The sequence below is a fragment of the Miniopterus schreibersii genome (genome assembly GCF_964146895.1).
Source record: "Miniopterus schreibersii genome assembly, chromosome: 2".
NCBI lineage: Eukaryota > Metazoa > Chordata > Mammalia > Chiroptera > Miniopteridae > Miniopterus > Miniopterus schreibersii.
The window spans coordinates 168423748-168495153 of record NC_138102.1 but is presented as its reverse complement, the minus strand read 5'-3'; the positions used below and the strand labels follow the sequence as shown (position 1 = coordinate 168495153).

The following is a 71406-nucleotide window of genomic DNA, read 5'->3' as shown; positions in this document are numbered from 1 at the left end:
TGACCTCTGGGTCCAGCAGCCTCCGGCTCCCCAGGCCACTCCTTCAGCTCCATCGTGAGCACCAAGAAAGGACAGGCCAGGCAGGCCCAGCCTAAGTGCCAGGACACAGCCAGAGGGAGGCACCACAGTGAGCCCTGGCCCTCTTCCTCTCGGGACTCACACCCAACAGGCAGTGCACCTAACTGCCTCCTGGGTCCCCGTTGTACCTATGCCCACCCTGACAGTGCCATGCGCCACAGAATATCTGCCCATCACCCACTGGCATCACTCCCTGGCACTGCTCCCCAGACACCTCCTGTGCTCAGCTCACTTGGTTCCGCTACCTGAAATGCCTTCCCTCTCCTCCTGCTACTCCTCCCTGCTATTCACCTTTTCATGGCCCTCCCGTCCCAGAGGGAAGGAATCAATCATCTCCTTCCTATGCATTCTTTCACTGAAACTTCCTGTATTAGTTTCCTGGTGCTGCTGAAACAAATTCCCACAAACCAGCTTAAAATAACAGACATGTACTCTCTCCTAGTTCTGTAGAAATCTGAAATCTAGGTGTCAGCAGGGCCACGCTCCCTCCTAAGGCTCTAAGAGAAAGAACTTCCTTGCGTCTTCCGGCTTCTGGTGACTCTAGACATTCCTTGGCCTGTGGCTGCATCACTCCAATCTCTGCATTCATCTTTTCATGGTCTTCTTCTCTTCTCCCCATGTGTCTCTCTTTTTTTTTTTATCTTTATTGTAGACAGTATTACAGATTCCTTTTTTCCCTCATTGATCCCCTCCACCGGGCATCTGCCCCCCCGCCACCCCAGGCCTTCTCCACACTATTGTCTGTGTCCATGGGTTATGCATATAAGTTCTTCGATTATAAGGACTCTTGTCATCTAATTTAGGCCCCATCTAAGTAATCTAGGGTGATCTCATCTTGAGATCCTTGATTTAATTACATCTGCAAAGACCCTTTTTCCAAATAAGGTCACATTCACAAGGTTCTGGGGGTTAGAATGTGGGCATACCTTTGGGGGGGCACCATTGAATCCACTACACCTCTTAACAACCATTCATCTGAATCCAGATGCCAAGACTCAGATAGACTTAGTAACTTGCATAAGGTCACATCGTTACAAAAAGGCAGCCAGCCTCTGAACACACTTCCATCTGATGCGGAGTCCATGTCTTTTCCACCAAACCTGTAACCCTTCCAGGAGCCTTTTCTCCTTTCCTCCCTCCCCCATACCTCACTTTTCTGACTAGAAAACACTCCTGCCCCTAAGCCACACCTGGATGTCCCCAGTGTCACTCATCTCATCATGCGTTTTCTCATGTGCCTTGTCTCCTCTAGTCTTCGCTCCCTTGGAACGAGAACCAGGCCTTACTCATCTTTACATATTCCAAAGTGCCTGGCATGGAGGATGGCACGAATAAGTACCCCAGTAATTCTTATTGAACTCCCTGTGGTGTTTAATGAGCATATATTAAAATTATTTAATCTTTTTAAAAATTAAAAAGACGCTCCAGGGCTTTCTCAACTGAAACAGTTGAAAAAGAATTGCTCAACACCTGAGGAAGCCGTCAGCTGCTCTCCAATTTGTCAGCACAGAGGTTAAAGGGGAAAAAGGCCTCATCACTGTGGTCAGGGGGAAATTACACAGGACAGTCACAGGACTGCTCCGTTAGGGGGCAGTGACATCAGACCAGGGTTAGGACCCATTTGGGGATCGCTGGTATGACACTCCAGCACTGCTTATTTTGAAACAACACTCACATTTCCATTTAGCACAGTGTAACACCCTAACTGGAACACTGAGACTGTTTTCTCTAAATACAGCTGAGATCCTAATTTGCTAAGTTTGCTGCAGGAACCCACAAGGCAGTGGAGGGTGTGGCCACTGCCCTGGGAGGGGCCCAGGGGCGCAGGCGCAGCTACCTGGTGATCAACCCCCCAACCGCCAGCTCCACTGAGCACACCTAGAATCACGCTGTCACCGCAGAGACCATCGTTTTAGGGAAACTCCAAGTCAGAGTGGAAAGCATCCAGTTTTCCATTTGACAGTTTCAGCCCAGTGATATTAATAGATATTTTATATATAAATTGCAATTGATCAATGAGTACATTTGAAATTTGCCCAGGGAGCCTTTTCTGAGTGAATATTTCCACTGAGGTTGTTGGTCTTCCTGGGATTATACAAAGTTCTTTACACGGAGAAGCATGCTGTTTGAAATGAGAGCCGTACGCGTTAGCCTGTGGCCCTGATCTACGTGAGTGTCCCAGCTGTGTTTACGTGTCCAGCCTGGCGTGCAATCGCATTGGCCCGATGCTTCAACAGTCCAGGGCACAGGTCCGCTGTCGTGACCTGTGGTCACCTCTCCCTCCTATGACCTCATAACTATTCATTTGACAAAGACTCACAAGATGTCTTTCAGCAATTTTTGTGTATTTTTATAAACACGTGATGTGCTGACGCCTTATCTCCCTAATCAGGCCACCAGATCCATGAGAACAGGAATGGAATTTCGAAAGCAGCCTGCCTCCCAGGCTACGCCCCACCTCCAGACACCGGGCCAGGACCCTTAACAAAACGACCCTCCAAATCACTGAGTCTCCCGTCGCCCTGCCGCACACCCTGGCTCCCTGCCTCGGGTTGTGGTGTCTGGGAGTGCGCGCACTCCCAAGGTAGAGAGCAGCCCCGCAGCCTCACGCCACGGGGGTGGAGCTCACCACCTGCAGGTTTCTCTGCAGCAATTTCTCAAATAAAAACAAGGAAGGTGAGCTGAGAGTCTGCAAACGGTGCTGGAGGGTCCATGGAGACAGCGTTCCCCTCACCCAGGGTGACGGCTAGGGCGGGGTTTAGGAAGGGGAGGGATTGAACTGGCCTGGCTAGGATGGGTAGAATACATTTTTAATAATTACAACTACATTTTTATTATTCTAAAAGTAACATGTAGTTATTATAGGGGGGGAAAGTATGGACAAATAAAAATAAGAAAATAAAAATCACCCATAATGTTACTACCCAGAAACAACCACCATCAACAGCTTAGCATGTTACTTTCCCTTTTTAAAAAATGTACATATAATGTAATTTGTAAATAAAATCGTCCTATGCAGAGGGTTCTGTAATGTGCTGTTTTGCTTTTGAATATATCATAAATATCTTTCAATTCATTAATACTCTTGTGTTCTTTCGCTCTTGTTCACTGTGTAATGTTTCACTTGATAATAGTCATAATTTATGTAATCAGTTCCCTGTTGGTGGATGTTTATTTAGGTTGGTTCTACTTTTTCTTTTTCTTAACAAGGCTACAATGAACATCTTTGAGACTTTATTTCTGCACAACCCTCGGGATTATTTCCATAGTATGAAATCCCTACGTGTGGCATTTCAGGCCCATAGTCATCCACATTTTTAAAGCCCAATAGGATTTTGATGGGTGAAATGAGAGCAAAGGACATTCCAGATGTAAAGAAAGAAGTAAAGGCATAGAAGCAGGAAAGCTCTGGGAATGAAAATAAATAAATCACTAAATGGACCGGTAGTTAAAGTATGTAAAGGAAACTAGTGGAAGATAAGACATGAAAGAGTAGAGAAGAATTTGTCAAGGACCTTCAGCCAGGGGGAGGGGTTTGTGTTTACCCAACAGGCTCTGGGTGAAACAATCCAGCTGCAGTTGACCTGGACATTAGAGGGGGCAGATGGATGAAAGCAGACTGACTGGTCAGGTGGCTGATTGACTTTTCCAGAAGAGGTTCAACGACGACCTGAATGGGGCCATGGGGCTTGAGAAAAGCAGATAGAGCCAATCACATATGATCCAAAGATGTCCACATCCTAATCCCCCAAACCTGTGAATGTGACTTAACAGCAAAAGGGACTTTGTAGATGCGATTAAGTTAAAGCTATGGAGATGAGGGGATTCCCCTGGATTATCTGGGTGAATCCAATCTAATCTCAAGGGCCCTTCTATGAGGAAGCTGGAGGGTCAGAGTTGGGAAAGAGATGTGATCACAGAAGCAGAGATTGGAGTGGTAGGGGCCATAAACCAGCGAATGCAGACAGGCAGCGTCTAGAAGCCAGAAAGGGCAAGGAACAGATTCTGCCCTAGACCCTACTGAAGGAACGCAGCTCTGCCAACACCTTGATTTTGACCCATTTCAGAGTCCTGACGTCCAGGACTGTAAGATAAATTAGTGTTGTTTTAAGCCACTAAGTTTGTGGCATTGTGTTACAGCAGCAACAGGAAACTAATACAGGCAGAAACAACATTCCACACGGCCCTGCTCTCATGGAAGGTGTCCCAAGGCAGTTCTGCTAAATTAGCATTGAGAGGACAGTAAGTGTTAAGAGGCTCCAGGAAAAGGGATCCCTGATGGCCAAGGTATAAGGGCCTCTAGAGCTGGGCTGGAAAGATGAACTGATCCTGAGACTAAGCACATATGGGAAAATGCCACTGTTGGAGGCACTTGGAACACTGCTGCCCAGAGGCAAGGGGACAGATAAAATGACCTCTGCCTGACTACAGAGTACGTCCTCCAGGGTGTAACTACCAGTACAGATGCAAAAGAACCGCAGGGGAGGGAAGATTCCTAGCAGGATTCAGCTCTGCCTTTTCCCTATATCTCTGTAGCACCTCTTCTCCTATGTGAACTCCACAGGAAAGGGAACCTTCTTAGCAGCCAGATTTCCCAAACCAGGCTGCCAGCTCCAGCCATATACTGCCAGCCCCTCGGCTGAAGGGAACCCGTTCTCCTCCACCTCCTCTCTTCTAAGGACACAGGTATCTGTTGGCAAAACAGTACGCTCACTTCCTTCCTTTATGATCATCATGCTGATGACATGCTTGCGATACAATGTCAAAAGAATGGCACAGCCTTAGCCTATTCGGCTCAGTAGATAGAGCATCGGGGTTGAATTTCGGCTAAGGGCACACACCTCGGTTGCAGGCCCGATCCCCATGGGGGTGCGCGCAGGAGGCAACCAATCGACGTGTCTCTCTCACACTGATGTTTCTCTCTCTCTCTCTCTTTCCTTCCACTCATTCTGAAAAAATATTTGTGTGAGGATTTAAAAAAAAAAAAAGAATGGCACAACTTCAGACTAATCTTCTCACATTCTCAGTAACTATGACACCACATTATTATTGCCATAGAGTTAGAGAGGATTCAAACCGCTCCAACTGTCTTGTGGAATTTCTGGTCCTAGTAGCACAGTAGGATTCCTGAACCCAGAACCACTATTCCAGGACGTAGGGTTCTAAATTTATAGACAGAGTTATAACAATTCTAAATCTTATGCATCTTATAAAATAGCTTCAAAATACATACATTGATAAATCAACTTCAAAGTCTTCCTCAATTATTCATAGATCAAGCAAATAATATTGGCAAAATAGATATTTTTAAAAAACAATTGTTAAACCCAATAATTGCACTCCTGGGCATTTATGCCAGAGAAAGGGAAACTTCAGCTCACACTAAATCCTGTACGTGTATGTTCATAGCAGCTTTATTTATAATAGTCAAAAACTGGAAACAACCCACATGTCCTTCATTGGGTTAATAGTTAAACAAACTGTGGTCCATCCATATATGAAATTCTACTCAGCAATAAAAAACAGCAAACTATTGATCCACATGTATGGATCTCCAGGGAATTACACTCAGTGAAAAAAGACAATCCCAAAAGACTACATACTATATAATTCCATTTATATGACACTCTTGAAATGACAAAAGCAGAGAGATGAACAGATTAGTGGGAATGGGGAAACACGAGGGAGGTGCTTGTGGTTATAAAAGGGCAACAGGAGGGATCTTTGATGGCCACATCTTGATATGGTGGTGGATACACAAACCTACACATATGATAAAATTATACGGAACTAAATGCACACCCACACACACCCACACACACACACAGTGTGTACAAGTAAAACTGGTAAAGTCCAAACAAGACAGGTAATCTTCATCAGCATCGGTTTCATGGTGATGATATTCTGAAACTGTAAAAGATGCAATAGACCTTTCTGTATTGTTTCTTAAAATTGCTTGCAAATTTGTAATTTTCCGAAATTAAAATTTTAATTAAAAATTGCTTTTAAAAAACAATAAGTAAGCTTGATCTGATGTATCTATTTAGAACTCTGCACCTAATAATTAGAGAATGCACATTATTCTCAGGTACATGTAAGATAACAAACAGCCCTGTTTGCTCAGGACTTTCCTGACTTGAGCACTGAAAGCCTTTCATCCCAGGAAATCCCTCAGCGCCAAGCAAGCTGGGCTGGTTACTCACCCTAACATTTATAAAATTGATTATGCACAATTCTCAGCACACTTCAAAGACTAGGTAACATACACACCATATTCAGAGCTATCCCTGCCTACCACTAATAATTGGTGGCTATAACTTGATGTATACAATATATATGGACATCAGCGTGACATCACAACAGTGGGGCACAGCTTGGCTTAAAGGGAGGGGAAGTAAAGGTGCAAACGCAGGTCTTATTCACAGGGGAGGTTTCCTCATTCTGAGGACCCTAACCCAGGCAGAAGCCTCAGAGCCAGGGTCCTGGAGGTCAGAGTCTCCACCTACTTCATTTTCCACCTCGAGAAAGTAAGTAAACTCTGGCCCTCGCTTTCCCACAAAGTAGTCAGATGTGTGCACATGACTCTGTGTGTGTGTGTGTGTGTGTGTGTGTGTGTGTATTTAAATTTTGAGCCAGTATTAAAAAGTTAGGGTATTTTACATTAGAATGTGGATTTCTGGTTTCACTTGGAAGACTGGCAGGTCTTACGTCACTGGGCCACATTCTCACAAAGGAACATCAGCTAGAGATGAGGGTCTTCTGCCTTTGGATGGGCATGTTCTCTCCAATTTGCCAGTCCTTTCTACATGTTATTATGTCTCCAACAATGAGGTCCAAAACCTGCTGCCATTTATCATTCTACGTGCCTTGTCATTTTTTTAGGGTACAGAAACATTACTCTGTAGACACTTCTCTATCTAAAGTGGAAAAAATAAGACACACCAAGAGAGAGCTAAGTTTCAAGAAAAACAAGAGATCATATATTTCTTTGTAGAAGCTGAGAAATTTTCCTTTGCACTTGACTAGCTTCTCTCAGTGGTTCTAACTCAGGGTCTCTCAAATGCTAGCTGGGAACCCAGTCATCTGAAGGCTTGAGTGGGGCTGGAGGCTCTGCTTCCAAGACGTCTCACTCATAGGCTGGTAAGTTGATTCTGCTTGTTGTCAGGAGGTCTTGGTGCCTTGCTGTGTGAACTCTCCATAGGGATACTTGTATGTCCTCATGACATGGTGACTGGCTTCCTCCTGTGCAAGTGATCCAAAAGAAAGCAAAATGAAAGACACAATGTCCTTTATGACTTAGCCTTGGAAGACAAACTCTGTTATTTCCACAATATCCTATTGGTTTCACAAGTTAGCCCTACTCAGCGTTGGAGTAGACTACACAAGGATATGAATCCGGGATACACAACTCATTGGGGTCTATCTTGGAAGCTGGATACTGCATAATTCTATGATGTTTACAGGAGACCTGCCTGAAGTATAAGGACATGGAAATGTTTGAAGTAAAGCTGGGGTGGCTTTACTAATATCAGACAAAATAGATTTTTGAAAAAAGAGTATTACTATGGATGGAACATGAGATTAAATAATGATTTCATAATGTTTTATTTACTGAGAAGATATGATTATTATAAACCTTATAAAAAAAACTTAATAAAATAGGTCCAAAATATATACAACAAAAGGTTAATAGAACTCAGGGAGAAACTGACACATTCATCATTGTACCAGGAGATGTCAACACACCTCTATTATTATTACATCAAGGAGACAAAAAAAATAGAAAAGATAGAAGATTTGAACAATACAATTAATAACTTTGATTTATTGGACAGATATAGAAAATTCATGTAGAAAATCCAAACAATTAAGGATGACACATTTGGAATATTTATAAAAATTGACCAAATACTAAACCATAAAACAAGCCTCAACAAATTTCAAAGAATCAATATCAATGTGTTTCCCAGTATAATGCAATTAATTAGAAGTAAATAACAAAATATAATTATTTTTTAACTCCCATATGCCTGGAAAAATTTAAGTACACTACTTATTAACTCATGGGTCAAAAAAGAAATCATAAAAAATGTAAAATTCAGTCTATTATGTTACAATGCATGTTAAATTTAGAATACCGCTAGTTTAATATGAAAGTCATGTTGGTTCATATGTTTAAGAGCAAGATTTTTACAATTGAAGAAAAAGTCTATATATCTTTTTTAAAGCTGAAAGTGTTTCATATTGACGTCCTTTTGTGCAAAAAGTGGCTGGTTTAGTGACTTCAAGAATTGACTTTTTTTTTCCACTAAGTTAAGGTATCCAGAGAAGCCATAAATGTAGGTCAAAAAGCAATAAAGATACTTCTCTAATCCTACCTCAATGTATAAAAATATATATATTAAGATGTCTATAGGCTCTGGCAGGGTAGCTCAGCTGATTACAGCATCATCCTGATACCCCAAGGTTTCGGGTTCAATCCCTGGTCACAGCACATACAAAAATCAACCAATGAATGCACAGTGAGTGGGACAAGTCAAAATTTCTCTCTCTCTCTGTTTTCCTCTTCCCTTCTATCTCTAAAATCAACCAATCAATAAATAGTCTATATACTAGATCATATTTTTTAGTTTAACGAAACTAGTCACTAGTAGAAACAAATGCTTTCAAGGACCTGTTTCTCAAAGCAGGAATCATAACTCTCAGGATTCAGAGCTGTAAAGAACCGACTTACTCTGGGGCTGATGAAGGAACACTGGCCAAAACTTAATCACATGGGGGGCTGTCAGTGAGACTGGAAATATAATCCTTACCTACATGTCCAGCTAAAAATTACAGTTCTGTTGTTAAAGAAAGAAGGCCAAAATAACTATTAGAGAAGCCTCAGCAGACTGTCGCAAGAAAATGACCCCTAATTCTGACTACAAACGCAATACGACCTGAATGCCGAAACCAGACATGCACAGTTTCAGAAAAGCAAAGCACTGGCCAGACTTGCTCATGAAGACAGAGTAAAAGGTACAAGTAAAAAGTCCTAAACAAAATGTTAGCAACTGAATCCAACAGCACATAAAAAGATAATACATTATGACCAAGTTTTGCTTATTCCAGAAAGTTAGGAGGGCTTTAACCTTAGAAAATCTGTCATTATGCTGTACCACACCCGGACACATTAAAGAATAAAAATATAAACATCTCCACAGTGGCTGCACCAACTTACACTCTTTCCAAACATGCACAAGGGCTCCCTTTTCTCCACACCCTCACCAAACTTGTTATTTCTTATCTTTTTTACACTAGCCGTTCCAACAGGTGTGAGGCGATGTCTCACGGTGGTTTTGATTTGCATCTCCCTGATGATTAGCGATGCTGAGCATCTTTTCGTGTACCTGTTGGCCATCGGCATGTCTATCTTTGGAAAAACATCTATTCAGCTATTCTGTAATGTAAATCGGTGCAGCAACTATGAAAGACAGTATGAATATTCCTTAAAAAAATTAAAAATAAAAGTACAGTACCATGTGATCCAATAATTTCAGTTCTGGGTATTTATCTGGAAAAAAATAATAACTTAAAGAGATGTGTGCACCCCCATGTTCATTGCAGCATTATTTACAGTAGCAAAACTATGAAAACAACCTAAGTGTTTATCAGTGGATGAACGGATGAAGATACTGTAATATATTTATATTTTTATATATAAAAAATACTGTGTATATATGATAGAATATTATTCAGCCATGTAAAAGAATAAAATATTGCCATTTGTGACTACATGGATGCACCTTGAAGGTATTATGCTAAGTGAAATAAGTCAGACAGAAAAAGACAAGCACTAAATGATCTCATTTATAAATAGAATCAAAAAACAAAAACGAAAAAAGCTCATAGATACAGAGAGCAGATGGGTGGTTGCCAGAAGTGGGGAGTAGGGTGCAGATGAAATGGGTAAAGGAGGTCAAAAGGTACAAACTTTCAATTATAAAATAAATAAGTCATGAAAATGTAATGTGCAGCATGGCTACTATAGTTAATAATACTGTATTACGTATTTAAAAATTGCTGAGACAGTAAATCTTAAAAGTTCCCATCACAAGAAAAAAATGTCTGTAACTACATATGGTGATGGATGTTAACTAGACTTATTGTGGTAACCATTTTGCAATATATACAAATGTACGACTGAAACTAATATAATGTTGTATGTCAATTATACCTCAATTTAATAAATAAGAGCCTCTCGATAGATGCAGAAAAAGAATTTGACAACAGTCCAGAGCACTCATCATAAAGACTTTTAGCAAACTGGGAATAGAAGAAAACTCTTTAGTCTATCTAAGATTAACTAACAAAAACCTATAAGATACATTATTCTAATGAGGAAATGTAAGATCATTTCCTTTAAAATAAAAAATAAGATAGGATGCCCACTCTTATCACTTCTGCTTAAACTTCATTGGAAATCCTGGCCAATGCATCAAGACAAGAAAAATAAAAGTCATAAAAATTAAAAATAAACAAAACTATCATTAATAACATATGATATAATTGTCCCAAAAGTATCTACAGAATGCAACAGAAATTTTGGCAAGTAATCAAATATAAGATGAATATTTAACAATCTGCATTTACATATGCCAGCAACAGAAAATATAATTATAAAAAAAGAAATTCATTTAACATAACTCAGAACTATAAGTACACAACAACAGATGAACAAAAAGTGCTCAATACATGTAGGGGAAAATGATAAACTATTATTAGAAGACACTAATTACGACCTAAATAATTTGAGAGTTATATAATAGATATTTACATTCAATATCATAACCATGTAAACTAGCACAATCACTATGAACACCATTTGGAACTGTCTTTTGAACTTAAACATTCACATGCCCTACAATCCATAGGCACCAGAAAATGTGTGTAAGAATCATCATAGCATATCATTTGTAATAGAAAAAAAATCTACATACAATATGATACCATTTTCATAAGACTCCAAAACAAGCAAAAATAAATAATAAGTAAGGTTCTGTGAGCCATTCTAGCAAATTATCAAACCAGAGAAGGGAGGTCGTGGGAACCTCCAATTTATAGCCCCTTGGTCAGAAGTACAGGAGGCCTAGGACTTGCAATTGGCATCTGAAGTAGGGGCAATTTTGTGGGGCTAAGCCTTTAACTTGTGGGATCTGATGCTAACAGAATTAAATTGTAGGGCACTCAGCTGGTGTCAGAGAATTGGTTGATGTGGTGGGGGGAACCCACATATTTGGTGTCAGGGTGTTCTGTGAATAGAAGCAGATCACAGTGCATGTTCTCTCTCATTTTATGATTACTGTGTACATCCACAGATAGCATTCCCTTTGCTAAGCTGTCAGCAGGTTAAAGTTGAGGCTATTTCTAACTTCTTTATATTTCCTATGTTAAACTAAAAAGCTTTAACTTCCATGACTAAAGTCCTTTTTAAGTAAGATTTATTGAGCCAAAAAAGTTAGCCAAAAGACCAGTCTAAACCACCAGCAGCATGGCCAGGTAGGAAAGACTGCACGTCCTTCACCCCTGAGTTTTGCAAGCGTTTTTACACATCAAGTAGGGGGAAAGGGGAAGAAAGAGGTAGTCTGAAATAATTTACATGAGCTTTAGGCAAAAGGGTGGGAGGAGGTGAAGGGCAGCCTGCTCTGGGATAGCAGCATCTACATAAAGAAACATCCACTCCTGTGGAGTGGATGGTGCCTGGCTAAAATAATCTGCAGAAACAGCCACCTGGAAATTAATCCGAAATTCCAACAGGCAAAACAGGAATGTGAGAAGTCTTTGTTAGCTGGCCCACAGCCATTAACAGACTAACAGTCCTGTCCTTTCTCTCGCTCTTCAACAACTGTAATTTTATTTAGAACTTCTCATGATTTTTTTCTTATCACCTATCAGTGTCCTTAGAACCTTATGCCTAAATATCTCAATAAACATTGATAAAATTTAAACTTTTAAATCTGAAGAAGGAAGACACTTTGAACTATTCATGTCAGTCTCTAACCCTTTAGTTTAAATTAATTTTCAGGACTTTTTAAAGACAGATTTTTATAAAGGACTTGAAAGTTAAGGGAAATTTTTTTAATTATGAGATTTCTTGAAGCAAAAGGAGGAAATAATATGTGTCCATTCAGAGAGATGATTTTTTAAAATCATGATTTATCCATGCCCTAAAATACTGTGGAGACGTCAAAAATAACTAGATCTCTATAGATGACAGAAAAAGTTATCAGACATATTATTAAGTGGAAAAATAAATATGTAAAACATTTACAATGTGATTCTATTTTTATTAAAAAACAAAGCAAAACAAAAAACTATATGCAGTTATTTAGAGCAGTGAAACTACTCTGTATGATACTATAATGGTAGATACATGTCATTATAAATGTGTCCAAACTCATAGAATATGTGTCCAAACCCCAGAATGAGTCCTGATGTAAATTAAGGGCTCTGGTGATGACGATGTGTCAATGCAGGTTCATCAATTGTAACCATGGAGGCTGAGCATGTGTGAGGACAGGGGGCACATGGGAAACCTCTGTGCCTTCTGTTCAATTTTGTTGTGATCCTAAAACTGCTCTAAAAAATAACATTTGTTTTTAAAAATTCTTTAAAGATTAAGCCAGAAAAACACCATAAAATTTATATGCATCTGTGTTGTGAGAAAGGTCTAAAAGATATAAACAAAATAATAAACAGTGGTTACCCTGAGGGCTCCATTTCTCAAACTCTAATTTGCATACAAATTACCTGAGGATATTGTTCAAAGTATTGATTTATATTCTGATCAGTAGCTCTGAAGTGGGGCCAAGGATTTTGCATCTCTGACACGACCCCCCCACCCCACCTGCCGCTGCTTGATAAGCTGGAACCGGCTCATACCGCCTTGCAAGAGCTGACTGGTACAATTTCAGGAATTTTATGAATCAGTTATTCAAAACAGTCATTATTTAAAATTAAGTTATATCCACCTATAATTAAATAAATTACATTTAAAATGGAAAATAACTACTCAGAATTCATCATTTCTTAATTAATTCGCATTATACTATTATCTACGCTCTGGAGGTTCTACATACAGACTGCCGTGTCTGTGTTGTGGAAATACTACATAATGGTTGCTACTGTGTAACTCTTCCCAATTTTGCATTCAGGAATATCACATGGTAGCGTGAAAATGTTGCCATGTGCAGCCATGGTGGGAGTATTTATACCCTGACATCGCTACAGATGAGGAGTTTTTCCAGCGAGCTAGTTGTTCAACATGACCAGCACACCTCTGCTCCCCGGCATGTATCCCCAGCGTAGGGCCTGAGATCAATACAAGAAAAGTTTTAAGAACAAGAGAGGAAAGAATGCAGAACAGGGAGGCTATGAACAATGAGAGCAAAATTTTGCCACACTAGGTTTTTCTGCATCCCTAGTTTGTTACCGGCATGCAGTGCTTAATAAATGTTTGCCAGCTATGTGAACAAATGAACGCTGTGAAGAACCAAGAAGAGTTTCCACTGGAAAACACAGGATGACCCACTTCACTCCTCACACGGCTGGGAATGAATGAGCTGGGTGTGCACTCCGGGGGCCCCTGGCAGGGGAAGCCCAGGACTGGGCCTCTGGCTTCCTTCCACCTTTCCTGTATGATTCTGGTTCCCGTATCTGGGAGTCAGTATTTACTTAACTCCTCCTCTGGAGTTCAGCAAGAACTATTCAGCAAGAAAAACCCAAGGCTGCCAAACTACTGGCCAAGTAAACAAACAGCCAGGCCTGGAAGTAGACAGTGGGCGCCCCAGCAGACTCCAGCAGCAAAGTTAGGCAAGGGATGGTGGTGGTAGACCAGGACAGGAGTAGAAGGGGGATGCTGGTTATAGTTTGAAAGTAGATCTGATAGCTTCTTTATGGGGTGTGAGAGATAGAGAAGGTCAAGGACGACCTGAGGTTGTGACTTACATAGCCTAGGTCTGTATTACATCATGCCGTGAAGGCTGGACCTGTGTCTTCTTCCTCACTGTCCTCCCAGGGGCAGAAAGTGGATACAGTGCCCGGCCGACAATAAAGGAGAGAGGAAGTCAGGGGATAGATAAGTAGAGAAGAGAGTACTCAAGCCACTGATATCCCCAAACTCCCGCTTTCCCCATCAAGCCTCCTCAGACTCACCCAGAGAGGGCTGGCGTCTCACTGGGCCCTTCTCGAGAAAATTCTCATAGCCGCCTGCCTTCCTTCCCAGCCCCCACTCTCATTCTTGAGCAAAAGCAAACTAGCCTGTTGAGAACTGGTTTACCACTTTTCCTTCACCTCTGGGTCCGCTGTTGCATGCTTAGGAGGCTGTAGATTTGACTGTTGTTACAGGTAACCCAAATGACCATGACTTAAATGAGGCAGAGAGCATTTCTCCCTCAGGTACAACCCTGTACATAAGTAGCCCGGGCTGCTACAGCAGCCCCACATGGTAGAGACCGGGCATCATTTATTTTTGCTCTGACATCCCTGGGTGCTGGCCGTATCACAGGGCCTCAGACAGCTTATCACCACATTCATGCTGTGGACAGCCAGGAGGAGGAAGGAAAGGGGAGGGGGTGGGGAGGGGGGAGAGCCCTGCCTTTTAAGGACATGCCCAGAATTGTACCCACCCTTTCATTGGCCAGAACTTGGCCATATGGCCACCCTGGCTGCAAAGGAGCCTAGGAAATAGAGACTTTGTTCTGGGAGGTGATGTCTCCAAATAAAATCCAATCACTGGGGAAGAAGGGAAGGAGAGTGCAGCGGACAAGTAACGGTTCTGCCACATGGGCATCCAACGCAGTTTGGTCTGACCCAAATGTCGAGTTCCTGCTCCCTGTGTGAGCCTCTCAGGATAGGGCCCAGCTCAGTTCTTTCCATTTTATACACAGATGTATCCAACATATGAAGCATGTTCACCCATAAAATTGCACTTATCTTCACAATACCCCATGAAGTGTAGGTAGTTTTATCCGACTTTACCTGTGAGAGAACCAGGGCTTAAAAAGTGGGAGAATCTGTGCAGAGTCACAAGGTGATGAACATCTGGGATTTGACCTCAGACCTTCTCACCAAATTCCTTGCTCTCACTCCTCACTAACAGGGCACTTAATGGATAATTACTGTGATGTGAGGGAATTTTCTAGGAAAGACAGCTGCTACAGATACGTGTGAGTTGGTAGAACACAGACAATGCCCATCATTCTTGTTGAAGAAGGAAACCCACCCACCCCTGCATGTCTGTGTGTGACACGGAGTCAGAGGAGGCAGAATCAAGCACCAGGATGGGCTCTGGGACCAGCTGGATTCAGCCAACATCCCCAGGGCAGACGACCTCTTTATCCACAGCAAATCTGGGATTGGTGTCTGTGCTACAAGGTTCTTAAATATTTTTCATAATCACCCTCGTGAGATCTGTTCTTGGTCAGTCCCAAGGTGTCCTGTCATCTTGGAGAAGCTCTCAGCGTTTCAAGATCCACTTCCACAAAAGAAATGAGCCGATCGTACCCCATGAAGCCACCCCCAGCTGGTGAGGAGACAGCTCTAAAGATGCTGGTACAACCAAGATAGGTGACAGCCAAGCTCTTCCCCAGGCTCCCCAGCATCTCTCGTCCCAGCACGCTCCCTCCCATCCACACAGCCTGCCCATGCGATTTCCACTCCTGAACTAAGCTCCCCACCCGGCCAGCCTGCAGGCCCAGCCACTACACTGGGGCAGGCTTGGAGGAACTGGCAGAAATCACACACCCTTCCAATGTCAGGGCAGAAGGGACTTTAGAGGCCATTCGATCCCGGGTCACAGTGGCCCTGCATGGCAGGGCCTCGATGATCGCACGCGATGTGTGAGGTGCTGCCTAAGGCTCTCTGCGCGCTGCTTTCACCAATTCAGAGGCAAGCGCCTGGCTGTGATCCCAGCTCTGCCACCTAGAGCTGTATGGCCTCAAACAAATTAGACATCCTCTCTGTGCCTGTCCTCATCAGTAAAATATAGATGATAATGAGAGCCCCACCTTGTAAGGTAGTTGCGATGACGGAATGAGCTGATACAGTTATTCGCAGCAGTGATGTTCTGTAAAGTCGCTGTGAACACCGACTTAGCAAATATTGAGCCATTGCTCCTGGGGAGATACAGGAGGGTGAGGTTCTTGAGAACGGTCACATTTTCATCAACCAAGCAATGCATCGCCTTGTTTTATGTGTGTTTCTGTTGAAAGACACTTTAATATATATTGTTGATTCATTAATATTCAACTCACAGCCAGTAGCACTGTAACCCGCGCCTAAATGAAACTTATCTAACACTTGTATTTTCTCCCTCAGATGATTCATAGCTTTTGTGCACTTAGGAACACTAGACAGCAAGCCGGCGCTACACTTGGGGGCCACGTTGAACACTGCAATCGCCAACAAAAAGCCCAACCATGAGAAAAAATGTGGCACAAATAAACCATAAAAGAACAGTATAAGCACGGAAGCGAGAAGGCAGAGAATCGCCACATTTGCCCTCAGCTGGGAACGTGCACAGCAGGTAACTATATTTTTCAGTGTTCTGCACATGTTCTCAAGTGACCACGAATTAATGTTGGGGTTACAAATAAATTTTAGTGAGTAGGAAAATTCACAAATAACCAACAAATAGTGAGAATCAACTGTATGTAGATAGAAGACCCTTAGAACAGTGTGTGTAGGAAGCATTGGATAGGTAGTGTTACTTTATTAGCTCTACAACACCTGCTGAGATAGGCCCTGCATTCCCATTTTCTAAATGAAGAAACTAGATGTCTGAGAGGTTGAAGAAACGGATCCAGGTCACAGACCTGGTCAGTGGTGGTGTCAGGGCTTGAACCTAGTGCAGCCTGGCTTAACTATTTTCTGTGCTGCCTAGAACCCCTGGCCCCTGCTCTGCCCATGTGGACTCTGCGCAGGTGCTCAGGCACTGGTGTATATACACACAGGGCAGGCCCCTGCACACCAACAGCATACCCTGTGTTTACACAAGAGCTTCCTTTCCCAAACCTCCTCAGCTCTGAGATGCCTTAGCAACAAGAGGTTTCGCAGCTTTCTGCGAGGCCATGGCCTTCCTCCCTTCCGGAGGCAGCCTTCCCACCCTTTTCTGCCCCTTCTGCTTCGGCACTCCTTTCCCCCACCAGCCACCAAGGCAGCCTGGCAAAAAGCCTTGGGGCAAGTAGCTGATTGTGGATCCTCTCAACTGGCCTTACCCGACTGAGAACACAAGTCCCAGGGGAAAGGAGAGCAAAACAGGTTGGTGAGGAGGTAGAGAGGCCCAGGCCAGTGAGCACTTCTCACAGAGTAAGTAGGCTGGGCAGACAGAGGGCAGGTGTGTGGGCATGACTGAGTGCCCATCAGAACAGGCGTTGAGAGAGGCCCTGGTGCCCACATCTACTAGGTCTTCAGTAAAGCCAGCATCTGCCTGGACCAGACAGGTAACCCTGCCACCCTCCAAGACCCAGGATTCTGAGTGGGTTTCATGAGCCCTCTGAAATCTAGGAAGATGTGCCACTGTGCAGAAATTTGCATTTCTGTTTATAAGTTACCAGGGGTCAGTAAACATGGCCTGCAGGCCAAACCCAGCCCGTTTGTACATAGCTCATTAGCTAAGAAAGGCTTTTACATTTTTAAAGGGTTGAAGAAAGAGAGAGCGAGGAAGAAGAGGGCAGAAGCCCATGGGTCACCCACAAAGCCTAAATTGTTCACTTTTTGTAGGAAAAGCCTGCCAGACCCTGACCTAGATGTGGAAGCCCTGCACCCACCAACCTCCGGCCTCTGACACTGGGTGTGTTATTTAACCTCTATAAGGCTCAGTTTCCCCATCTGTAAAGTGGAAGCACTAACAGTGCCTATGTCCCAGGGCTGTGAGAATTAAATCAGGTATAATCCCTGGGCTTCTGCACGTAACAGTGCGTTAGCTGATGGTGGCAGTGGCAGTAGAAGCACAAAGTGTGTGGCGGGAAGACAAGAAAAAGTCGGTCATTTTGACCGACTGACCACCCCCATGTTACAGAGAAGTGGAGAAACTGAATCATGGGGGATGACTCATCTGAGGTCACCCAGCTATAAAGAGGATGTCACCAGGACAGCTTTCCACAGACTCATGAAGATCCTTGGTGCCTCACTCCCATGGCCCCTGTTCATGTCTCCCCAGCCCTGCTCCCCACATCCTGCCCACCACCCTCTGCACACTTCTGTCTTGGGTCCCTCTTTCACAGGACATTACTTTTTTCAAAAATCTGATTGACCCCTTCTGTTGTATCAGTTATTTCATAACCTAGTGGTATTTTCATTTAACAGGTAGCTCCTAGACCTCTGGATACCCAAAGGTATTTATCATTAATTGTTTAATGTCGGCCACAGTGACAGGCATCAGGAGCTGCTGAAAATCACAGATGCCACTTTCCTTCATTTTGCCAGGTTACTCCCAACACTGGGACCAAAGCCTCTCAGATCAGCTATCCAAATTCAGTCCCCCCTGTTTTGCTCACACTCTGGGACAGACAGGTAAATCAAAGCTCCTGCCTGGGCCATCGAAGCAGCTCTGGGCCAGCTGGCCTTCTGAGCCCTCTCAGGCCTACAGTTCATCCCTCACCAGCCTCCTGGTGCTCGAAGGAGGCAGGATCTCTCGGGGCCTGTGAGAGGGCCTAGGCCACTTCCACCTTTTGAAATTACCAGTACATATGTTATAAAATGAAGAAGTGCCCAAACAGGGTTACAAAACTTGTGATCTATGTCAAATATTTACATTGCAAAATTAACACTTTCAAACCTAAAGTATAATGCAATCGAATGATGCTAATCTACAAAATAATTTCAGGATTTATCACAAATATTCATTTCTCCTGAACTCTTAGGCAACATGACCCCGCGTGAGCTAGATAGGAGTTTAAAATTGAGCATATGCCTTCTTCCAGTCCTGCTGATGTGTCTCTGTGTCTGATTACAGCATCAGTTTATTGGAGATGAAATCCATGAAAATAAGACCCAAGCTAAGTGGCGAAGATTCCCTTGCCTGGCTCTCCAGGGAATGCCTAGATGATTTTCCTACTGCCCGGCCATGCTGAGCGGTTGCTGTTGCCCAAATCCTGGACCTGGACTCTCCTCTCCTCCATCAAGCCTGCCTCAAAGGCCACCAGCTTCTCCTCCTAACCAGGTATAAAATTCTTTTTTGTTCCAGCAGACCTGTCATCACCTTGTTCCGCCCTCTCTCCCCTCTCTCTGCTTCTAGGAGAGTCACCAATTTCTTCTCCTCCTAGTGCTCAAAAAATAACTTTTAAGTACAGTATTAGAAAGGGAGAGTAACTTGACAGTGGACAAACACTACCTCAGCCAGGTGATCAAGGTCAACATCAACAGTCATAAGTCATATTGATACAATGGACCCTTGATATGTAATGATAATGGCACTTGACCTCTGCGGTCTTCCTTCCCCAAAACCATAATCACAGTCTAATTATGAGAAAAACATCACACAAACCCGAATTGAGGAACATTCTACAGAATTACTGACCAGTACTCATCAATATTGTCAAGGCCATCAAAAACAAGGAAAGTCTGATGAATTGTTACAGCCAAGGGAGCCTAAGGGAAAATGACAATTAAATGTAATGTGTTATCCAGGGTAGAATCCTGGGACAGAAAAGGGACAGACGGTTAAAAAAAAAAAAAAGAAATCTGAATAAACTTTGGGCTTTACTTAAGAATGCTATATTGATATTGATTTATTAATGGTGTCATATGTACCATACTAAAATAATATGTCAATAATAGGGGAAAAAGGGGCATAGTGCATTCGTAAGTTCTCTGTACTATCTCTGCAAAACAATTCTGCAAATCTAAAATTATGCAAAATACAAGGCTTATTATTAAAAAATGACTCACGAACGAATGGCGCTTTCATCCTTACCTGCCTCCAAAGCACACAGTGCCAGGCATACACAGAGGGCAGAGTGGCGGAGCGGCTAAGAACACAGACGTCTGCCTCGGGTACGTGAGCTCTGAGACCTGGGCCTGCCACTTACTGCTCTGTGTCCTTGGGGACACCACCGGACCCCTCTAAGCTTCAATTTTCTTCATATTAACAGGAAGGGGGTGATAACAGTAGCATCTATTTCATGGAACTGTTGACAAGATTAGTGTGCAAAGCTCTTAAACAGTGCCTAAGTCAGAAAAAATTCACTGTCATATTCACATTCTGTGTGGTCAAGAGATAGCATCTGGAAGGGGGGCTGCCCATCATGGGGAGAGCTGTGTGGTCAGAGGCCTTCCCACACCCCTCAAATCCTACCGCAAAGATAGCCACCTCCTCCTGAAAGGATAAAAGCCCACGAAGGGAGGAAGAAGGGGGTGTCTGGAGACCTTGCTCAAGAGCCTCCTTGGAATGCCCGGGGGAAGTACAGGGTGTTGCTGCGACTACTACAAAAGCATCCTGGTCCCCGTGTTCCTGACCGGGGCACTGGCGAGCACAATGGCCGGAAGAGCAGCTCACAGCCTCCCCTGGCCACTCAGGAGAGCATCCCCACCCCACCAGGAATGCTGGCCGCACCACCCCCGAAACAAACCGCTGGGGAGCCCGGGCCTCCAGCGCCCCCAGCAGCCAGGCCACGTCAACACCATCTCAGAGTGGCCGGGACAGCAGCGGCCTTGACAACCTGCTTTCCGCTGAGCCCACCCCTCAGCATTTATGGAGCACCTTCTGTGAGCAAGCCCCCAGGAGCACTTGCTTTCCCGACAGAGGGAGCAGAGACCGTGCTGGGCCTGAACTGGAAGTTGTAAAACTTGAGTGTGAGCTCTCCCACGGTCTCGCCCATTAGCTGGATGGCCTTGAGCAAGTCAACTTCTCACTGCCTCATCTGCTTCCTCCTTCACTGGGAGAAATGGTGCCTGTCTGAAATATCTCACAGCCTGGGGGAAGTCATGGGGATGACTGTGGTGAGCCCCAAAGCACCACAGTTTCATTACTCTCCCTACACCTTCCAAGCAGGACTTGCAAGGAGGGCGGCCTTGCACCTCTGAGTCTCCGCGTGTGACGCAGCAAGTGCCCTCAGAAGGCATTTGCTACTCTTCAAAGTACTTGCACACAGAACCACCAGGTACTTACAGGAGAGGATCAACCCTCTTTGAATGATGAGGAAACTGAGACCCAAAGCCACCCAACAGGTTGGTGACAAAGCTGGCCCTGGGGCCAGACTCCTCCAGCGTCTCATCTTCTCGGAGAGACGGAGCCTCACTGTTGGTTTCAGCTGAGTTGTGGGGCACAGGATTCCTGAGTCTGCTCCTGGCTGTGGTCTGATCCTTCACTCCTGTGACTCCACTTTCCTCATCTACAGCATGGGGAGAAAAAGCACAAAGGGCATTCGACAGGACTCAGGTATACCTGTTTTATGGAGTGCCTGCTTTGTGTGAGGGACTTTAGCAATGTCTGAGGTACATATAAGAGCAAACAAAAAACACCAGTCCCTACCTTTGAGAAGCGTGTAATATAATAACAATAACTAAAATTTGAAGAGCACTTTGCAGGGTATCTCTCCTTTTCTCAGTTTCCTTCACAATGATAAGCAGGTGTCACTGGCACTATTTTACAAACACGGCCTTGAGGTGGGAGGAGCTGGGCTAAGTGGAGAATTGTGGGGCCGAGTCCCATTACACTTGGCATCTGCGGCACTGTCTCTAAAAAAAAAAACAACAGAATATAAGACAAATTTTGATGATGATGTTTTATTTAGGACTCTCTCAGCTACAAGTAACAACAACAACAAAAACCAGAACCCAAACATGAGCTCACATAAATGATAAGTCCAGGGGAAGGGCTGGCCTGACTTCCAGTATAGCCCAACTGGAGTTTACACTACCACAAAGACCTGGTTTCTCTCCATTTCTCAGCTCAGCTTGATCTCCTCCCTGAGCTGATGTCTTCTCAGGCCACATGTGATGACAAAACAGAGACCATGGTTCATGGCTGGTTGGTGGTCCAAGCCCATCTAGGAGGAGCCCGTCTCTCCCGCAGAAACCTCAGCTGAAGTCTCATTGGCTCTGGTTCTGAAGACAGTGGCTCTGGCCAGTAGGGCTGACTCACAGAGCCGGATCAATCCCACCCAACCACAAGGGCGGGGCGGGGGGGTTATGTTTCTAAAAGAAATTTGAGGTACTATTTTACTGAAAGAGTGAATGGATGCTAGGTGGCTTGACTATGCACATGTGTAAAAATGAATTAAACTCTGTAATCTGCCTTGTCTGGATCCAGTGGCTTTATCTCTGATTCTCTGAACCTCCCCTTAATGGGTAGCAATTTCGCCCTGTTAGTATCAAAACCACAACTTCTGAGGGTACCTGTTTTCAAAATAAGAGAAAAGTGAAAACATCACAGTCCGAAATATCAGATTTTATGGCTTGTTATGTGGCAATTGTTGACCAATACTTTCTGTCTTCTAAGCAGGGTACTGGGGGGCAGAAGGATCCATCCTTCCCTTCTGCTCACTTCCTCCATCTACCCAATGTCACCCCAACTTGACAGTTCCACTCAGAAATGCCTCTCAGCTCTGGTCCCTCTTCTCCATCCCAACTGCCACTTCTACGATGCCACCCATCAACCCTTCCCCGGACTTATAACAGTTTCTTGACCAGCATCCCTGCCTCCGTCTCTCCTCACTCCAGGCTACACCATTGCCAGGCTGCTTTCCCCACCAAATGCTGACTAAGCCACACTCCTGCTGCATTAGGCAGGCTTCCAGAGAGAAACAGAGGCAACACCCTAAGTGGTTTTCTAAAGAGTTTAATGCAGGGCTAAGTGAACAGACAAGGGGTGGAGAAGCATCCAGGGACTAGGAGGACAGGAAGCTCTACCTCCCTAGGCCTGAGGGGCAAAGAAGAAACCTTGTCACCAGAGCCAAGGAGAACTAAAGCCACAGGAAGGGGCACCTGGCAGAAGCTGTAGCCACAAAGGGACCACTGGCTGGAATGTGATGGGGGCAGGAAAAGGGAACAAATGTAATCCAACCAGAGGGCCAGAGAGCCTGTGTGAAGCAGTGTATGGAGGTCAGAGGAGGGTAGAGAATGGGTGGGCTCACAGGGAGAGGGAAAACAGAAAATAACCAGCACCCCACATGAAGCCTACATTTACTCCTCTCGCTCTCAGGAGCAAGCCCAAATTCTCAAGCCTGGTATTCCAGGCACTCTGGCCACACTCTCTCCCTGTGGCCTCAGGCCCCCTGAGTTGCGTCTCATTGCCCCCATACCCAAGCCCATTACCCCAGACCAATGTAGCCCTTTCACAGCTTCCCACCTTGCCAAGTGCTAGTTCCTCTGCTCCTATTATGCTTTCCCCATTCCCCATCCCCTCCCCTTCTCTACATGTCAAGCTCCTGGTCATCCTCCAAGACCTTTCTCTGATGGCACCTCTTTCATGGAGCTTTCACCATGGCTCACACTCAGACTGTCTTCTCTGTCCCCACTGTCACCTACACAGACCCCATCAGAGCAGCCGTGGCCTTGCTCTGGGACAGTTTACTTGTCTGTCTCCCTGTGCAGACAGCAAGCTCCTTGTGGTTGGGGGGTTAGGACTATCACCTCTCCATCCTTGGCCTAACCACAGTATCAGGCACATAGTCAGGACATAAATATTCATTGAATCTCTGAATAAAAGATGAGGAAAGGTCTTTTGTTTTCTTCTAATCTCCCCCTATATTTCTGCTCCCACAACTCCGAAGCAGGATAGGGCAGAAATAAAGAGAAGGAGAAATGTATACCCCAATATCGACCTGGACTTTTCTCTCCCAGTCCAGTTCCAGGCTCTGCCTCACACACTATGGGGAGCCTTTCTTCATGGCCTTTCTATTACTGGACAAAGGCTGGGTTTGAGTTGAGAGGACCTAAGGAAAAGCCTTTATTCACTGGGCCCCTGCCCGCCCCCAGACCATTAGTGATGCCTCAGCAGCTTCCGCAGGATTTTCTGCAATAGCGCCCATCCCACCCAGGAGAGGCTCTGGCCAGCTGGCGAGGTCACAAGGGGGACTCTACTGCCCTTGGTTCTTATAAGTACAGGCATCTTGTCAAAGCATCTCTGGCCAGGCCCAAGGGGTCAAGACTCATTCCTTCCTCTTTCCTTCATGTATTCATTCATTCCTCCAGTGCCTCCAGAGGGCCAAGCACTGAGGACCCAGCAGTGGATAAGCACAGTGGCTTGCTGAACCTATAGTCTTGTGGGGGAGACAGATACTGAACAAGAAATAACAGTGATGAGACCACAGAGGAGAGAAGAGGAAGGAGGCAAGGGAAGGAAGGAGCAACCGAGAGAACCAATGAGATACAAGAAAGCCCGAGCAGAAGAGTCGCCACGAATCAGCTCCCCTCTTCTAATCTGAATTCCAGAAATGGAGGGACCTGGAGAGGAAGCATTAATGAACCAGGAGAGATATTATACAATAGTCACCCCCACTATTATCCATGGTTTTGCCTTCTGTCATTTCTGGTTACCTGCAGTCAATCACGGTACAAAAATATTAAATTTCCCCAACCATTGACATCACTTGCTCTTCGTGTGTGTGTGTGTGTGTGTGTGTGTGTGTGTGTGTGTGTGTGTGTGTTAAAATATACGTAACAAAAAAGTACCATTTCGCCCGGCAGGCGTGGCTCAGCGGTTGAGCGTCGACCTGGGATCCAGGGGATGGGGTTTGATTCTCGGTCAGGGCACATGCCCGGGTTGCGGGCTCGATCAATGACTCTCTCATCATTGATGTTTCTATCTCTCTCTCTCCCTCTCCTTTCCTCTCTCTGAAATCAATAAAGATTTTTTTTTTTAATTTAAAAATGATTATTAAAAAAAAAAAAGTACCATTTCAATCGTTTTTAGGTATAGAGTTCAATGGCAATAAGCACATTCACAAGGCTGTGCAACCATCACCACTGCCCGTCTCCAGAACTTTTTTATCACCCCAAACTGAACCTCTGCACCCATTAAACACTAACTCTCGGTTCCCCTCCCCTCCCAGCCTCTGGTAACCAGTGTTCTGCTTTCTGTCTCTGTGGAGTTGACTATTCTAAGTACCTCATAAGTGGAGTCATACAATATGTGTTCTTTTGTGTCTGGCTTATTGCACTTAGCAAATATCCTCAAAATGGATCCATGTTCGCATGCGATCTTTTTATAAAGACACCATCATACTGGATTAGGAGCCCACTCTGCTCCAGTCTGACCTTATTTTAACTTGACTAATTAGACCTGCAATGACCCGATTTTCAACTGAAATCACATTCTGAGGTATTGGGGGTTATAACTGCAACATATGGGTTTGGGGGACACCGCTCAACCTGTAACAGAAGTGACCAAGACAGAGACGGGAGATACCGAAAAGGCAGCGCTGGTGGACAGGGTGGGAAGGGTGGGGGAGCCAGCCTTGTTTTGTTGACCCCTAACTCTGCTGTACTCCCAGCAGGAACACTTATCTGGTACATTTCCCCAGCCTGGCTGACTCACTGGACAGGAAGGGAAGGGCGGGAAGGGCTGCCGCCGAGCCGGGGACCCCTCACCCCTAGCCAGGCCTCGTATGGCCTCTTGGAGAGCCCCTGCACACCAGGCCTCCCCACTCTTTGTATCCTGCCTGACTAGCAGGTGGCCACTCAGCCCTCAGAGGGAAGTCAAGCGGGCTCCCCTCTCCCCTCTCTCTTGACAATGCCCTTATCGGGCGCCCAGCTGTCCTGGTTGAGAGGCTTCCGCTGCAAGTCATTCATCTGTCCACACATATGAGCACTCACTTCCCTTTCAACAAATAAAAATTAGCACTCACTGTGGGCCCGAGCTATAGGCCCTGGAGATACAACAGCAGACAAAAGGAACAGCCATTGCCCCCATGAAGTGTACATTCAAGTGGAAGGAGACAAAGACCAAAAAAATCAATGTACACTTTGTCAGGTGGTGGTAGCGGCAATGGAGGGAGCCAAGCAGGGGATGGGGTTGGGCTGTGTCATATGTAAAGTCAAGAAGCCATCAGTGAGGGTAGGTGTTTCCACTGGAGCAGAGGTCCCAAACAAGGAAGAATCCTGGGGGAGAGGGACCCAGGCTGAGAACAGCAGGTGCCCAGACCAGAAGGGGAGTCTGCCTGTTGATTTCAAGAAACATCCAAGAGCCCAGGTATGTGTGTTGGGGTAGGAAGCACAGGGGCCTTATATGGTAGACCCTAAGGAATCTGAGTTTTATCCTGAGGAAGTGGGGACAAAAAAGAAATGAGAACAAAATGTCCCATGCCCTCAAGGAACTTCTAATCTAGTTTTAGAAGTAGAGCAGTCCACAGAAGGAGCTATCAGTGGAATTCATGCTAAAGGTGCTTGGAACCCAGTGGACCTCAGAAATTAATGTACTTTCGCTGCCATGCCCAGGGAAACACTGCAGGTCTCAGTTTAGAAGCCTGGGTTCCTGTGTCACTGTTGGCTTAAGATCCTTTGTCCCAAAAGGAGTTGTTTGTTTACCTTACGTTTAAATTGAGAGGGAAAGTATAGTAATCTCTTGGTTAACCACTTTGGCTTCAGATAACAGGCTGATCGAGCCACAGCCAACCTCATGTCACAGAAGGGAGCATAGTGTGTGTGTGTGTGTGTGTGTGTGTGTGTGTGTGTTGTGCAGAGATGCATAAACACACCCTCCCCCGCAGGCCTTGCAGGCCCAGAAGCCAATAATGTCTCCCTTCCACCATCTTCCCTTGTCCCCTGCAGCTGTTGGTTTTCCTGGAACCGTTGCTCTCTGCTGGAGGGAAGGACAGGGGGTGGGTACAGGAGATGGGAACAGCAAGTACCCACTTGTAAAAAAGGAATGGAAACACCTATCTTTCAGGATCACGGTGGGCCCTTCGGAGAGCGTTTGTGGCAGAAACATGTGTGTACAAGCAAACAGGGTAATGGGAGGGGGTGGAAATGTGGACAGAGCCAATGTAAATGTTGTGAGCTGAGCCATTTCTGCGGCTCTGAGGATTTGAGAAAACAATTTGCAGATCTGGACAAGTTCATGTGGAGAGGGGTGCAGTGTGATGGACGGAGCCAGAGCTAAAAATAAGGCAGCATTTCTATGTGTAGCAAAAGCATTAGCATCTGTGGGTCTGTGTAGTGACAGAGGAGAGTCCCAGCCCACCACCAGGCACTATGAGGCCAGAGAAGCGGGGGGGGGGGGGGGGGGGGGGGGGGGCTGTGCCTTGGTCTTCAGCAGTGAGAGGGGATAGTACTTTCCCCCAGCTGGGAAGCCAAAGTGGAAAAAAGGTCTGAAGTTGGGCAGGGAAAGACCAAAGACTAAGACTGTCCCGTACTCGGGGGGGGGGGGGGGGGGGCAGCCTCCAAACCTCCTCCCTGAGAAGCAGTAAGGACCTCAGAAAGTGTGGCCCAGAGCAGGAGGGAAGGGAAGTGGGAGGTAATTGCGTGTTCACCATGTGTGGGATGCTTTCCCCAGGGTCCCACAAAATCCTGAAAGGTAGGTGTTTTCATTCCTTCTTCACAGATTTTGAAAACAGGGTTCAAAAAAGACACATACTATCTGGGCCACCTAGCCAAGTAAGTGGCAGAGCTGAGACTGGACCCCACGTCTCTGTCCTTCAAGTCTATACTCCTGCCACCCCTCACTCATCTAAAAGGCAGAAGGACTGCCACTGGGAAGGGAAAGCAGACTCATTCCATGTGGCCCCAGAGGGCAGAACAAAGACAGGGGTGGGCTGGGGAGAACCTCTCCAACATCCAGAACTACCCAATGGTAAAGTGTCCGGCCTTAGAAGGGAGTGAGCTCATGCAAAGCTGGCTGTTGGGGACATTGAGGGGATCCTGGAGATCCCCATCACTCTGAGATGCTATGCTGTGTGGGAACAGCACAGGAGCCTGCCAGGGTCCAGCTGCACCCTTGACTCACCCTTAGCACCGCAAGGAGAAACCTCAGCTTTGGAAAGAGTGAGAGAGCAGTCCCTTGACAGCTGCCTGTTAATGGATCAATCACTCGGGCAGTATGAAACCCCAAACACCCGGCGCAAAGACGTCTGAACAGAGCCCTGCCCTCACTCTGCAGACCCCTGCCCAGGGAAGTGGGGCTTGCACACTGAAGGAAACAAGCTCAGAGATGAGAGGGGGTGTTTGCTGCAGAAACAAGGGCTGATGGAAGCTGATGAGACCTACAGAACCCAGGGAAAGCTCCTTGTTATGATAATAATAATGTTAGTGGTATTATTAACAGCTGTCTTTTTTTTTTTTAGCATTCACTATATGCCAGGAATGTTTTATATGGATTATATGGTTTAATCCTCAGAGTGACCCTATTAGACAGGTGCTCTTATTGACTTTTTACAGACAAGGAGACAGGCTCAGAGAAGTAACATAACTCACCAAAAATTGCATAGCTAATATGTGGTAGAGCCAGGACTCACGCCCAGATCTGTCAGGCTCCAGGCCCCTAAGGAATTAATGCTTCTGCAGTCTCTGGCCTGGTACAGAAATATATTCAAGATATAACATGGTCAATTTCCATTGCTTCTGTAACAAATTGCCACAAGCTTGAACACACATTTATTATATTACATTTCTATAGTTCAGAGATCTGACATGAGTCTCACAGACTAAAATCAATGTGTCAGCAACACTGCCTTCCTTTCCGGAGGCTCCAGGGGAAATGCATTTCCTTGCCTTTTTCAGCTTCTAGAAGCTGCCCTCATGCCTTGGCTTGTGATCCCTTCCTTCAGCTTTGAAGCCAGCATGTCTCGTCTCTCCAACCTTTAGTCACTCTCGCCTCTGACCACAGCCAGGTAAGATTCTCTGATCTTAAGGATCCACGTGATGAGACTGGTCCTCCTGGATAATTCAGGATAACCTCCCCATGCTAAATCCTTAATCTTAATCACATCTGCAAAGTCCCTTTTGCCACATAAAGTAACAAATTCACAGGGTCCAGGGATTAAGATGTGAACACTGGGGGGAGGGGGGGATTATTCTGCCTACCGTATATAATAAAGGAGGGAAAGCAAGTGCACCAGTAGCAAGGTGCTAAAGAAGAGAGGGAGAAGTAATAATACGTTGGTATTTGCATAGAGGAGGGTATAGTATTGGTTACTGGGGAACTAGACTGACAGGGACAAGGCTTATGGAGATTCTTTTATTGTTATTATGGAAGTGTTCACATACACAATAGTAGAGAGAATAGAATAGTGATCCCTTACGCCTGTCACTCAGTATCAACCGTTACCATCATTTTGCCTTGCCAGTTTTATTTATCTCCTCATATTTGGAAGAGGCTGAGAAATGTAAAACAAATCCCAGACATCATATCATTCTAGCCGTAAAAAAATTCAGTATGTATCTCTAAGAGATAGGTGTTTTTATTCAAAAATGTACCACAATGCCATCATCACACCTAATAAAATTAGCAACAGTTTCTTTTGTTTGTTTATTTGTTTTAATCATCACCCAGGGATACTTTTTTCCCATTGCTTTTTAGAGAGAGTGGGAGGGAGAGACAGAGATAGGGACATCGATGTGAGAGAGACACATGGGTTGGTTCCTCCCGCACGCACCTCGACCAGGCCCAGGGACGGAGCCTGCAACCGAGGTGCCCTCGGCAAGAATGGAAATGGAACCTTCAGTCCTCAGGCTGACGCTCTAACCCCGGAGCAACCGGCTCGGGCTAGCAACTGTTTCTTGATATCACCTAATACTCAGTCCATATTTAAATTTCCCTAACTGCCCACAAAACTTTTTTTAAACAATTGGTCTATTGGAATTAGGACCCAAACAAGGCCCACACGTTGCACTTTGTTGCTATGTCTCCTAAATCTCTCTTAATCTATAACAATTTCCAGGAGGGACACATTCGCTCTCTACCCTTTCATATCTTTATTCTCAATCATGAAAATGAATGATCTACATAAAAATTAAACTTAGAGGAAAATACATGGAGAGTTAGCCTTCCCAAGGGCCCCAAAGGGTGGTGGGTGAGGGAAAGAACGTCAAGCAGTGGGGACTCAGGAGAGAGGATGGTGGTGGTGGTGGGAGGCCCCACCAAGTTCCAGATAGCAGACAGTCAGGGAGCCCAGGGGTTGGCAATCCCGGGGGTTTCCTGGGCTGTGTGGCAGAGGTGAGTGAAAGGGTGGTGGGGATGCCAGCAACAATCTAGCCTGGAGCAGCCTGAGGAAAGTCCCAAAAGCCAAGGATGTTATCGTTCTAAACGTGTAAGGCAGTGAGAACCAAAGGAAATGCACTGCCCACCAAACAGAGCCAAATGTTACACCAAAGCGCACCCACACTGAACAAAAGAAGAAAGAGGGTACAGGTAAAACACAAAGGATGGGGGGAGCCGATGACACTGGAAATCGGGAGGCCTGAGTTCTGGTTCTCACTCTGCCACCAGCCACCTGCACTGTCCCATGAAAGTCACCTGCAGCCACATTCGCTTAAGTAACCATGGCTGGGAGAGGGGGAGTGAGTAATACTGTACATCAGCTTTTGCTTGGATTTGCATAAAGAAGGGTGCATAAAAACCAAATGACAGGCCTGGCTGGTTCCGTTCAGTGGTTAGAGCATCGGCCCACGGACTGAAGGGTCCCAGGTTCGATTCCAGCCAAGGGCATGTACCTCCGTTGCAGGCTCAATCCCCAGCCTCGGTCGGAGCCCGTGCAGGAGGCAACTAATCAATGTGTCTCTCTCACATCGATGTTTCTCTCCCTCTCTCTCTCTCTCTCTCTCTCTGTCTCTCCCTCTCTCCCTCCCACTCTCTCTGAAAAAGCAATGGAAAAATATCCTTGGGTGAGAATTAAAAAATAAAATTAAAAAAACAAAAACAAATGATAGTTCAATGAGGTCCTGAGTATGGAAGGGGGAGTGGCAATCCTCCCCACTTAATATTGTTGACAGCCAGATCCTCAAGCCCCACTCCTACCATGTTCCCCACATTACCCCTGACCTAAAAGGCAGTTTGCTGCAGGCTGAATAGGAGTTTGCTGAGAACAGGAAAGTTACTGAAGATAAAGAGAATGACAGGGTCAAAGGCAGAGAGACAGGAACAAGCTAAGTGAGCTCAGGGAATTGAAAGGAACACAAATTGGGATCTTGGGTTGGATTCTGGAACAGGAAAAGGACATTAGTGGAAAAACTGGTGAATTCTGAATACAATCTGCAGTTTAGTTAACAATACTGTGCTATTGTTGCTGTTGACGGCTTAGTTTTGAAGGTTATATTAGGGGTAAGATGTACTGTCTTTGCAACTTTTCTGTAAAACGAAAATTATTCCAAAATAAAGAAGTTATTAAGGAACAGAGAGGAGGCAAAAAAGAATAGGGCAAAATCGCTACAGCATTTAAGATGCCAGAAGGGGGGAAACAGGTGACAGAAGTCGGCAGAGGTCAGATTACCAGGGGCCTCCTGTGCCGCACAAGGCGGTCTGGACTTCATCTATCTGCGGGCAATATTCTCCCTCTGAATCCTCCCCAGGGGCCCCAGGTAGACATCAGAGACAGGTCCTGACTTTCGGGTTCATCTTAACTATACCTGGCCTGTCGATATCCGCCTGAACCCCCACACTAAGTTCCCAGGTCGCACACGCGCACTTTCCGTCTAGGAGGAGCCTGTGTCCAGCCCGATTCTCCTCCCAAATCCAGAGTCACCACCAGAGCAGAAATCAGTAGCCGCCCCCACTCCACGTGGTGCTTCAGTTTCCCCATTTGAACAACGGAGACAGTAAGACTATCGACCTCATAGGGCTGTTAGCAGGTTAAATGAATTTACAAATAGCAGAACAGCATCTGGCCTGTCATCTGCACCCACCCAAGTGTTAAGTCCTTGGACTTATATTTTCATTGTCTCCAGAGTACCTACTACGGATACGACAGGAACTGATCATGTAGTTGGGGAGATTTTTTTTTAAAGGTGCATGAAATGTGAAATTACTCTCTAGGAAAACATCTGATCAGAGCCTAGCGGGTGATTCAGAAAGAAATTGCTACAGGAGTGCTGCGAGGGAGGGTCAGAGGAGACTGGGAGGGCCGAGGGTGCCGGGGATGGTGGGAACGGAGCTGGCCTCAGGGAACAGTAGGCAGCGTACAGGGCAAGGAGAGGACCGTGGGCAGGAGCTGGGGCTGGGGAAAGGGGAGGTGGGAGCCGGGCGTGGACGTGGGGATACATGTAGTATTCCAATGGAGGGAACAACACAGTGGTTGGGGGCGCCGACCTCATGCAGTCAAAAATCCAAGTATAATTTTTGACTCCCTGAAAACTTAACTATAGTTGTCCCTTGGTAGCCAAGGGTGATGGGTTCCAGGATCTTCCACAGATACCAAAACCACAGACGCTCAAGTTCTTGTAAACAGTAACAAACAGAACAACTTTAAAACAGAGGAACTGCCTTGGGCATCTTATACCTCAAACCTTTGGAATGTTAAAGACAGGGCAAAAGCAGCTTTGGACTGGGCCTAAGCAACCTTGTTTTCTGGGAGAGAAAAAAACTATTTGCAAAGACAACAAGAAAGCAGTTATTATGACTACTGGTACTGGACTGAAAGTTAAAAACATTGTTTAAAACCAACATCTGTATATGATGTTATCTGCACCAAGAGAAATGCCTTCCTTCTATTGATGTCACTGTTCCCCTTCCCCTTCTCATAAATACAATAACAGAAACAGAGCAACTTTATGCCTTTGATGTGGCCCCAATAGCTATTCTTATTGATCTCAATAAATGCCTGTTCCCTCTCACTCTGAAAAGCCTTTTGATTTTTTAGGTTAGCATCCCTTACGCAAAATGACATGGAACAATGCATACGGTTGGCCCTCCACATCTGTGAACTCCCAACCATGGAATGAAAATACTGTTTTTGATCCACAGCTGGTTGAATCCACAGATGTAAAACCCAAGGATACGGAAGGCTGACTGTATATTTATTGGAAAGAAAAAATAAATAAATAAAAATGCGCCTGCGCAGTTCAAACCCATGTTCTTCAAGGGTCAACTGTTTAGGTTAAGACAAGAGAGCAGAGGGCCCTTATGATGATCTTAGAATTCGGGTGTTGGCTTTTCATACATCCCACAAGTACTTGTGCACCTGCTGTGCTTTGGGCACTGCTCAAGGCACTAGGGGCAGGTGACTACTAAGAAAATTTTCCACTCTGTTAGACAGTGATAAGTGCTGTGGTAAACAATGTAGAAGTAAAGGGAGCTGGAAGGATTTTGAGCAGGTGAAATGAGTAGAAAAGAGCTAAGAAAAGCTTTAGGAGTTATGACTAGAGGATGAGGTTGTAGATGTAAAAAGGGGCTCTATGGAAAGTAACCTCACAGGGTGATCTGATCACAAATTCCTAACTGGGAAGGTCATGGTGGGTAGTCACACCCCAGGCATGTAACTTCTTTAGTAAGAGGTTTATCTTCATCTTAAGCAAGTTCCTGTCCATTTTTTCTGTGCATCTAGATTAACACACCTTTGAAATAACCACCCTCAAAAAGCCACACAACCCTAGCTGGTTTGGCTCAGTGGTTACAGTGTCGACCCTCGAATTGAAGGGGAGCCAACCAATTGATGTATCTCTCTCACATCGATGACTCTCCCTCTCTCTCTCTCCTTTCCACTCTCTCTGAAAAGCAACAGAAAAAAATCCTTGGGTGAGAATTAAAAAAAAACACACACATAATCTTGTATAACTATGTTGTAATCCAATCCCCACCTTGCTTTTTCCCACCCCCATGTAACCTTCCTTACAGTCTCTCTTTAATTTCAAACGCATAAAAGAAGCTGCAAACTATTATTCAAGGGAGACTGTATCTCAGTCTGTTGTGATTTTGCTTCCAGTTATACCCTCTTTTGGGCTCAAATAAATTTTTATTAAAATTCTCTACAGGTTTGAACATTTCTCAGGTCAACAATATAAATATTAGTTATTTACAACATCTCTCTGCTCCCAATCTTCTAAAGAAAACAGATCCTAAGAGAACTATGATTTGTTTTGCTAAGTTGAGGTGGGAGGAGGTGAAGGCTATAAACTGGAAATGCCAAGTGAGGGCTACATTGCTCCACACGGAGAGGAGCGCAGGGGCCAGAGGCTGGCAGGGGCTGGGCTGGGGGCAGGAGACAAGGCAAGAGTGGCTGCAGCAGAATAGAAGTTTGAAAAAAGAGATCCATAAAGGAATGATGTTCTCTGGCATGGAAGCTGTCACACCTCATCCACCTCTCCATGACGTCTTCACAAACCCCACACTGTACATCGGTGGTCTCCACGTTGACTATGTGCATTGAGTGCTGCTAGGGAGAAACCTCAAAAGTCTAAATTCAGGACCAGTTCCAAAGAACTGACATGTAGCCTCATTCATATTCATAAGAGCTTTAATAGGAGAAACTTATATACACGGGCAAAGCAGCTGCCTGCTACCAGTGGTGGCTGCTGGGAAGAAATTTATACCCTCCCAAGATAGGGTCTCTTTTTTACAGGGGGTTAAAAATAAAAAGCATATGGTAGGGAGTCACATAGACCACCAGAAGGAACAATACATTTCTAAGTTAACAGATAACATCAGGCAGTTATCCACACTGCGAATTCGTTAACCTCCTTTCTGGAGCCTGAGGTTTATCTTTCTGGGCAGTCAGCTAAACCTGAGGCTAGAGAGAGTTTAAACAGTCACAGAAGGTTGAAGAGAAAGTGCTACACTTCCCAGATGCCTTCACCGCTAGAGAAATATTGCATCTCTGAGCTCCCCTTCAAAGGCAATGAAAAGAAGTGATGGGTGAGAGTAGAGCAGCCCAAGTCCAATGCCCTGACGAGATGGTCAGTCTTGTGGTGTGTGCAGACTGGACAGGTGAATGACAGGGAGACCAGAGGGAGGGCAGGACAGTTGTTTGAGCTGAGGAAGAGTTTCAAAGACATGGTCCCATCTTGGGTGGAGGCAGGAGGAATGAAAGCTGAGAACCCAACAGGGGGCTGGAATCAGAAGACCTGAGATCTGATCTTTACCCTGCCACTAAATCACTATCTCCTGCTTCTTTGTCTTTAAATTGGACAGCCTCTGTGGTACCTCCCAGCAGTGACAGGAGAGAGATGAGAAAGCAAGAACCACATGCTCTAAGCAGGTGTGGGATCTGAAGAGGAGTCTGATGTGAGGTTTCAGTGCTGACTGATAGGAGAGGGGAAAGGCTAAGCAGAAAGGAAGTCGGCTTCTGGGGTAGAGAGGCCCTCTGAGAAAATAAATTCTGATCTTGACATTTATTTTTAGATAAATATGTTAGTTTCCTATTGCTTCTGTAACAAATGACCACAAATGTGGTGGCTTAAAATAACATATTATTTTATAGCTTCTGAAGGTCAGGGGTCTAAAGTCATCAGGGCACGTTTGTTCCTTCTGGCAGCTATAGGGAGAATCTGTTTCCTTGCCGTTCCCAGCTTCTGGAAGCTGCCTGCATTCCTTGGCATGTGGCCTCACATCACTCCGATCTCTGCTTCCATCCTCACATCTTCTCTGGCTCTGACCCTCCTGCTTCTTCTTATAAGGACGCTTGTGATGACATTGGGCCCACAAGTATGATCCAGGATATCATCCCATCTCAGGATCCTTAACCTGATCACATGTACAAAACCCCTTTTAGTATGTAAGGTAACACTTTCACAGATTTGGGGGATTAGGATGTGGGCATATTTGCAGGGGGGCATTAAAGTAGAAATGCCCAACAGGTCTGCAGATATCATGACAAGTCTAGGGAGACGTCAGCTCAAAAGAGAAATGATGGGAGGCAGAGGGGATGAGTGCTCAGTGAGAGAGCTGAGAGGGCGAGGGGCACACAGGACAGAAGACTAGAGCCTGAGGAAGACCCACTCCCTTGCAGTTTTTCCACACACATTTACAGAGGGCCTACTCTGGGCCAGCAAGGGACTGGATGCTATGGAGAACTCAGAAACTAATCAAATGTAGCCCTTGCCGGGTAACTCAGGTGGTTAGACATTGTCCCAATGCTCCAAGGTTGCAGGTTCAATCCCTGCCTGGTCAGAGCACATACAAGAATCAAGAATCAACCAATAAATAAGTGGAACAAGAAATCCATGTTTCTCCCTCTCTCTCTCTTCCTCTCTCTCTCTAAAATCAATCAATAAATAAAATTTTAAAAGTGAATCAAATGCAAGTGTAATCTGAAGGAGCTCACCAACAAATTATGCGCACACAAAAGAACACGATGGAGGTCAATGAGTCACGTGTGATAGCGTGAACAAGGTATGGAGGAAAAGACTGGAGTGAAGAAACCCTTCATGAAGTAGTAGCATTTGACTTCAGTAAGAGGAACAGTAAACAAGTTTCTAGCCCTAGCCAGTTTTGCTCAGTGATTAGAGCATCAGCCTGTAAACTGAAGGTCCCTTGTTTGATTCCGGCCAGGGGCACATACCTCGATTGCAGGCTGATTCCCAGCCTCAGTTGGGGTGCATATGGGAGGCAACCAATCAGTGTGTCTCTCTCCCATCGATGTTTCTCTCTCTCTCTCCCCCTTCCACTCTCTGAAAAGCAATGGAAAAAATATCCTTGGGTGAGGATTTAAAAAAAGTTCCTAGCCTTAGAGAGGTGGCTCAGTTGGTTGGAGCATCATCCAGTACACCAAAAGGTTTCAGGTTCGACTCCCAGTTGGGGCATGTATGGGAGGCAACCAATCTTTCTCTCTCTCTCTCTTTCTCTCTCTCTCTCTTTCTCTCTCATCTCCCTCCCTTCCTCTCACTACAAATCAATATACATTTCCTCAGGTGAAGATTAAAAACAAAAAAGAAGTTTCTAGAAGTAAAGGGAATGAACCAAGGGAGTGCACCAGAGACACTGAAGGAGAAGTGTCTGGAAAGAAGGGATGGCCAGCAGGGTCAAATGCTATAGCAGCATTAAGGAGAAAACAAGCCTCCAAATGGCCACGGGTGTGGTGGCTGGGAGGGCCTTAGCAACCAGTGAGAGCGTGGGTCCTGCCTGTTGCCTCCCACAGCTTAAGGCATGAGCAATTCCAGGGATGTGGGGGTGAGGGGTCATCAGCTCACCAGGCCCCTGCAATTTCAAATCTTACCACGAGGGGGGGCACAAGAGCCAAAGTGGACCCTCATCCTCAACCAGGGTTTTTTCCAGAAACAGGATCCCTGAGGAAAGAGAAAGTTTCCCCACTCCAGCACCACAAAGCCTGGAAGGCCTCATGTCTCCATGTGATCTCTGACTCAGGGGCTTACCCAGATTTTCCCCTTCCAGCTAAAGCAAACCATATTTTTTCCATCTCTCCTTTTCCTGGTTGCCTATAAAACTAAACAGCCTGTAACAAATAAATACACTTTGGCCCAGAGGCTTACTGCACTGTAGAATGTCAGAATGGAGAGGACATCTGATCCAAAATGCTCATGATACAGGTGAGGAGACTGAGGCCTAGAGAGAGCAAGCGACTTGTCCAAAATAAACAAAAGGGTCAGACCAAGAACAGAGCTCAGATCTGCTCACCCACACTACATGGACCTCTTTGATTGTATGTCATTTGGCATTTAACTATAACCACCACCACCCCAATCGTTTCTTGAGTATAAATAATAATAGTAATAGTAACAACAGCCAACATTCCTTCGGCATTTCTGGGGCAGGCACTGTATTAAGCCCTGCTGTGGATTATCTATTCATTACTCAAAATTGCCCTAAGAAGTAGTTTCTATTACAAGCTTAAAGGTTTACTAAATTCCTCCTAACTGTGCTTGTTAACGGAGAGGAGTGGTGGAGTAGAATATAAAGAGATAAAATATTTTCTTTCCTTAGACCTGTTCTCCCAAAATGGGTGAACTCTGACTGTCCAGCACAATCGGACATTGTCTGCTTTTTTACTACCCACGTGCCTCACATACTTCCATACCCCAACCATCCTCAGTGAACACTGGATTGGGTAAAGCATTGCCAAAATTCCTCTGCTTGGCTGCTCTTGGCACTGGGCAACATTTAAGGGAACCCCATTTTCTCCACACCTTCCTCCTTCTCCTTTGTTCCCAGTGGCACCCACTAATGGTCGCTTCCAGGCACAGCCTGTGGCGCCCGTGGTTTCATGCTCTGTGCCTTTACACAAGTTACCTCTGCCTTGAATTCCCTCCTGGGCTTCTCTGCTGACCTGCCCTCCAGAGTTAGTTGCTACAGTATTCCCTGCACTGGGAAACCTCACTCCAGACTCAGGCAGAGTAGGGGACACAACCTGTGTCTTTACCTGTTCCTAGGCAACATCACCCCAGCACAGATTCCAGGGGCTACCCACGTAGGGTAGAGGTCAGTTCGTCTCAGCGTATCCTACAGTAGGTGAAACACAGCAGGCACTCAAGAAACGCTACAATAAGCACCAGTGGACAGAGTTCTCCACAGTCTGCTTCCTGCTGCTCCTACTCCAATGTCCCTTGTCCCCTCTTCTGGTTTTGCCACATTCTCTGGTCTCACCCCATTGCCCCACTTTAGTTCACTTCTCTTTGTTTCTCACCTGAACCATTCAACAGCCTCCTAACTGATCTCCACTCAGTCCTCAGCTCCCCTTTCATCTCCTGCTGCTACCCTCGAATCACCAGATTGCAGGTCCCCAGGTACAACACCTCAACTTTCAGTCTAATTCACCAAGGCTCTGAGCCGAGGCCAGGACATACAAACGGTCCTTCCCCTCAAGGGGACAACCAACTGCCCTCCTGCCCCTCCTGCCCACCCCCACCCAACTACCTAAGGTATAGGTAGGGATTGAACTAAATCACGCAGCCCCTTAAACCTTTTAATGGCCCCTCACCTCAAAATGCAGAGTCCAGGACCAGGAGGCTCCTCTGCACCCTACCCCTCACTAGGTCCCCAGGCTCACCTCACCATATACCTCCCCACACTGTGAGCTCCAGCCACGACCCCAGACAGCCCCAGCCCAGACCCCAGGCTTCACCCAAGATTCTCTGGGGCTGCAACAACTTTCCCTGTGGTTCTGCAGCACGGCTTCCAAGTCTGGTTCAGAGGCTTCCTCCTTTAGCTCCCTTAGCCCCACTCCCACCATCTCCCTCCTTCCCTCCCCCCTTTCTCTCTCTCTTTCTGGCAGATGACATTTTTGCTTGTTGGTATTTTCTGGTGTTTCTGTAACGAGCAGGTTTTGCTTTTGTAATTAAAAAAAAACATTAAAGGAAAGTTCATTTTGAAAAAATACAAAGGGGTTTGGGGACTTTAAAAGAAGGAGGAATCTCCTCTCTTTGGTGCAAAAAATGGGGAAAAAATGTTTAAGGAGCCACAGAATTTCTACAAGCGAAGAGGGGAGGGACCGTCGGCCTGAAGGTGCAGGCAGAGTTGGGGGCAGGTAGGGCAGAGTGCTCCTTACAGATGCAAGATGAGGAATTTCGACTTAGGTCACTGAATGTGGGGAGCCAGAAGGCTTTTGTGCAGGGCAGATACGTGCTCAGAACTCGGCATCCCGAGCGTGAAAGGGGTAGCACCGGGCAAGGTTCTAAGGGCAGGAGCCCGGGTGGCGCGGAGGAGAGGCAGGAGCCGAAGCCCAGCTACAAACTCTCTCTTCCCCTCTGGCGCAGCTAAACGGCAAGGCCAGGAAGCGCCCCGACTGCCGACCCCCTGCCACATCACTCCTCGGCGACGGGCATTTCGAGAATTACTTCCATAGGCCGCCGACCTATCTTCCTACCTGGACTATAAGCTTCTGATCCCTCCCGCTCCACAAGCAGGTGGGGGAAGGTCTGCAGGGAGCCGCGCCTTGGAGACATAAAGCCTGGCGGCTCCCCCTCCGCATCGAGGACGGAACAAGAAGCGCCCTCTGCGCGCGGGCACCGGCCTCGGGTCAGGGGCGTCTCCCCCGACGGCCTGACCCGGGAAGGTCTCCCAAAGCAGAGGCTGGGGCGGGAAGGCCGAAACCTGCCCGGCGAGAGCCGGGGGCGGGGCTTCGGTGTACCCCAGGTGAAGGCAGCAGGGGGTGGCGGGCCGGAAGGCGGCTGGGGAGGAAGAGAGAGGACCGCGGAGGAAGCGGACGGGGTAGCCGGTGGCGAGCGGGCGGCGCGGAGACAACGCCGCGGGGGGGGGGGGGGGGCACGAGCACAGTTGGGGCGGGAATCCCCGGAACCTGGGCGGGGGCGGGCCGCAGGGCGGGGGCGGGGCGGGGCGGGGGGGCCGGGGGCGGGGGCGGGGGCCGGGCACATGCGCACAGCGGCCGGCCGCGCGCCGAAGGAGTGGTACTTTTATTTAAAAGTGCAGCCCGGAGGCCCGCCCGCAGCCGCAGCGCCTCGGTCCGACCCCGTCTCGCCCGCGCGCCCCCGTCCCGCAGCAGCGCAGCCCAGCCTGACTAGCCTTCGCCATGCCGGTCAAAGGAGGCACCAAGTGCATCAAATACCTGCTCTTCGGCTTTAACTTCGTCTTCTGGGTGAGCAAGCGCGGCCGCCGCGCGCTCCTCTTCGGGGCCCCCCGTCGGCCCAGGGGACCCTGTCGGTGGTCCAGGCTGTCGGTAGCTGGCACTGCCCGCCGGGCAGACTCGGGGCAGAGGAGAAAGGGCACTGCGGCCACCAGCTGGCTGCTCGGCTGGGTCCGGAGACGGGCGGGGCGGGCACGTTCGTAGGGGGCTCAGCGGAGCCGGGCAGGCGAGGGGACGCGGGGGCCCGAGGGAGCTGGGGCGTGGAGACCGGCCCCCGGCCCTGCTTCGCCAAGGGTGTGGGCTGGGGGTTGTGTCCGCCCCTCCGAGTGCGGGGGGGGGGGGGGGGTAGCTCAGAGAAACGGAGCGCCCCTGTCCTGGGAACTCAAGACCCTGCCCAGCGAAGACCTAGGCGGGCAGTGCGGCTCGCGGCCGGGGTGGGGTCCCACGAGTGGGGGAGTCGCCAGGAGGGGAGGATGCGCACGCCCTAAGGGTCTTGGGGGCGCGGGGAAGCTCCGCCAAGAGCTCTTGGCACTTTTACGCCGGAGAGGAAGGGGCGCGCCGGCCGTGGGCGCCCGGACCGGGTCGCAGCGTTGGAGCCGAGGACCCCCCCCGCGGAGAGCCGCCCGCGGCCGCCCCACCCCCGCACTCTCTCAAACTTTGGTTCTGAGCCGCCGTGAGAAAGGCCGAGCTCCCTCGAAACTACCTGAAAGACTAGCTTGTCTTGATTTTTTTTTTTTTCCACGGGCGATAAGTATCTTAACTGGGGAGAATTCTGGGAGAGTTGGGGAGAGAAGAGACAGATGCCCGTGGGCGCTTTTAGTGGGATGAGCCTGCGTTTCTCCATTTCCGGGAGAGAAGAGGTGCTGGCCCCAGGGTCTCCAGCCTCGCCCTCCCCCTCCCCCTCCCCCTCCCCCACCCCCACCCCGCCCGCTGAGCGGCGAGGCGGGGCCGAGAGCACCTTTACCTGCCAGGGACACCCGGTCAGCAGCTGCAGGTGCGGTGCGCTCCGCCTCGCCACGGGAAGCTGAGAGAGGCAGCAGAAAAGGGGAGTGTCCCTTCCACACCTTCCCTTGGGGAGTTAAGGGACCACCCAGAGTCAGAGAGAGGAATAGGTCCTGAGGGCCACATCCCCCCACACAGATGAACAGTATTTACTCCTCTGCAGTCAGGAAGGAGTTTGGAAAGGCAGCCCCTCTGCTGCTCTCAAGAGAGATGTCTGTAAATACAAGGGCATGCCACTAGAGGCTTATAACAAAAAATGTACTTATTACCCTGGAGCTGGTCCCTGGGGACCCCACGAACCTGGGAAAAATCTCCTGAGGTTTAATCCTCTCTCTGGAGCTGACCAGGTAAGAGACTGAACTGTCCTTGCAAGAGGCACCACGCCTAACACAGGCACTAGTGTGGATGGCACATAGATGTGCCCTTGCCCAACCCTCACCGGCTGTAAGGAGACCCTCCTGCGGTGGGCACCTCCCCTTCTTGGTGTTCCCTGCAGCCAGCCTGCTCGCTGCCAGGCTTGGCTCCCTCCTCTCACCAACTCCTGGCTTCGGAGAATGTCAAAAGGCGTGCAGGCCTTGCCCCACCCCGCCCTTGTTCTTTCGGCAGTTTCTTGGCCCCTCCCTAGCACAGCCTCTCCCCTGCCCGTCTGCTGCTTAGCCCTCAGCCATCCTAGGCTGCATCAGGGCTTGGCGCTGGGGGGAACCACTGACTACCAGTATGCCTCTGCACCCCCATCTGCCTGATGGGAGGCTCCCAGGGCCAGCTGGGTACCTGCTCAGCCCCCTCCTGTCTCCAACCTGCCACCCCATCCATATTCAGAGCTGCCCCTGCCTGGGCTAGGTGCAGCTGGTCAGCTATGTCCTGAAACAGAAATGACTCGCTCTGGTAATGTTTGGGTTTAGAACTAGGAATGACTTTAGAGATTATCCAGTCCAGCTCTCTTATTCACAGTGAGAAAGCAGAGAACCGGAGACAGGGTGATTTGCCTAGGACCACAGAGACAGAGCCAATACTACAACCCCTGGGTCCCTTATTCTAGTCCTTTCTTTCCTCCAACTCCATCACAAAACCAACAAGGGGGACCTGGTAAGGGGGGGGGGCGGCAGCAGTAGCTACATTTTTCTGAATTAAGTATTATTCAGTAGTATCAAGGTCCCTGTAGAGATGAAGTCGTCATCCCCTAGGAGATGATGGAATAAAGGAATACTACGATTCATTTGTGAAGCATTTTATAGTCTGCAAGTTCAAGCCGTCATGATATAACCAGAGCAAGAAGCATTAGCCCCATTTTACTGATGAGCAGGAAACTAGTCCCCAGAGAGGTTAAGTGACTTATCCAGGGTCATGTGGCAGGATAGCATCAGAAAGCACATCTGGTTGGCTTCAAATCCAGTGCACTTTCCATCCCAACCTTTCATACCCAACTGAGTGGGAATGGAAGAAGGGTGGGAACAAGCTCCCAAGCATCTTTTACGGGAAGCTTTGATCTAAGGGAACTGCTTGGATTGTTATGATGTCAGCACTTACCTTTCTTTCTTGAGACAAGGAATTTATAAACTTGGAATTGGGAACCTGATGTGGGTCTTGGAAAGCAGGAGTTTTGAGGCTGGGGGCCTCCAGCACGTCCTGGTCAGAGGAGGCTGAGAAGGGTGGTCTAGGAGGGATCCAGAGAGAAGAGCACCTCAGTGGCAGTGGGATGATTGGGGTGGGTAGGCATTGGAGTGTGCCTTTTCCCCGGCTCCTGCTTTCATCCCTGTGGGACCCGCAGTGACTGCTGAGCCTGTGATGCCAGCTCTCCCCCAAGCTGGGCCTCTGATGCACACAGCCAAACCAGCAATTGGTCTGTTCTTCCAATGTCCCCCCAAACCCTAACTTCCCAGCTATGTTTCAGTTGTTTCTAGACCTCCCTGTCTACCTGCCCCACCCCCCAAAAAGGTTGAGAGCGAAAACATTTTACTGGTGTCAGAGTGGTGAACTCTCAAGCTTAAGTGGGGGACCAAGGCTAGGGACAGGTAAGGGACCTGTCTTCCTGGTCTATTCCCCACCACCTCCCCCCAAATCCTAGGCCTGCACTGAGAGGGCTGAGTTCCTAACTCCCACCTCCCTCTGCCCCTTTGTTCACTGCCTTTTACCCCTTACCCTCAGTCACTGATGGAAATAGCAGGGGACATCTCTTTCCCAAGAAATAGTGTTGCCTTGGACCTAATGGAGGCTTCTTAGAAGCATAGGCAGAGACCTGGATGGAAATTCAGAGACTGGGTGTTAGTCCACCTGTGTCCCCAACACACTTTGAAATCTTGGGCAGGTCGTTTTTGTGCTCCAGACCTCAGTTTCCTCATCTGTAAACCAATGGGTTGGAGAAAATGGTTTCAAAGGGCCCCTCCAAGCTCAGTCTATGAAACCAGCCCCTTCCCCACTGCCTAAAGCAATAGGACTTTCCCACACACCCAAAGTGGAGTCAGGAAATGGAGTCTACAATGAGCACCAGGCTTGTCCTCCAAGCTTGGCTTGTCCTCAGAGCTGGGGACCTTTACCTCTGGGGCCTGATTTTTACGTCTCATTCCTGTTAACCTCACAGTTCCCTCTGCTTCCCTCAGTGGGGTCTCTCTGGAGTTCTGTTTTCATTGCCCTCAGCCATTGTGGTAGTACCATCTAGTGGTCAGAGCACCAGCTCTGGATTGGTTTTACCTATCACCAGATAGAGCTGGTGCCTCCCCCAAGGTGGTGGAGGTGAAATGAGAGAGTGTGTGTGATGCTCTTACTAGATGCAGAGTGAACTTCCCGTAGTTATTGTTGCTTGCAGTTGAAAGTAGATTGAGGCTGTGGGGAGGGTGGAAGCAATTCCCTAAAAAGTGTGGAAGTGTAGTCCTGACCTCTGTGGCTCCGTTGGCTGAGCATCATCCCATGCACCGAGAGGTTGATGGTTCGATTCCAGCATCAGGGCATGTGCCTGGGTTGCGGGCTAGACCTCTCTCTCCCCCATTCCCTCTAAAAATCAGTTTTGAAAAAAATTTTTTTTAAGTGTGGAAGTGTAGACCACGGGTTAGCCAGGAGCACACTCCCAATCCACACGCATTCCTCCAGCTCTGGAATGGTCAATGACTCCATTTCATGTGCGGCTACCTGTTTGGAGGCGGCCCGCTTCTGGAAATAAAACTGTATGGCAGAAATTCTGGATCTGGGCAGGGTGTGGATAGTGGGGGGAGGGGGTTGTGGCAAAGCCTGCTGCTTTTCCCAGAAACTTGCCTTCGGTGTTGGGCCGAGCAAGCAGCTGGGCTGCTGAGTAAAATGGCTTCTTGATTTTGGCACCCAGACAGCCTGGAGCTCGGGAAAGCCGGCTGTTTGTACTAAGGCTGGCAGCTTTGGGGAGAGGAGAGGTGAGGCGAGGCCAGGTGTGTGCATGTGCTAAAGAAAATCAGACTTCTCCCCTGCCCAGGATCTTGCTGGCTTCCCCCACTTTTTCACAATGGTTGCGAACAACAAAGAATCTGACTCCTGACTTTTAGGGGGGTGTTGGAGAGGATTCTTCTACACACACACTCTACCCTTTTCTAAGCAGCCCATGGGCACCGTTCCAGGCTTTATTCTTTTGTACTCAAAGGAAGCAGCTGCTATTTAAGGTCCGAATTTGGAACTGCTCTGATAGCAACCCTATGGAGGGCCGCCCTTGCCAGAGCACCTACTCTGCTAACTGACTCTTCTGTGGCCATAGACCTCACAAATGAGCCTTCTAACGTGCACAGACCTCACAAATGAGCCTTCTAACGTGCACAGACCTCACAAATGAGCCTTCTAACGTGCGCAGACCTTACAAATGAGCCTTCTCCTTTGCGCTGGATGTGAATCTTCTCTCTCACTCGCGGAGTGGTGTGTCCCGGGCTTGATTCGTCTCTTTGTTTTCATGTTCCATTTCATTTCATGAGGAGGAGTGGCTTTTGGAATTGGTAGCGCAGTCCCGAACTTAATAATACCTTGGACTTACAAAAGCACCTTTTTTCTAAAGAGCACAAACTTTGACAGCCTTTTTCAGGTGTGTCTGGCTGTGACGGTAAGGGAACTGAGGCCACCGTTCCCGTGGCTTCTGTGGTCCTGTTGCCTGCTTGGTGGCTGCTTGTTCTAGATCCACCTGTGTTGAGTTGGGGAAAGGAGAGTGGAGCAGTTTCAGGAGGTTGAGTATTTATGTTCTGTGCTCCTCCTCCTGGGTTGGGGTCAATGGGACTTTATGAGGACCTGCCACTGGTCTTTTCAACCAAAGCCGTCACAGAAGAGGAATGACTGTATTGTTTTGGGGTTGAAAATCTGGGTAAGGGCCTATTGTACCCATCTTCTCAACTACCCAGAGCTGTCCTTTGCAACTGAGAGAACTCAGGAGACAAAAAGGGCTAATCTTAATACACTTTTTAAATTTATGGTTTTGAAGTCTGACTGCAGATCACTTGCCTGTTTCGTTCCGTGGAAAAAGTAATGCTGGTCCAGGGACATTTTCAGTTTCCACCAAGTGATGGCATACAGCTGTGGAAAGCAGCATCCTGTCTCCAGATGAGATAATTTTATGATAATTACATCCATCCAGTAATTCCTCTTCTCCCCACAAAAAATACTTAGTTCTGGATTTTTAAGTACTGTATGCTGTCATCCTAGACTGGTGGACCTTCCCCTTTTTAGGGAATTCCATGCAATCAATGGGAGCTGCCTCCAGAAACATGTTATGCCCATTTCATTTTTTTTTTTGCTTTTTTTCTGGAGGCTCGTGGACCTCAGATTATACACACCCTCTATTAGGTTTTCTCCCTTGGTGTCCAGACAACCCCTGCTCTGCTTGAATCCCATGTTTCTGCCATGAGAAGCCTGTTGCTTCACCACTCTCTGGGGACTGCATGGGGGCCTCGTGGGAGGACTTTGAGAAACACATTAGAGAGTCCTGAGTGCCCCTGGTGATGAAGGGCAGCCCAGACTGGAGAGCCAGCCTCCGCACCCATCTTTGCGCTGACTCTCAGCTTAATCATTGCCCAAGGAGTGGCTTTGACTCTCGATTAATTTAACGAGTGTTTTGCATTTCTGTCCACATGAAGAATCCAACTTTATGAGCTTCCAGCCAGGTTTTGCTTCTTGGGTTAGGGTTTCCCATAGTGTGGGTGATTTGTTTTGTTTGGGAAGAGTGGAGTTCTCTTTCCCTCCTCCTTCCCACCAAATGGAGACTAGAAGAAGCCTCTGCTGTCCTTCCCTGACCTTGCCCCTGAGGATGTTGGAAAGAAAGAAGTGTCTCCAGGGGGTCGTTTGGGGACTTGGGACTCCTGAGGAGATGACAGGGGCCAGATTTATATGATTCCAGAAAGGTTTAAAGACTGTTGGCTTGGAGAAAAATCAGAAACCTGGGTTTTTAGGGTCCTTCTTGTTCAGTCTTCTTGCTAAACATTGTGCAGAGGAGCAGGAACACTGGCTCTCGTTGGCTCTGTTAGGAAAGTAACCCTACAAAGCTTACCCAGCGTACGTCAAGGTTGCAGTGAACACCTCAGGCCCAGGCAGGCCGATGGCCTGTGACTTCTACCAAGCCCCTGCCTCCTAACTGCTCAGGAGGCAGCCCCTTGCTTGCCCTCCAGTCTGAGCTACATGTCAGTGGCCGCTTCATGGACCACAGCCTCATCTGTGGCATGGTGGCCAGTGGGCAGCTACAACAGTGTCTGCACTTGCCAGGCCTGCAGTAGCAGCGAAGCTAGAATGAGAAGAAAATGTGCCGAGTTACTCCAGAGAATCTGTTTCCCAGACCAGTGCTTTTGTCCATGATGACTTTCTGGCCAGTGCTACAAGGGTGTGGCGAAGCTCCCAGGCCAGAGGCCAACAATAGAAAGTGCAGGCTTGCCCTGGCTGGTTTTCTCAGTGGTTAGAGTGTTGGCCCTTAGGCTAAACGGTCATGGGTTCGATACTCAGTCAAGGACACATACCTGGGTTGCAGGTTTGATACCCGGCCCTGTACTGAGTCCGGGCAAGAGGCAGCCAATCGATGTATCTCTCTCACATTAATGTTTCTTTCTCTCTCTCCCTCCCCCCCCATTTCCCTCCTTCCCTTCTACTCTCTCTAAAAATCAGTGGAAAAAATATCCTTGGGTAAGGATTAACAAAAGAAAGTGCAGGCTTTTTCTCTCGATTCTGTCCACCTGCGGCTCCCGCAGAGAGAGACCAGGCTCTGTAAGCATCTGCAGGCCACATGGCGTTTGCAGGTGCCTTCCTGTTGGTGAGAAAGTAGAGCCCTCTGTTCTTGCAGGTGGGCTATCATAGGGCCTTTAAGGATAGAAGATGGCACTCTTGATATGGGATCAGGTGGGGCTGTGAGGGAGAAAGGACAAAAGTGAAAAAAATCTGGCTCTCAAAATTCACAAAACAGATCAAAAAGACAAACAGTTTAGCAAAATGATTGAAAATTTGGGTTTTGCACTCAGGCTATTTGAGGTTCAAGTTTTAACTCAGCCACTTATTTGCCATGTGATCTCAGACAAGCTACCTAACTTCTGTGCTCAAGTTTTTCTCATCTAAAAAGTGGAAGTTAATATTACCAACCTGGTGGGTCTATGCAGAAATTAATATAAGAGAAGCACTTTGAGTGGGATGTGGGACATAGCAAATTTTGGGGTGCTTGCTATCTCATAATTAAGAGACCTAGAATGAAGACAGGGACCATGGCAGAGCAATAAGGCAGGTAACAGGTTAGACACAGCAGTTTAGGAACCTTGACTCTTGTCCCCTTGCTCACTTGGTACTCAGAATGTCCTACGATGTGAGAGGAGGGCCATTTGCCAACATTGCCAATCCATGCACCATGTGGCATTGCTTGGAATGTATAAAGGAAGGGGCATTTTCCACTACTCAGGGCTATGCAAGCAACTGGTAACCGGTTCCAGGGGTGGAATGAGAGCTGGTTGGTCCACATGGCTAAGGTGCATAAGTGAGAGAGAGAGAGAGAGAGAGAGAGAGAGAGAGAGAGAGAGAGAGAGAGAGAGAGTGTGTGTGTGTGTGTGTGTGTGTGTGTGTGTGTGTGTGTGTGTGTGTGTGATTGACAGACATCTTAGTGAGGTGTGTGCAATGGAGAACAAATGAGTGGTGTTCTGGAATTTAAAGCAAAACATCCCCCAAACAGTCCCCCACATCAGATCATTTTGGTTAAGACCAGAATGCATGCTTTCAGCAGAAAATGGATTTATGGGCTGGCTAGTGTATACTACACGTCTGGCAAGCAGGCAGTGGAAACTTGAAATGAGATTTCTTGTTTAGAAAGAGGTTACCTTGAGCACAGGCCTTACCTCCCAATCCCTCAGCCCCAAGCTACTTAACACCATCACTTCATATTAGCTGAGGGTTTTCTCCTCTCTTAGGCAGAATAAGGGCTCTGGTTTTTAAATCAGGCTGACTTTGTTCTTGGAATGGAGAATTTCTCAACACTTGAACTTATTTAGACCAGATCTCTCCCTAATTTCCATAAAAGTGTGCTGAGAAAAAGTTTACAAGGCCCATCATCCTCTGCCACACCCCAGAGAGGAGATCAAGCTACCTCCTTTTCACCAGGGATGAGGCACACAGAAGGAGAGAGCTGACAGCTAAATCGCTGCAGACCTGCTCTGTGACCCTGGGCAAGTTACTTTACCTCTCTGAGCCTCTTTTCCTCATCTCAAACTGGCATGATCATAACTACCTCAAAGGGTATCAGGCAGTCCCACCACCACTCTTAGGTTCCAAAGGGGTTGTCACAGCCTTACAGTAGAACTCGTCTTCTAGTATTCCTCTTTTCCCTGGGAAATCTCTCACTTGCTCCTACTGGGAATGTGCCCATTATTCCTGTACTAGCCTGAGCCCAGGCTTAAATGTTCAAACACAGTTGCCCAAAAGAGTGAGGCATAGGGAGAGAATGACACCCACAGGCTGTAGCTATTAAGCCACCATCACCCCTCCCTCAACACCCCCACCAGGTGCACTAGAATCCCCAGAGAGGGAGGCCGTGGGGTCAGGGGCAGGCTGAGGGTGTGCTTAGGACTCCAGCAGTGCAGGCAAGCCCAAGGAATTGGGGGGCAAGTACGCACTTTTTTGAATTTGTGTATACTAATTTTATAATTTTTTTTAATGTTGAATTATCTAGGTGGTAAGGTAGGTGCCATAATCTTCTCAAGGGTTCAGGGCACTGATCTGGACACAAGAGACAGAGGTTGGTTTCCCCAAGGACCTGGCTTCTGGCTTCTGGGGAATGATTGGACTTTTTATTGTTGCTGACCTCCCAACCTGCCATGATGTGTAAAGGAGCAACACATAGTCACACACACACACGCGCGCTGGTTGTTGGGGAAGGAGAAAGCTGACTTGTTAGAAATGAAGATTCCTGGAAGCAAATTGGTGACTCCTGCAGCTATACTTTCCTCATTTGCACAATGAAGGTACTAGTACAACCAAAGTTTTAGGATCATCAGGAGGAGTAATGGGGTATTTCATGTAAAGCTGTTATCGTTTGATGCCTGGCTCATAACAAGAGCTCAGATGTCAGCTTCTGCAGCTGTTGTGGAGTTACTATCATAATACCTCTCAAAACTTTTCAGAGATTGAGGTTGTCCTAAAGTTTAGGGCCTCAACATTCACACTCACCCATAGCTTATTGCTCCAGTCCTGTAAAGCCGCACCGCACAGGATTGCTCAACGCTGAAATTTTACCACTAGGTTTCATCCTTTTCAGAAGACAAATTAGAGGATTTGTCGTTCTGTCTACAAAATGCCCATTTCAGAGATTTCCCAGTCTGGGAAAGGTAGGTGAGGAGAGGTTCCAGGTTTGCACTTTGCTGGAAATGGCCCCATAAGGCTGCCCAGTGGGTAGTGGCTCCCCTTTGGAGTCTAACTGGGAATTTAACAACAGGAATCAAAAGAAGAAATCTATTCTGCTTCCAGACCAAGAAAAGTGGCCTCAGCACCTTTCCTTCAATTCATTGGTGCTTCCCAAAGGGGATGGATCCCTCTTATCTAGAACTTTCTTGACCCTTGAAGCAAGTGTCAAGATATCAACCAGGAATATTACTAACTTTAGTTTTATTGAGTTGAAAAGCCCCAGAAATCACGATTCTGGGGCAGAGCCAGTTACCATTGCTTCTGTGTGGACACCATAGGAAGAAAATAGAAGAAGGGAGAGCTGGCCCGAAAGGGTGCATTGTCCTTGGCACCCAGTGACTGTGGGCTTGAAACCACCACCTCCCAGACTCAACAGAGGGAGAAAGGGAAACCCAATAGAGAAGTTAGTGGTTGGGACCCCCTCTGCCTCTTGCCTGCCCCTCGGCTGGGGTTGACGCCCTGAATCTGAATCACCTCACTGCAGCAGGCAGATTAAGGATTAGGTCAGCATTTTGCCAAATTCAGAATGTCCGGACCACTCTCTTTTTTCTCAAGAAAAGTTCTTAGGATTTCCCATTCTTCCCCTTCACCTGGCAGCACAGTGCCCAGAAGAGTAGCTGAGCTGTCCACATGGTCCACTGTGAGGCTCTGGCTCCTGCTGGCTGGGTCTTTTTCAGTGAATTGTTGTTGAACCTCTCAGAGCCTGTTTCATCTATAAAATAAGAGTGATTAGAGGATTAAATAAGATAATATATGTAAATCACCTCCTATTATGTGGGACACACACAGATAATAATTGCTACTATTATTATATTGTTTATTTCCCTTTCCCTAGAGTCTGGAGGGGTTGCTAATGGACAGAAAAGCTTGCCAGAAGTTAGGTTAACACTAAAACTAAATAACCTACAAAGTCATTTACCATCAGCCTCTGCATGTAGTCTTTAAATTTTTTTTCTTTAGAATTTAGGATGGTTTGGGGAAGAGGCCACTCCCATACATAACCTGGCATAGGGAGAACACAGGCTGCAGAAATCAGGGCAAAGTTTTTACCAAGGGGTCCTGCGTCAGACGTTGCAGGAGTCATTTTGGCTTCTTGGAGAGGAGCATTTGCAGGACTGAACCTGTGTGATGAATGTACTTTTAGAAGCCAAATGCAGGCTCTAACTTGAACCATTTACTATGACTTCCCAGACTCAGTGGGTTCAAGGTGGAGTTGTCCATCCAGTGTCTGTCTTGCTTCCTCCCTGCTTAACTGTCCTGTATCCTCCCCCTTCACTGTCACCGTGCAGCAGTTCAAGGTGGGCCTTAGTCTGAGTCATGGCTTTATAGTGCTAGGCAGGGCCTTTGAGCCACACTCTCCAGATTCCCCAGTGTAAAGTGGGATGGTGAAACTCTGCTTCCTGCTGGCCTGAGCCTGTGAGCTCTCCCTGACACACACAGGAACCTTGAGCCCAGAGAAAGCTCACACCCCCACCCCAGGGCCGCCTGCCCTTCTGCACTGGCACTTAGAAAGCTGGTCTCTGGGTTCAGAACCCCCAGAGAGAGCTTTTTCATGTCTTCCCAATTGTTCTGTGTTTACATGAAGACCTAGAGCAGTGGTTGTCAAACTTGAGCAAGCATCAGAATCATCTGGGGGTATTTGTTAAAACAGATTGATGCCCCCCCACACACACTCAACTTTCTCCTTGAATAAGTCTGGGATGGGGACAGCTAATTTGCATGTCTAACAAGTTCCCAGGTGCTGCTGCTGCAGCTGGTCTGGAGACCACACTAGAGGACCACTGGCCTACAAAAAAGTTCCCCAGTGGCCTTTGAGGATTCTAGTTTCTGTAGATTTGCACCCTGCCCTAAAGTGGGGAGCTCAGTAGAAGCCCCAAGAGCAGAAGTTGCCTAGAGGGACAAAATGACCCAGGAAGATCATACTCACTGGGGGACTTGTTCTCCAGAATCGTGATTTTCTGGGGCTTTTCAACTCAATAAAACTAAAGTTAGTAATATTCCTGGTTGATATCTTCAAATGTTGCTGTGAACTAACAGTTTACTTGTGATCCTTGATGAAAGCAAACCATGGCAGTTTTGCTACTGAATAGAGTGGAGTTTGGTTTTTGTGGTTGCTTTACTGTGTGGTAGGACCGGATAAGGGAGGACTCTGAGGACTCCTGCCCAAGTGGCTTTGCCCTTCCAAAGACAACCGCTCCTGCCTTCATTTGGGGGAGGAGTTGGGGGAGGATATGGGAGGGAATTAGAAGAGGCTGTGGGGCTTGGGCGCCTGGGCGCCTGTTTGTTCTTGCTGGCAGTGCCGGGCCCAGCCTCCTGACAGTGAATCAGCCCATCCAAGGCTTGGCATTCAGTGGTGAGCCAGGGTTGCCATGGAGATGGGTGAGGCCCGGAGCCCACAGGTCTGGGTGGCCTGACTTGTTTTTAACTGTTGAAGGCTGTGTGAACATAGAGGCCCTCGTCTCCGCTTCTGAGGCTTTCTTAGAGCTTGACTGGTATTTTGGGCCCAGAAAAGGCTGGTAAGGGAAACTTACATCCTCGTAATTCAGTCTCTTGCTGACTTCTGGGCACTGTGGGCAACCACGCTGAGAGGTCTCCTAAGTCCAGTACATTAAAAACAAGCAAACAAAACAAAAAAAACCCGGGGCTGATACCTATCTTACCGAAGGAAGTAAAGAGGTAAAATCCCCTCCCTCTCTGTGACCTGCTCCTTTAATAACTCCTTTCTGTAGGGTCCATTCAGCCACAGAAAGCAGTCCGTGATCCAAGGAAGGACAGAGGCCTCCAGTCTTAGCCAACAATCTCCCTTTAACCTCCCTTCCCCACTTTCCTTTGGCCGTTCCCATCTGATCCTTGCAGAGCTCCGGAGACCATGTCTGGGTGTGAAGAAAGTAAATTTATCTACCTCCCCCACCACACAACACTCACTGGCTCTCACAGAAACCAGAAAATAGAACCCCAGTGTCCTAAATTGCCTCGTTCCCGCCCAGCCACCTCCTCAGATCACAGGAGGACACACAACTGACGTCCGCCAAGTGCCATGAATTGCCCCACTGTCGTCTCGTGTCTTTCTCAAGGGTCATTATGATCGTTGTCATCATTTTTTCTCCCAGAATCCGGCTGGCTATAGCACTTCCCAGTTTTCGGAGTGTTTGGTATGCATTGCCTCGTTGAATCCTCACCTTCAGCCTAGGTCAAAGGCAGGACAGATATCCTACAATATATTTTTTTAATAAATGAGAATGCTAAGGTTCAAAGAAGCTAAGGAAAGTGTTTAGTGACATACATGTGGCAGTGCCAGAATTAGCCCCGAGTCCATACCCTTTGACTAGCACAGCTCCTCTCAACAGGCTTGTGCAACAGAGTCACCTGAATCACCTGGGAACCTAGACTCCCTGGGATGGAGCTGAGGTGGGTGCGTGTTAGACTTCCCCCGTGTGATTCTGACATTCACCCTGTGTAAACCAGGCCCTGGGTGACACAGGCATGCAAGTGACAGGTAATGGAGTCAAGGTCACCTGCCCCTTACTGAAAAATTTTGCAGCATCTCTTTGACCACAGGTTCACCAAATAGCCATGGCTTTTTCAGGAGGACAATGGGACATTAAAAAGAAAGTGCTCCCATCTTCCCGACCCCATACTGTCACCACTGCCCACCTCCGACCCCTCCCAAAGTGGCAGCTGTGACCACAAGTCTGAAGCCGGCCTCACAGAGAAACCACTGTGGAGAAGGAGCTGCTCTCCACTCGCTGGGCTTTCTGAGACAGCTGGAGAGAGAGCGCGTAATGAGTATTTTGTCCTTTTAAAAAAAAAATTGTGACCAGTCAGGTCATATTACAGAGGAAAGAAGGGACCTAGAGGGAAGGGTGGGGTTCTCACCAAGACCACCCAGTTCATTTGCCAGGAGAGGAATTTTCGCTGAAGTGGGATTTGCCTTGCAGGCAGACACGCTTCTTTCCGCCTGAGGCGCGGGATACAGTCTCACACACACACACACACACACACACAGAGAAACATCTCCTCATCGGCCAGCTGCTCTCCGCCTTGTCACCCCCTCATCTTTCTGCACGTTCGCTTTAAGCGTTTCTGTCAGTAGGGCCACCTCTTTGTAAATAGCTCCTCAGGTTCTAACTGGAACCAGTTTTGCAGACTTGGGCGTGGGGTCCACAGCAGCCAGGTGCCCCTAAGCGGCATTACTCTTTGATTTGTTTTCAACCCTCCTTTGGAACTGGAGGCGTTTCCTCTAACTCCAGGTGTGTTTTAACGTGCGATTTCTGGGCCTGTCGCTGTAGCGAGATTGTGGTGTGACTCACTGAGATCCTGGTCTTTGCGTGGGTGCCGTCAGCGCACTGTTTACGGTGGCAAGAGAGGAGACCAGGAAACTGCTCACTGTGGGCCTGCCCTTGGGGAAGTGCTGAGTTTCCTGCTTCCCGAAGCTGCCATAGGCCCCAGGCAACAGGGTTACCTGTGTTTCATGATCATCTAACTGGGGTCTTGCGAGGGGGAGTGGGGAACAGCAGGTCAGGGACTTTTTATAAACCCTCACTTTCAAAAGACTTTATGTGGACTTGCCCCTAAATCTCGTGACATTCACCACCTACCCTTGTGGATTTTCCTCAGTGTTCTCTCCGGGCAAGCAATTGTTCTTTGTAGTTTCTGGCCTTTCTTGTGAGATATTAGAAGGCAAGTCTGTATGAAAAGCCAGATGAGAAAGGAGGCTTGTCCAAGGGGAGAGGACCAGGATAGGAAATTCTGGTAGTTTTCAGAGATTCTCTTTCATCGAAGTGATTGTTTATTTGTGGAATAATTATTTACTAATGACTGTTTTGTCCAAAGGATGGGGCAGGGGAGCTACGGAAATGAGTAAGTGGCCCTGCCCTCAAGGAGCATAAGCTCTTAGTTAGAGACGTGAAACCAGCACTCGCACGAGAAGAAGGGAGAGTTTGGGGTGCTGCAGAGAACAAATATGGAACTTGAAGGATTGCACTTACCTTGAGAGGAGACCAAGGACATCTTGGCGGAGAAACAACAGGCCTAGGTGGTCAGGAGGAGGGACTTGCATGAGCAGAGGCAGGAGCACACGAGACGTGTTTGGGAAACTGAGTGATCCTATCCATGGAGCAGGTGAGGAGGAGGCAGAGGTGTGAAGGCTGTCGTGCTGCTGGGAGATCAGACAGTGTGAAGACAGAGCAAAAGCCTTCAGAGCTGTCCGCAGCCTTTCAGAGTGAGGTTGAAGGAAGAGAGGCTTTGTTTTCTGTTTTAGGATAGGCAGACATCTGTGTTGGCAAAAGATGAAACAGGGGCAGAGGCAGGAAAAAGGTGGATTAATGGAGCAGGTTTTTGAAGGAGACAGGAAGCCTTGAAAGAGGCTCCACCTTTTTTTTTTTTTTTTTTTAGAGAGGGGAAGAGAGAGAGAGAAACATCATTGTGAGAGAGAAACATGGGTCTGCTGCCTCCTGCACACCCCCTACTAGGGATCAAGCCCACAACCCAGGCATGTACCCTGACTGGGAATCAAACCAGTGACCTTTTGGTACATGGGATGATGCTCATCCAAGTGAGCCACACTGTCCGGGGCAAGGCCCCCCTTGTTTATATCAGATATATATACACTTTTAGTTCCAGGATCCTGTCCACAATAACACATGACAGTTGTCATGTCTCTCATCTCTGGTCTATGCCAGTTTCTGCCTTTCCTTATTTTTCATGACTTTGACTATGTTAAGAAGTTCTGGTCAAGTATTTCATAGAATGTCGTCAATTTGGTTTGTGTCGTGTTTTTCTCATGGCCCATCTCCTGAGAAGAAAATGAATTCTTTGAAGAAATGAAGAAACTTTCCAGTAAAACAATAGGGAAAAACTATCCTTTTTCTTCCTGCACTATCAAATGGATGAGACCACTTGTAGCCCAAAGACAAAGGAGTTTTTCTCAGCAAAACCAGAATGTTTCCCTTTGGCTGTAATTAGAAATGAGAGGTAATCAGACAAGAGCAGGGCCTGAGTCTGGGAGTAGAGGCACTGGACTTTTGACTTCTGTCCCCACCAGACCAGTTGGTGATCTTGGGCAGGTCTCTGTCCCCTTTCGAGGGCTCTATGAGCAGGGAATTGTCTAACTGAGTATCTGCATCAAACCTGCTCAGATCCTGCAGTGATGGGTGAGAGTAAAGTAGCAGCCATGGCAACTGTATGGCCAACATTCCTGCCACATGTCCGTTATTAACCTGGGAGGGGACCATCAACTTCTTGGCCTCGCCCGGCCGGGCGTGGCTCAGCGGTTGAGCGTCGACCTGGGATCCAGGTGATCGGGGTTTGATTCCTGGTCAGAGCACATACCCCAGTTGCGGGCTCGATCAATGACTCTCTCATCATTGATGTTTCTCTCTCTCTCCCTCTCCTTTTCTCTCTCTGAAATCAATAAAGATATATTTTAAAAAAACAAACTTCTTGGCCTCCCAGACCCTGTTTTCTTATTTTATGGAGCCCCTTAATCATTGACTGGATGCCCTTTTTTAAAGGTCATCGGGCTTTTTTTGTTATTGCTGGTCCCTTCCCACTTGGTTTCTTCCAGTGTTCAAGTAGCTGGGGGTGAGAGCCAGGTAGGAGGCTGGGGAGCCCTTCTGCGTCACACCAAAAAGTGCGTCCTCCTCAGAAGTCCTCTGCACTCCTTAAATAGTGCTGCCCCCACCACTATGGAAGCCATTACTAAGTGGTGCCAGTTATACCCATTTCATGGCCCTGTGATCCCCAGCCATCGTGACCCAGCCAACTGAAGCAATTTCTCCAATAGTATTACAGAAAATGGGGCAGCTAATGACTTACACAGCATCTCCTCAGGCCAATTAACTCAGTGATCCAATCAAAAAAGTCAGCAGGGCTCATTCCTCTGGTGAACCAGGTGCGACCAGTCCTGCCCCTGACCTCCCTTCCCCCCGTCTTACGGCGAGGTTTTAGGTCTGAGACAGATCTATTACCACTTCTTCCATTTCTCCGGAGCCAGCTGTGTTTCCTTCCCCAATTCTGCTCCGAGAGCAGACAACCAAGGTTCCTAAAGAGCAGGGCTCTGGCATAGGGCATCTCTATTGAGAAGGGAGGGCTGGCGAAACCTGGTGCCTGGGCGTTGGCCCAGAGCCCACCCCCTCAGGCGTCCAGCTGGCTGGTACACTGCAGCCTGAGTCACTCCCCAGCAAGCCCTGGTACGAGCGTGAGAGATGGAGCTCAGCTGGCCCTGGGGGTGAGGAGAGGGCTTGGCAGGAGGCCATCTCCACAGGCATCTAGTTCAATGGCACCAGGCCAGGATTTGGCACCTCAGTTTGGTTCTTTATTGGGAAAGTCTGCCTAATATGGTCCAGTATCTGAACTTGCCCACCTATGAAATAGGATTTGCATAAGATTGGAAGATTACTTGGAAGTTGCTTGTCTGATGTTTATAAGGATCACTCTTGAGGAAGCAGGTACCTAAAAGGTCAGCTTGTAAGGTTTCCCTGTGTGGAAAGGGAAAGGACCAAATGTGGGCAAGCTAGGGGGGACTCTGAGGTCTAATAGGAATCAAAGCTGCCCTTCTTGGTGCATGGGTGTGCCCTTTGAGCAATTTTTTTCTTTTATTGTATAGTATATACACAAAGTAGAGCATAAAACATGAACAGTTTAAAGAATAACTATGAAGTGAATATCAATGTCCCCACCACCCAAGTCAAAAGCTAGAATATTGCCAGTACCCCAAAGCCCCCCAAGTGCTCTTCCCTTGTGAAAAATTCCTCCCTCCTACTACAGGTCATCACCACTTGACTTTATAATAATCATTTCCTTTTCTTTTCCCTTTGTCATCTATATATACCCTCAACAGTAGAGTAGTATTTAACTATATGGAGTCATATCAAATGTATTTTGTGGTTCTTCATTTGTTTAATATCATGAGATGCGCTCATAGTATTGCATATTGATACTGTCGGTTCATTTCCACTGCTGTATAATATTCCATTGTCCATATAAAGTAACCATTCTACTGCTGTATTGCTAGTAGGTAATTATTTTTTCCAAGCTTACTGATATTTTTAGCAAATGGATTGATCCCCAACTCCCATCCCCAGGCTACTGCTACTTCAGGTATATGGGTGAGGGGCAGAGACCAAGTGTGGTCTCATCTTCGACTCTCAGGGCCCATGCTCTCCCTGGCAGCCAGAATTAATGCCAACATCCTGTATTTCTTGCAGCTTACCGGGATTGCAGTCCTTTCCATTGGACTATGGCTCCGATTCGACTCTCAGACCAAGAGCATCTTCGAGCAAGAAAACACTCATTCCAGCTTCTACACAGGTGAGCATGGGGAAACTTGGTTCTTCCTCCCACTTTGGAGGAAGGGACTTGGCCTTGGGAAAGACGTTTGCTCTGGCCACATCGGCCAGTCATGTCCCTTTAAGCCTTGCTTTTGTGTAGTTGTGCACATGAATTTGCATTTGACTGATGTGGTTTCTTTTTTCCTGCTGACTAAGTCTGGCCTTTTGAGTATTCTCTGATGTGAAGTTGGCTCCACCAAAGTTGCTGCCACTCTTGAGAGTTTAAGAACCTCTGTTCTGGTCCACAACCCCCTCTTCATTTCATGTCTTCTCAAGCTTAATCATCTCCTGAACTCAAAAAACTTTGTCCTGGGGAATCCACAGTGCCAGGAAAAGGAGAGATCACTCCTCCCCACTGTTCAGATAGGGGCTCTGAGACCCAAAGGACCTGCCTCCTGGGTAAGAACAGTGAAAATTAGTAAGAGACACACTAGAAGAGACACCAGCCCTCTGGACCCCCGGTGCTGGTGCAAAGGCCAAGTGCTTCTGCTTTAGGGAAAAGCTTTCCAATTTAAGCAAGAATTGACTTAGCAGGTTTCTTTGTACACACAGGCTCCTTAGCATTTTCCTAGCATCATTCTGTCACTTTTCACCGCTGTATCACCACATAAATGCCTCCCTAAAACGAGTGGGAGCACCAAGGCCTGTCAAACGCAGTTGCCTGTGTTCTGGGCCGACACAGAATCTGCAGCTTTCCTTTCTGCCTGGTTTAGGAATAGGAAACATTTCATTTTCGAGAAACAAAAGCAACCCCTATTTTTAGGATGGTGGTTGTCATGTCATTAGGCTCAGTGTAAGTTTGGTCACTTCCTTCCCGCCCACCAAAGAAGTTATTTTTAAAAAAAGATGAAGAAAACTGTCTGAAGAGACTTATCTCCCAGACCTTCAGGAATAATGGGGCAGCTACCCATGTGCAGACCCCCTTCCCACCTCCAGGGGCCAGCCTTGGACAGGTCCGCCCAGCCCACTTGGTTCCATGGCCCCTGGGCTCTGTGGATGGTTTCCCTACTTTTATTTTTTATTATTATTATTATTTTAATCCTCACCTGAGGATATTTTTTCCATCGCTTTTCGGAGAGAGTAGGGCGAAGGCAAGCAGGGCGGGGGGGGGGGGGGGGAGGAAACAGCGATGTGAGAGAAATATATCGACTGGTTGCCTCCCACTACGCCCCGACCGGGAGTGGGCAGCGAACCTGCAACCAAGGTACTTGCCCTTGACCTGGAATCGAACTGGAGACCCTTCGGTGCACAAGCTGACTCTATAATCATTGAGCCACACTGGCCAGGGTGGTTTTCCTGCTTTTATTATTTTTCATTGTTGTCCTTAGTTGGGGTTTTTTTAGGGTGTGCCTCCGTATTGTGAGAAAAAAGTGAAAGGAAGAAAAGCACAACGCATGGGGTTTTTTTAAAACTGTGCACAGAGTTTTTAGGGAGCAGGTCTTCATAGTGCCCTGACTTGTTTTAGCAACAGCTTGCTTTTTGTGAGTCTGCAGCAGCCCTGGAATGCTGCCTGCGGAGCTGGAGGGCGGGGGTGGGGTGGGGGTGCTGAGGGGAGACCATGAGCACTCGATGTCCTGTCACGTCATGTCACACCAGGGAGCTGGGAACCATCTGCAGGAAGACCAGGAAGAGCAGATTTGCTGGAGGAATGTGGAGGCCAGGCATCCATTCCAGGCAGATGTCCTAAGGAGAGCCCCCCGGCATCTCCCATTGTTCTCTGCAGGGGTTCCTGGCTCCCATACTCCCCCAATAGCCCCTTCTCTGGGTGTCATCACTGTCTCATACATACTGTCTCATACAGGGCACTATGGAGACCTGCTCCCTAAAAACGTAATCCTGGGAACTCTTTACGAGACATGGAGTGATTCCCATCTCATTGATGAAGAAACCAAGGCCTACAGAGTTAAATAACCTGTCCATGCGCATACCCTCCAAAGACAGGGCTAGTCTTTTACCCAGTCCTGTGAAAGTTGCTGCTTATATTACCTGTGCTAGATTGTGAGTAGGCCTCCCCTATGCAGGAATGGAAAATATCTACACTGACTGGACATGTCCCAGGGGTGGGGGCAGGGCAGGGGCCCTTTTGGCCTTTGACTTTGCCCAAATTATAGTTGGAGGAGAGAAACCCCAAGTGTCGGTGGCCCCAGCCAGCAGGTGACAGGTGGGAAAGTCATGTGGAGTGGCAGGACAGTGATAAGCACATTGTTTGGGGAGCCAGGATCTGCCTCTGGGAACCTGACAGGATTCAGGTATCCTAGGTCATTGCAGGCCCTCCCCACCTCCAGCCCCCCCATGGCCAGTGGCCCTACCTTTAGTGACTAGGATAGGGATTTGAAGACACAATCCCAAAGAGACATAGCAGTCCCTAGTTGGGGGCCAGTGGCCACTGCCACCTTAAGCTCTAACAGAGGAAATGGACCCTTTGCAATTGGACCCCCTGCCTGGGAAAGGGCTCAGCTTTGAAGACTTTGTTCAGTTTGCAGAAGCCCAGGGAACTGAGGATGACAAAAGTGACACTAGAACATCAGTCAGCTGGGTGGCCAGTTGGGTCTAGCTGTTTCCTGCCCTTCACTGAGTGCTTTGAGAAACTGAACAGTTGTCATCCAGGGACAAAGGGCTGAGGAGGCTTCATACACTGTGTCCCCTTCCCACTTGGACTGTGACACTAGCCTTGACCCATCACCCCTCTTCGAGCAGAGTGCCAGCTCCACCCTGGTCGCTATTCCCAACATCAGGAGGTGACCATCCCTTTCGCGAGGGCAGTAACCATCTGTAGGGCAACCCACAGGCCAGCCTGAACATGCAGCTGACCCATCAGGAAACCTGAAGGATCACAGCTTTCAAAGTAGAGAAAGAACGCATAGCCAGACCGAGAAGCGAGTGTAAAAGAAACTTGCCAACATTCAGAACAGTCCATAGTGAAGCAGAACAGCTGACAGACAGCCTTATATGGGCCTTCTCTGCAGTTCAGGCCCTGGGAGATTCGGCCTGTCAGCAGTATCCGTAATCCCAGGCTGCAAACACACTGGGGAACTTCATTTTCTTGGTCTCAGGCCAGCAGCCCTTCTTAACTCCTTGATGTCCTCCCAGAACATAGCCTCTGGATGAGGGTATATGGGAGGTGGGGGGGTGTGAACTAGAGGCCATAGATATCCACACTCCCAAGGACCGTCCCCCTTCTATGACACGGTGCCTGACGATTTCCAGGACATACAGCATTGCCTGCAGTCAGCTGACTTCCCTGTTTCCAGCTTGTGACCTGGGGCAGCTTGTTTTGTTGGTCTGTGCCTCGTCTTCCCCATCCTGAAACTGGCAGAAAATACACACCCACACCTCTCTGAGGCAGAGAAGTCCATGCTTGGCACGTGGGGTTGACGGTGGTGCTCATTAATGAGAACGGTCATCAGTGGGGTGGAGAGGGACCAAGAGACCCGTTGGGAGCAGAGTTAGGTTTCCTGGTAACCCTAACTCTATGTTATGTTATGTTATGTTATGTTATGTTATGTTATGTTATGTTATGTTATGTTATGTTATGTTATGTTATGTTATGTTTGTTATGTTAGTTGGAGATAATAAACTATTCTAAGCAAGTGGAGGTCAGAAGCTCTGCTGGGTTTTGCTCTCCACACAAATAGGTGTGGTGAGTGCTTTTTGCAAGATGGGGTTGAGGTGGTGACAGAGGCTGGTGTGTCCTCCCCAGCCAAAGCTGAAAGTCCCGATAAACAGGTGAAAAAGAATGCCCTGTTTCTGGTGTAAGGGACACTCTGGTACCTGCCACTGCTACACCAAGGGCTTTTTAAAAAACTAGCTATAATGTCAGCCTGAAATAGGCAGAATAAACAGCCCTTAAGCAAATTAATACAGTAATCCTAGAGAAGGCTTCGTGACGAATAACTTTTTCCATGAGTCAGACAGAAAGCCCACATTCACTTGTTTTGTAAATGGGAACGCTTTGTCATCCGCCATGGCCAGCCCTTGCTAACGAGCTGGGTAGAGGATAGGAGGAGCTTTGTAAGGGGAACCCCTGGATGGATGGTCCTTTTAACAGCAGCCCACTCCCGTGGCTTCCAGGGGGCGTCTTGCAGATGAGCTGTCCTGTAGCTGCTGCTAAAATCCCCGTAAGCAGCTGCATGGGAGCTGGAGGGGAGGAAGCCCAAACACCCCAGATCTGCAGCTGCTTAAGCAGGATCTAAAGCCAGCAGCGCCCTTTGCTCTCCTAAAGTCTCCATTCACAAAGCCCGAGAGTGACTATCTCATATTAACTGGGGCCCATTAGGAGGATTCTCTCTCTCTCTCCCTCTCTCTCTCTCTTTCTCTCTCTCTCTCTCTCTGCCTCTTTAAACTGGAAATGCTCTTTCCCATCACAGCTTCCTGATGCTGCCCACCCAACCCCCTGACTTCTGCCAGGGTCTCCAGGCTTACCAACTCAGATATGATCTTAGAGAAGACGTGTCAGTCTGTTCATTCCCACTCAATGGGTTTCGTGTGCTTGTAAATCCTTTTGATCTCTTAATACCCCCTATTTATTCAGCCCCCTCTATGGAGCTCAAAGGAGTGACTCATCCTTCATAGTCTTTTCCCAATGAGATGGAGAGAAACTGGGCCTTGTCACTGTGCACTGGTGTCCCCATGTCAGAGCCCTCCTCCACGGAGCCTAGGCGTGGGGCTGCACTGCCTCTCTGAGTATAGCCTGGGGCCCCACAGTATGGGATTGCCTGGGAGGATGGGACTTGACTCAAGGACAAGCTGCATTTGTCCCCTTGCCCAGTCTGGGCCAGGCATGCACGGGAACAATACCCATATTCATACAACATAGGGGTTTGCCAGTAAAACCACGTGACTTGACATCACGACAGATGTGAGGGAAAGAGAGAAGAGACACAAATGCTCTCTTGTGTGCACTCTGCTCCGTGCTGCCCGTGAGCTTCAGGCTGCGTGGTTTGTTGCCTGCAAAGCCTTGACCCCATAGTAGGGGTACAGATGTGTGCCAATGAAATCACTGACACCTGCCAAGGATTCTCACTGCAATATCCTGTTGTGCATTGTGTGGAAATACCATAGATTCTCTCACTTTCAGCCCCTACTTCAGGAAAGTTGCCCTGGTCCCACTTAGCAGGGAGGGATCAGCAAGTATATAAAAATTTAGCACTGTGGTTAATAATTATCACTCATCCTTTGCATTTTTAAGATTAACAGTAGCTTGCATTTGTTGTGCACGTTTTGATGACATGTCACTTAATTCTCACAACCACCTCGTGGTGGACAGTTACCATCCCCGTTTTACAGATAGAAAAATGTTGCAGAGCCCAGCCTGCGTGGCTCAGCGGTTGAGCCTCAACCTAGGATCCAGGAGATCGCAGTTCGATTTCCGGTCAGGGCACATGCCCGGGTTTCGGGCTCGATCCCCAGCAGGGGGCACACAGGAGGCAGCTAATCAATGACTCATCATTGATGTTTCTCTCTCTCCCTCTCCCTTCCTCTCTCTCTGAAATCAATAAAAATATCTATTTTTTTTTAATGCCACTTGATTGAAAAAAAAGAAAGAAAGGTGTTGCACAGAGAGATTAAATGGCTTTCCCAGTGTGACGGTGCTGGCTTTTAAACCCAGGTGTTCTGGGCTTCAGAACTGCTGCTCTCAGGAGCCCCTTCTAAGGGTGGGTAAAACATGCCTGGAAGATAGGGAGGCTCAGGACTTCTCTGCCCATTTTTCCATGGGGCCTGCATGTTGGGGGAGCCATGGAAGGGAGTGTTCCCTGCAGAACAGCTGTGACTTCTCCAGAATATAACTGCAAGATGCACCCCTCTAGGCATTACCTGGGGGTGACTAGGGCTAGTATACTCCACGGTGTCCCCTGTCCCAGGAATGTGTCTTTTGTTGGGCATAGTCAGAAATTGTAGAAGCCACTGCCCTTCCCACCGCCGCCTCTCCGTTGGTCACTAAAAGTGAGGGCATAGAAACAGTGTCACTCACCCCCCCCTTAACAAGATGATCTATCCTTTCACCCTTACTAGAGTTACTGATTGCAACTGCAAGATCTCTTTAGTGTGCTATAGTGGGGGATCTTTTTCAGTTATCTAGCAGCCAACCTCTCATTTTACTGATAAGGAAATTGAGGCCAAGTCTTACCCAAGATCACACAGAACTTAGTAGCAGAGTTAGGACCAAATCAAAACTCTCCTGATGCCAGGCCTATCTTCTTTGCACTAGGCCTATCCACGTTTGTCAACATGTGCCCTTGGGTGTTACTAACTGCACATGCCTCGCTGCCACCCACAGCAGCTGTCCCTTCTGGGAAGCAGGCGGAGCTGACAGCCTGAGTGTTCACAGCCCCTTGCTGCTGAAAGCTAGCTCTGAGTCTCTTCTGTCAAGTAGAGACTCATCAGAGTCCCAGGAATTTACCCCGAGTTTGGAGGGTCTGTTTTAATGGGCATGAGTGGATTAATCTAGCTGGAAACAGGTGACAGACTAAACCAGTTTGTGTCCTGAGTAGAATCTGGGGGTTCCCGAGGATATTCTGTGTCCCAGTTCAGGGGGAATAGGCACCTTCCAGGAAGGCTGAGGGTGAGGTAGGAGTGAGGACTTGATGTGAGGGGTCCTAGAAGAGAGACTAGTGGGAAGGAGACCTGAGAGCAAAGGTGGAGGGGCTGCTTTTTAAGGAGGAGGCACTTCTTCCGAGATAAGGCAGCACAGTCATACAGGGGGAAGGAACTGCAGGAAACAGCTGGGCCACCACACGAATGTCTCCATGTCTTGTCTGTCCTCTCTCTCCCCTCAGGAGTTTATATTCTGATTGGAGCCGGTGCCCTCATGATGCTGGTGGGTTTCCTGGGCTGCTGTGGGGCTGTGCAAGAGTCCCAGTGCATGCTGGGATTGGTGAGTATCCCTTCTGTGTTCCCTGCACTCACTCTGGGGCCCCCTTCCCCCAAGATCCCATAGAACAAGTAGGGTGGGATGAGGTGAACAGGGTACCCCAAGGGCTGAGCTGTCCTCAGCCCCACCCGCCCAGGGTCCCTCCGCTCTGGGCCACCCCAGCTCCTGGGCAGGCAGCCGTCTTGCCCTCTTCCCCTGTGGTGGTGCCTCCCTCTGCCTCTCTGGAGTCTATCTTATCACTTCCCTCAGGTGACTAAATGCCAGGACTTTGTTTTTCCTTTTTTTGAGGGCCACGCTTGCTTTTTTCCCCCGAATCCACAGGTACCTTTGCCTTCTCTTGTTTCAAAAATGTGTTACAATTTTCCTCAAACTCCAGAGTGTGCTCACTTTATTTCCTCAAGTCTCTGGTTTTTGTGAGTGAGCAATGGTATTTTATATCGCTGACTCCTAATTAACTCCTTAGAAATACCCAGTCCTTTCCGTCTACAGCTTTCGCTCCTCGCCTGGGCTTAACTCTCACAGTTACGCGAACCTCTCCATTCGTGTCCCCAGATGCCCGGTTCCCAGAGAGTTTCCATTCCTCCTTGTTCTCCAGCACACCCTTTGATTTTTCTGTCGCCTAGGATTGTTCCTCACCCCACCCCTTTTTGCCTTCTAGTTCTTTGTCTTCCTCTTGGTGATATTTGCCCTTGAAATAGCTGCGGCCATCTGGGGATATTCGCACAAAGATGAGGTAGGTTTTTTTTCTGTGAGACCTCTTGGGGCCTCCGGGGACATGGGTTTGGGAGTTTGTGGAGGGAAGTGATGAGAGTGGAAGGGTGTCCTGGCTGGGCACTTTATCAGCTTCACCAGGCCTCTTATTTCACCACGTTCCCCCATGCCCCTAGAACACGAGCTTCCCCAGGGCAGGGAATATAAGCGTTTATACTACTCTGGGCGGGTATTGTGCCAACCACTGCTTCCAGTTCCCCGAACAGTGCTGGCACATAGTAGGTGTTCAGCAAATAATCCTTGGGTCTGTGTATCTGTGCGTGTGTCTCACACCTCAGCAGCCCCTCCCCAACTCCCCTGGAGAGACTGCTTAAAGAAGCACGGCTTCTGGGCTGGAAGCCCTTCCTCCTTTGCCTAGTCTATAAATCTGAGCCAAGTGCCGTGCAGGGTCTGGAGATGCACAGACTGTTGTCCTCACTTTAAGGACCTTTGCCACCTAGTGTGGCAGAAAGACATGCATTAAATAAGTGTCGTAGAAGTCACTTACATCCAAAAGTCCCATGGGTTTGAAAGGATTGGCTGGGAAAGAGGGATCTCTGGCTTCATGGAGAAGAGAGCATTGACCTGAACCTTGAATGAGAAATAAGATTTCAGGAGGAAAGTTGGTGGGAGACAGCGTACTTCCCGGCAAAGAAAGGGTCTGAATAGAGCTCAGCTTGGGCTCCATGGGGAGACCAAAGAGTGATGGGCCAGGATGGGCCATATCAGACAATGTTTTAGGAAGGGCTGTTTGTCATGTTTAGCAGGAGGGAGGAAAGAAGAGAAACACTAGATGCAGGAGCCCTGTTTTAAATTTAAAAAAAAAAAAAAAAAAAGATTTAATTATTCAGATGTAGACGTTTCAGTCATGGAAATAGGAGGGGATAATTATGAAAGATACTGAAGGAGAAATGCTGGATGTTGGTCAGTTTATTGATGTTGTAAGGGGGGGGGGGCGCATTAAGTTAGGACACACACAGTTCCAGGAGGATGATAGTATATCCTTTATTTTATAATAGCTAATACATATTCCAAATTTACTTTGTACCAAGAAATAGTCATTGGGTTTAGGACCCACCTCCTATATTTCCCTGAGTTCTCCTTTCCATCCACCAACCAAGACACCTGAGCATTGAGTAATGTGCATGACACATTGAGATTTTCACAATAAGCTCTCAGGCAGGGATTAATAGCATCATCCTAAAGATGCGGGAAGTGATGTGCAGAGGGGCTTGGTTCATTTGCCAAAAGTCACACAGCCTTGAGTGAAGAAAGAAAGAAGATGAAAGCCTTAGGAACTAACCAAATCAAGAGTGATATTTTTTTTTTATTATTTACATTGAGGAGACTCCATTTTGTGCGTAGATAGAAGGGAAGGAGCCAAGCAGAGCTGAAGGGACCAACCGTAGGTGCAGGAGGAGGGAAGATGGCAGGAGCAGGTTCCGAGAGAATGGGGAAGAGCGCAAGGGGCCCAGAGATGCCGAGGGGTAGCAGGGCGGGGCAGGCCAGTCTGCTCGGTAACATTTCCTGGGCACAGGGATTTGTCGACTGAATATAAAGACGACAGAACAGGTCATCTTTGCTCATTTGTTCTGCTGCTCTCTCCTCTCTGTCCATCACAGGTGATTAAGGAGCTCCAGGAATTTTACAGGGACACCTACTCCAAGCTGAAGTCCAAGGACGAGCCCCAGCGGGAAACACTGAAAGCCATTCACTATGCGGTATGTGTTATTTGCAGAGACTCCAACCAGTCCCCAGAACGTGTGCACAGGGGCACTTGCTTTACCAGACCAGTGCATCTCTATTTCAGTCACTTCTTTGGTTGTTTCTCTTACCTCCATCCCTGCCCTTCTCTCTGCAGTTGAATTGCTGTGGCGTGGCTGGGGGAATAGAGCAGTTCATCTCGGACATCTGCCCCAAAAAGGATCTAACCGCAGTCATTGAAGTGAAGGTAAATTGAAGAGCAAGATTTTGTCCCCCTGCCCACTTGCTCTGGGCAAATCCCACAAGGGTAGAAGTGAAAGTAGCCCTCCCGTGCCAGGAGGGCAGGTAGCCAAGCGCTTCATAAATACTTCCACCTGTAAGATCCCAGGGTGGCCACCTCATTTCTCCCCTGCCCTGGAGCCTGTGTGTTCTCAAGGACAGCAAAACAAAGGCCAGACCAGGAAAACAGCAAAGTGTTCTAGCTGCCTGTGGTGATTTGGCACCTGAAACTGCCCGGTGCTGTCCCTATGTTCTGCCTCCCCCAGCATTCAAGGCATCAAGGACAGGTGTGCTCAGAGTCCTGGACATTTGCTTTGTAAATGGCTCAAGATTGTAAGCTAGAGCTAATGTCCAAACTTCAGAATGATGACATGTAACCCAGACAAGAAACAGACCCAAAGCAGGGACTTACCAATCTTTCTTCTGTGATTTCTCACCCAATTATTTGGGACCCACCTCCTGTATCTCTCTTGGTTCTCCTTTCCATCCACCAACCAAGACACGTGAGCACTCCTGTTCCCTCCCCTTTCTCTGGGACCACTAGTGCTCTGGGTGTGAAACGGATGCTGTGGGAGGAAGGAGGTGTGCCCAGAGCAGGCACCGTGCATGACCAGGGTCTTGGTTTGTCTCCCTAAGCCCTGCCCTGAGGCCATCAAAGAGGTCTTCCACAACAAGTTCCACATCATTGGAGCTGTGGGCATCGGGATTGCCGTGGTGATGGTGAGTGTCCAGGATCGGGGGACGGTTCTCTTAGTAGTTAACATTGATTAAATGTATGCTCTAGCCAGGCACTGTGTTAAATGCTATACACATTTATCAACTGTTTGAATCCTCGCCATGCCTATGAGGTGGGCACTCTTAGCATTCCCATTTTAGAGGCTAGGGAATGGAGAGACAGAGAAGTTGAGTAAAGTTGATCAAAGTCTCTGAGCTTGTGAGTGAAGCATCTGGGAGTTGAACTCGATGTGTCTCCAGAATCCATTCTCTTAACCATTAAGGGGTAAATGTAAGGTGGTCCAAAGCTGCTGGTTCACGGACCGTGCATGGATGTAGGATCACGCGAGGACCTGGGCCACCTCAGACCTGTTAATTATCCTGGGATAATCTTCAAAACATGTTTTCATCATACACCTGCTCTTCTTTTTCCCAGGAAAGTAGTTCAGTAAAAGCTACATGGATGTGAATTGTTTCACCTCCCCCTGTAGTCTGAAAGGCATCCAGGTTGGACAGCCAAAAGAAAGCTTGAAAGCGTCAAATAATATGCTCTCTAGTAATCAGCTCCCAGAATCCATCAAGGGTCAACGAGGTCCCCTGGGGCCTCCCCCTCTTTCCCCAGTAGGGAGTGATGAGAACTCTGCAGGGGGCCTGACCCTCCTCTGCCCCTCACAAGACTACCCCAAAAGCAAGAATTGCTTCCTTTCTTAGTGGTTATTTGTACCTCTCATCTGCATCTAAGTAAAGCTTGGAGTAGCTTTCAGTAAAAGAGATAACAATACCTTTTAAAATAGAATATAAAACACACAAATACACAGAGGTGGAAGCGAAAGTTCCAGCCTGTGTGGGCTATTGGAATATTTGAATTTCAGCATTCATTTTAGCTCTGAGTTTTTGTCTCACCCTGAAAGTTCTACAGGGAAGTTGCTTGTGGAGTTTGCATTAGCAAGTAGCTGCAGACTCTCAGAATCCTACCAGTCGGTGACCCTCCCATTATCTAGCCTACGATTCTCCTGCTTTGACATTTTTACCCATTTGGCCTCCCAGTCACCACTCTCCTGGTCCTTTGTCTTGGCCTGAATGACTCAATGTCTTTCCCTCAGCAAAGCCAACCTGTTCCTCCTGTTCCTTCCTGTCTTCTAGGTGTTTGGCATGATCTTCAGTTTAGTCCTGTGCTGTACTATCCGCAGGAACCGAGAGATGGTCTAGAGTCAGCTTGCACTCCTGAGCAGGAAAGCTCACCCCTGAAGCTTGTTGGTTACTTCCCTGGGGTCTTATTTTTGTTGTTTTGTTGTTGTTTTTCCTTTTTGACACTAACTTTTAGTATTCATTCTGCATTTCTAAACAAAGAAAAAGTTATTCTGTGTGTATCTTTTTAATGCTTTATTCAATATTCATAGTTGAGAGATTGAGGGATTTGGTTTGCTTTTGGTTTATAATTTTTGGTTGTTTGTTTTTGCTTATTATGGTAGGCAGAAATCCTGCAATGAAAGGTACTATATTTGCTAGACTCTAGACAAAAGATATTGTACATAAAGAGAATTTTTTTTGTCTTTAAATAGATTTTTAAAAGTGTCTATCAAACTTAATCAGATTGTAACTTATGTTGAAGACAATTTGATACATAATAAAAGATTATGACAATATCCTGGACTGGTGGTGGGGTTTTGTGGCTCCCTTTATTTTTTTTTTAGAGCTATGTATTTCTCAGATGTCTTTTACCTGCTATTTGCTTTAATTGCATTTATATGAGAAGTAGGTTGGAAGGTTGGTTTTCCTACTTTACTAATGAAGAAATCCAGGTGAGGTGAAGGGATTGTGACCCAAGTTCACACACTGTTAATAGAGTCAACGCACTAGAACCCCAACCAGGACTCGCAGCAGTGTGTTGTGTGTTGGGGATACAGCAGAAACTGCGGGCGCCATGATGTCAGGGACTTTGTTTTATTCACTGTGCACCTAGTATCTGGTGCATAGTAGCTGCTCATTATTTGTTATCAAGTAATATTTGTTGGTTGATAAATGAGCACGTACCCATCAGGGTTTAACCCAAGAAGCAGAATATGAAATATTATGGAGAGAGAGAGAGAATTTGCTACAAGGATTTGACTTTACACAATCATTGGAGCTCACTAAGCAGTCTCTGTAAGACAGTTGTCTTTGCGTCTGACACGAGCCTGAGGCTCACAGGGCAGACAGGAAGGACAGATGAGTGTGAATTGGGGGAAGAGGGCAAGAAGAAGCCGGAACTCACAAGCACAAGCCCACCAAGACGACAAATCTGTGTAGGCTGTTGTTCCTCTGATGTCAGTGGTGTGTGTCCTGCAGAGACCGGGAATCTGTAGTATGGCCAGGGGTTGGAGAAGCTGAAGTGAGCCCCCCAAAAGCAACAATTTGTGTGAGTTGCAAAATGGCTGCTGCTTCATTTCCCTCCTCCAGA

General features: G+C 47.4%; 1 protein-coding gene across 5 annotated transcripts; it reads left to right on the top strand.

Moving 5' to 3' along the window:
* Positions 1-39423: 39423 nt before the first annotated feature.
* CD9 (CD9 molecule) lies at positions 39424-70612 on the top strand. 5 transcript variants are annotated; one of them, XM_081128096.1, is made up of 9 exons: positions 39424-39783; positions 40302-40472; positions 58526-58628; positions 65425-65522; positions 66178-66252; positions 67892-67990; positions 68131-68220; positions 68889-68972; positions 70110-70612. In XM_081128096.1, the coding sequence occupies exons 2-9, from the start codon at positions 40407-40409 to the stop codon at positions 70173-70175; spliced, it is 681 nt and encodes a 226-aa protein (XP_080984222.1). In that variant the 5' UTR covers positions 39424-39783; positions 40302-40406; the 3' UTR covers positions 70176-70612. The 5 variants fall into 5 exon arrangements, with proteins under 5 accessions (XP_080984222.1, XP_080984220.1, XP_080984221.1 ...); XM_081128094.1 differs by having other exon boundaries at positions 39424-40012; positions 40307-40472; XM_081128095.1 differs by having other exon boundaries at positions 39511-40012.
* Positions 70613-71406: the final 794 nt, after the last annotated feature.

Bases quoted from the DNA above. Each gene is read 5' to 3' on its own strand.
- CD9 (XM_081128096.1), top strand. From the start codon at position 40,407: ATGCCGGTCAAAGGAGGCACCAAGTGCATCAAATACCTGCTCTTCGGC. The intron at 40,473-58,525 runs GTGAGCAAGCGC...TATTTCTTGCAG, and splicing joins GCTTTAACTTCGTCTTCTGG to CTTACCGGGATTGCAGTCCT. The intron at 58,629-65,424 runs GTGAGCATGGGG...CTCTCCCCTCAG, and splicing joins TCATTCCAGCTTCTACACAG to GAGTTTATATTCTGATTGGA.